Source organism: Apium graveolens, chromosome 8, assembly GCF_009905375.1.
Source record: "Apium graveolens cultivar Ventura chromosome 8, ASM990537v1, whole genome shotgun sequence".
NCBI classification, from domain to species: Eukaryota; Viridiplantae; Streptophyta; class Magnoliopsida; order Apiales; family Apiaceae; genus Apium; species Apium graveolens.
Window position 1 is genome coordinate 181,894,547 of NC_133654.1, and position 72,089 is coordinate 181,966,635.

The 72,089-nt window shown below is 37.9% G+C and overlaps 4 protein-coding genes across 4 annotated transcripts; 3 read left to right on the forward strand and 1 right to left on the reverse strand.

Moving 5' to 3' along the window:
* Positions 1-9,164: 9,164 nt before the first annotated feature.
* On the forward strand, positions 9,165-26,287 carry LOC141677669 (phosphate transporter PHO1 homolog 7-like). Its single transcript, XM_074483680.1, has 12 exons — positions 9,165-10,194; positions 10,305-10,704; positions 10,816-10,864; positions 11,016-11,087; positions 23,997-24,129; positions 24,219-24,339; positions 24,417-24,675; positions 24,785-24,889; positions 24,994-25,188; positions 25,297-25,575; positions 25,672-25,808; positions 25,936-26,287. Exons 1-12 carry the CDS (start codon positions 9,597-9,599, stop codon positions 26,030-26,032), a joined length of 2,445 nt encoding a protein of 814 aa, XP_074339781.1. The 5' UTR covers positions 9,165-9,596; the 3' UTR covers positions 26,033-26,287.
* Positions 26,288-28,938: 2,651 nt separating this feature from the next.
* On the reverse strand, positions 28,939-29,637 carry LOC141680180 (uncharacterized). The gene is made up of 2 exons (XM_074486476.1): positions 29,492-29,637; positions 28,939-29,374 (listed from the first exon to the last, which is right to left on the reverse strand). Exons 1-2 carry the CDS (start codon positions 29,635-29,637, stop codon positions 28,939-28,941), a joined length of 582 nt encoding a protein of 193 aa, XP_074342577.1.
* Positions 29,638-29,979: 342 nt separating this feature from the next.
* Positions 29,980-30,837, forward strand: LOC141680182 (uncharacterized). Its single transcript, XM_074486477.1, has one exon. The coding sequence runs from the start codon at positions 29,980-29,982 to the stop codon at positions 30,835-30,837; it is 858 nt and encodes a 285-aa protein (XP_074342578.1).
* A 2,549-nt stretch (positions 30,838-33,386) lies between these two features.
* Positions 33,387-34,139, forward strand: LOC141680183 (secreted RxLR effector protein 161-like). Its single transcript, XM_074486478.1, has one exon. It carries the CDS (start codon positions 33,387-33,389, stop codon positions 34,137-34,139), a length of 753 nt encoding a protein of 250 aa, XP_074342579.1.
* The last annotated feature ends 37,950 nt before the right edge of the window (positions 34,140-72,089 follow it).

A 72,089-nucleotide genomic window follows, 5' to 3' on the forward strand; every position in this document is an offset into this window, starting at 1 on the left:
GTGCAGAGTTGAGTGGGTTTTTACCCCACTTTTACCTATAAATACCCGTCCTTGCAGATTTTTTCCTTCTTTACGCAACCAAACATATCAAACGCTCTCTGGGTTTTTTCTTCAAGGCAAATTTGGAGGCTTTTTCCTCTTTGAAGCCGCTTTATTTCTCATGTCTTCTTGTAAGTTTTCAAACTTCTTCTTTCGCTTTTGCTTTGTTGTGCTTGTGTTCGACTCAATGAGTAGCGTAGGTTGATATTTTCGAATGCATGCGTTTTATTTTTTCATGTAACTGTTGTTCGATTGTGGGTTTTGACATTTGATATGTGAAACTATTGTTCGTGTTTAGAGTTTTGGTTTGATAATTTTGAATTTAATGTTGCATAAAATTGGGTTTGTTTTGTGGGCTTTTGTTTGGATGAGAAGGGGGTTTAAATCTATAAAAACTGGGTTTGTGTTTGTTGTTCGTGGTTGTTTTTGGTGTTTTTAGTTGTAAGTATATACGTATGTATAGGCTGTATGATATGTTTTTGGCGGTTTTGATTTTGAAGTTATTTGTTACTGAATTGTTTTTGTTTTCCCCCCTTTTCTGTTCCCGAAATTGCATAGACTCTGGGGTTATATGGTAAGGAGAGTGAGAGTGAAAAAATTAGCTAACCTTGAACGTAGATCTATCCGTCCTACTTTTTAGGGTTACCCGAAACTTCTTCTAGTGACTCTTCTCTGGACCCAGATAACATGCCTCCCCGTCGTCAGCCTGTAATTGAGGAATTTCCCACTTTCCTTCTAAACCCCGGGCAGACTTTGGGCAGGAGGGACAGGTCTTAGGTAGATGTAGACCATTATTTCATTCAGACCTGGGAGAATAGTCCCCCCTACGATTACTACTTTAGGGACCTCTCTGCTACTTATAGGCCTATAGGGAAGGAACCTTATGACGGGGTCCGAATGGATGAGCTTTTATATAACGCTCCGGGACCGGCTATGTTCCTATTCCCCGTCATCCTGACCTCGACATATATACCCACGAGTAGATAGATGACCTGGTTAAGGCAGTATTCCACCTCGGGGAAGTCATCGACCTGTAGGGGGTTGGTAGCTATCCCTATAGAGCACATAGTATGAGGCATAACCTTCACCAGTTCACCAAATCCCTTTGCCGTGATGTCTACGGGATTTTCTTTACTCAGCTGGCCCTGAACTCGATCAAGTGGATTTCCTGGTTTCTCGCTCGTTGCCATGTGAAATGCTACTTGCCAACCTTCAAACTCTTCCACTATCTCTTCAAGATTAAGAAGTCTACCCTTTTTCCCCTGTATAAGTTTATCTTTAACATAGATGGTTGTGGGTTCCCTGCTGATGGCAAGAGTTTGCCTGTTTTTATGTTGAATTCTCTCAGGGGCTGGCATCAGGAGTTCATTTTCGTCCGGGGTGGGGACCTGGAGTTTATGCCTGTGTATATAAATGTTCTTGAAAATAGTAGGTTCCCAACCGAGCGGCTTGGGGGAGCTGCCTTGGCAAAGATGTACGACTTTATCGTGGCTCTAGGGGCTCAATGAACTCGGGACACCTTTTTAGATAATCAAACATTATTTAATGTTGGATGTAAGTGTTTAATTACATGTAGCCTTCCGTTATGCCTTTCCTAATATGTACTTGTGTTTCCACGACTTTTATTCTCTAAACTATTATTTTCCACTATGCAGGTCTTCTGTTGCTCAACCCTTTTCATCAAGCAATGTCACAGCAATTCAAGGACTTGGCTGGTAGGTTTACGAATATTGGTGGTGTTGTGCAACTTGATTCGGGAAAGAAGAAGGTTGGTGGTGGAGGTAGTGGCTCGCATGTGCGGGACACTAGTTCGTCCGGGAACAATGTGAGACAGAGTGTTCCGGAGAGGCCTGCTCTCGTTGTTTCTGAGCCCGAAGAGGTAGAAGTTCTGGAGTTGGAGGAAGAGGAAGTTGGTGCTTTAAACCCTCGCAAGAGGAAGCTGCTGAAGAAGTTGTTGGTGGGTCCGGGACCCCGCAGCGTAGGAGGGTGAGCGCCCCGACTCCTACAGAGGAGGAGAGTCAGAAAGGAGGCCCTGAAGAACCTCCTGGCCCGGTTGACTCTTGACGACCGTAGGAGTGAGATGTTTGATAACTGTGCCACCCCCGCGGATTTTGAGGTTTATGCTAAGAAAGATGTTAACACCTTCTTGGATCACCTTGTTCGGGACGTCTCGGAGTTTTGTGTATTTTGTTATTGCACATTTCTATTTTCCTTGTGTTTTTGCTCAGCCTTTGCTTTTTTGTTTTCAGGCTAATGCCCATATCAGCGGCTGCTATACCATTATCCAAAACTATCGGGTGAGGGTGGCGGAGGCGAAGACCGTGCTGAAGGAGTTGGCTGAGGAGAAAGAGAGATTCACTCAGTACAGGGAGGTAAAAGAGAGGGAGTCTCGGGAGCATAAGAAAGCTCTTGCGGAGGAGGTCAAGGCTCAGGAGGATGATGTTCATGTTGTTGGGACCCTCCGGGCGGAGGGTTAGAGCCTGAAGAAAGAGCTTACAGCTAGGCCTCGGGAAGAGGAAGTTCTTTCCGCCTTTCAGGGTACACCTGTCAACCACGAAGAGCTCAACAACAAAATCTTCGAGAAGGTGAACATGTGTTGGGATATTGCTTCTGTCTACCTTGCTAAGAACCCTAATGGAGACATGGAGGGGTTTGTAGAGCTGTATTTGGCGGAAGAGCTCCGTCGCGAGAATGCCCAGACTGCTGGAGAGGGCACTTCTGAGGCAAAGCCGCCTCCTCCTCCCGAAGAAGGTTGTGAGAAGATTCCTCCTCCTCCCAAAAATTAATCTGCTGTGAAGATCCAGGCTTTATGCTTTGTAATTTTCCTTTAAGTTTGTTATCCTGTCTTTGGAACTAAGCCTTTACGGCTTCTTAAACTTTAATTTATATTTCGCTGGATTTGGTCCCGGGGTTGGTTTAACCCGAGTGGTTTATGTAAATATATTTCCCTTCCCTGCATTTTGCTTTTTGTGCTCGTAGCTTTTTGTGCTTCTTTCCCCGGGGCGGGGTTAGAAAATTTTTAACTGAATAAACTTTTACAAGTACCCGCGGTTTGTGTAACCACCCCCGGCATGGGGTTAAAAAATTTAAAGTGACTAAAATTTTATAAGTACACATGGTTTGTGTAATCGTCCCCGGGATAGGGTTAAAACTTTAATGAATAAAATTTTACGATTACACATGGTTTGTGTAATCGTCCCGGGGACGGGGTTAAAAACTTTAAAGTGAATGAAATTTTATAAGTACACAAGGTTTGTGTAATCGTCCCCGGGACGGGGTTAAAAACTTTAAAGTTAATGAAATTTTATAAGTACACATGGTTTATGTAATCGTCCCCGAGATGGGGTTAAAACTTTAAAGTGAATGAAATTTTATAAGTACACATGGTTTGTGTAGTCATCCCCGGGATGAGGTTAAAACTTTAAATGGGTAAAATTTTATAAGTACACATGGTTTTTGTATTTGTCCCCGGGATGGGGATGAAAACTTTAAGTGAATAAAATTTTACAAGTACACATGGTTTGTGTAATCGTCCCCGGGATGGGGTTAAAAAATTTAAATGGGTAAACTTTTACAAGTACACATGGTTTGTGTGTTTGTCCCCGGGATGGGGGTGAAAAATTTAGGTGAATAAAATTTTACAAGTACGCATGGTTTGTGTAATCGTCCCCGGGATGGGGCTAAAAAATTTAAATGGCATTTATTTTCCCCGGGTTTGCCTCGATCCCTTTTTCGCTGACTAGGAAACCGTGGAACTTGCCAGAGGGAACTCAAAATACACATTTCTACGGATTGAGCTTCATTTGGTATTTGTGCAGGTTGTCAAAACATTCTTTGAGGTCCTTTATGTGGTCCGGGGCTAATACTGACTTAGAGATCATGTCATCGACGTAAGATTCCTTGTTGCGCCCTAACTGATCTTTGAAGATAGTGTTCATCATCTTCAAATAGGTGGCCCCGGTGTTAATGAGTCCGAAGGGCATCATGATAAAGGCATAGACTACCCGGTGGGTGATGAAGGTTGTTTTAGCGAGGTCTTCCGGATTCATGCGGACTTGAATATACCCCGAGAAGGCATCCATAAAACTCAGCATAGTATGCCCAGAAGTTGCGTCGATCAACTGGTCGATATTGGGGAGCGGATAAGAATCTTTTGGGCATGCGGAGTTGAGGCTTGTGTAGTCGACACACATCCTCCACTTCCCACTCGGTTTCTTGACTAAAATAACATTGGTGAGCCATTCGGGGTACTTGATTTCGCAGATGATATCGGCCTTGAGCAATTTTTCCACTTCTTCATCTATAGCTTATTGCCGCTCCGGGGCAAAGTTTCTCCGCTTCTGTTTGATTGGCTTCTTTCGCGGATCCACATCCAGAATGTACATCACAACTTATTGGTCTATCCCGGGCATGTCTTCTGGTGCCCATGCAAACACGTCTGCATACTCCTTTAGTAGCTGAATGAGTTCCTGTTGGAAAGTTATTTCTAAGCCTTTCCCGATCTTCAGCTTCTGGGTGGGGTCCCTGAAGGGTTTTTAGCACATAAACGCAACGAAAACGTAAATTTAAATCTTAAAAAAAATGAAACCCTCCGCAGGATCCATGCGAAAAATAATATTTAATTCGTAGTTCAGTATGTTTACCTTAAGAAGCTTTACGTTAATGAACAGATGGAGGTCTTTAATAGCGATCCAAGAACGATGAACAGAAATCTCTAGCAGCTGCTCCTCAAGTGTGAAGCACTCCACCGGTATCCACCAAGAGTACAATGTGATGGAGGAGGAAGAGGTTGAGAGAATTAGTTGCCTCCCTCTTGTTCTACTTTAGTATTAGGGTTAATTATTTGGGTTGAGGCAAATAGGGTTTATAATAGTATATTTATAGGCAAAATTTTCAGCTGAAAATTTTTCATAAAATATTATTATTATTATTAACCCTTTAATTGATTATTCTTATTAACCAATTAACTAATAATTAAAACACCTTTTAATCATTAATTCCTTTTTTAAATATTTTAGAAAAATAATTCTCTCACTTGATTTAATTTCCAAAATGAAATTCTTAATTAATAATATTAAGAATTAATTAAATCTCATTTAATCAATTATTAAATCTGCTAATTAATTATTTATTTCACAAATAAATAATTACAAGCCATTATTAATTAATTCCTCCACCATTAAATCATTCTCTTTTATGGTGTGACCCTGTAGGTTCAATATTAAGCCGGTAGTAGAAATAAATAATAATAAAACTATTTTATCATTATTTATATAAATTCTCTAATTCATTAAATATGATTAATTAATAAATTAATCATATTTATTCTACATCGTGAGGGATACTTCTCAGCATATCGCGACTATCCGGATAATACGAATTCACTGCTTAGAATACCAAGAACCTATTCAGTGAGTAGTTGCCGTACAATCAATTCCTTCTACCCTGCAATGTCACGATTAAATACAAGGCATGGAACTTGTGTCAAGCCTATCTTATTTAATCATTTGCTTTCCCATTCACTATGCTTAGTTCTATTTAATGTAAATTAGAAACTCCTTTCTAATTTCATTCACTCTGGCCAGAGATTCCTGAACTAGCATAAGTGGATCAGCATTGAACATTCTCTTCCTTCACTGGAAGGGGTAGATCCTTTATTGATCATACACTATCTTCGTGTACAAATTCCTATACCCAGTAGAGCCCTTATAACTATCCCTGGAGACTAAGAACTAAACCAAAGCATAGTTCAGTGTACACAAGATGACTATGATGACCTCAATCCTAAGGATACTTGTACAACTATCACTATGTGAACAACTGCTGACACGTGAGTGAACTCCATCAGTTGTTCAGCTGTGTGAGTCATGTTCAGTGAACTTATTCTATAATAAGCACCTACATATTAGCTATAGTGTCACCACACAAATGTCTATGAGAACAGACATCCTTCATAACGAAGCAAGCATAGTATGTACCGATCTTTGCGGATTACTAATTACCAGTTAGTAATCCTACGACCAGGAAATATTTAAGTTTAGAGTTATCATCTTTTAGGTCTCATTATAATGATCTCATCATAATCCATAAAAAGTTTTACTCTAAACTATGGTATATCTTATTTAAACACTTAAATAGATAAAGCCCGCAATAAAACCAAAACAAGTCTTTTATTAATATCAATAAAATCAAAACAGATTACATAAAAGTTATTCCTAAATCATCATACATGATTGGACTTAGGACACATCTCTTTCAGTCCCCAGGTTCCAACTCTATCTCAACAGTCTATGCAGCAGGTTCAACCTTGGTCTTTTCCTTCACTTCCACGAATTTCTGTATTCGGGCATCTGCGTTGGTTACGCTGTACCCCGAATCTTTTATCATGTTGACATCCAACTTTGACCTTTTACTGAGATGTTCGAAATGTTTCTTGCGGCTTTGGCCCTTGGGTAGGGCCATTGCATTCTTCCTATTTTTGGGTTCAGTTTCTGCCATGACCAAAGCCTACCATAACACCTCTCAGACACATCCATGTCTCCCTTGAGTTCTCCGATACCTCTCGGGTGGGAAAATTCAGCTTCAAGTGAATCGTTGAAGGGATGGTCTGAAGCTTCGTGATCGTGGGCCTCCCGAGGATCATGTTGTAGGAGGATGTTGTACTTATCACGTAAAATTTCATGACAAGGGAGACCTGCTGGGGTGTAGTACCAAAGACTACGGGGAGGTAGATTACCCCACGTATCAGAATCATGTAATTCCCGAATCCATAGAAGGGGTCTTCGAGACAGGGATCCATTCGAAGGTGGCCAAGTTTTATCCTATTAAGTGCGTGCTCAAAAACAATGTTAGCGGAGGAGCCATTATCAACCAATATTCTTTTTACCTCATTGTCAGCGATATCGAGAGTCACAACTAGAGCTTGGTTGTGTCCAGGATCCAGGCCCGGGAGAATAGTCCCCTCTACGATTACTACTTTATGGACCTCTCTGCTGCTTATAGGCCCATAGGAAGGAACCTTATGACTGGGCCCGAATGGATGAGCTTTTCTATAACGCTCCGGGGACCGTCTATGTTCCTATTCCCCGTCATCCTGACCTCGACATATATACCCACGAGTAGATAGATTACCTGGTTAAGGCAGTATTCCACCTCGGGGAAGGCATTGAGTGGAGGTGGCCCGAACCTCATGAGAGGGTTTATCATCGACCTGTGGGGGGTTGGGTAGCTATCCCTTTAGATTACCTGCATAGTATGAGGCCTAACCTTCACCAGTTCACCAAATCCCTTTTTCCGTGATGTCTACGGGATTCCCTTTACCCAGCTGGCCCCGAACTCGATCAAGTGGATTTCCTGGTTTCTCTCCTGTTGCCATGTAAAAGGATACTTGCCAACCTTCAAACTCTTCCACTATCTCTTCAAGATTAAAAAGTCTACCCTTCTTACCCCGTATGAGTGTACCTTTAACATAGATGGTTGTGGGTTCCCTGCTGAGTTCACCTGTTTTTATGTTGAATTCGCTCCGGGGCTGGCATCAGGAGTTCATCTTCGTCTGGGGTAGGGGCCTGGAGTTTATGCCTGTGTATAAAATGTTTTTAAAAATAGTAGGTTCCCAACCGAGAGGCTCGGGGGAGCTGCCTTGGCGAAGATGTACGACTTTGTCATGGCTCTGGGGGCTCAGTGATCTCGGGACACCTTTTTAGATAATCAAACATTATTTAATGTTGGATGTAAGTGTTTAATTACATGTAGCCTTCCATTATGCCTTTTCCTAATATGTACTTGTGTTTCTGCGACTTTTATTCTCTAAACTGTTATTTTCCACTGTGCAAGTTTTCTGTTGCTCAACCCTTTTCATCACGCAATGTCACAGCAATTCAAGGCCCTCCTTCTAGCGCCAATAATAACTCTGGTTCTTCCCCGATCTTCTCCTGTCTCACTAGAGCTCGAGCCCGATCCACGTGACAGATGGCACGTGGTTAAGCTGTTAAGTGGGGGTTTCTGCAAAACAAAATCGGAGGGGGGGGTGTCCCCGCAGCAACTCCGGTGTGAGAATAAGAATGGGGTTTCTTAAAAAAAAGAAGATGGAAGAGGGAGCTATTCAAAAATATATATAGTGGTGTGTGTATATGTGTGTATAGCAGACGATATTTTCCCACCCCTAAAACCCATTTCTTGGGGCCTTTTATAGGCCCCCAAATTTAGGGTTTTAGGGGTTTGTACCTCTTCATCCTAGTGCTTGATGATTCTTGATTGGTGAGTGATTGGATGGTTCATATGGCAAGTGGGGTCCGACTGTCCTTTTGTAACTGGGGTGACCTGAGATTTATACACATGGACAGCTGGGATATAGTTGTTCCATTTCTGGTAATACGAGGCAGTTGACATTTTTGTCAATTGCCACGTGTCCCGGGGACCACCCCAGTTTGGGTCTGGGATGTCTTGGGCTTTTGTAACATTTACTTTGAGCCTGATTATTTATGCCTATCACCACACGCATTTGATATATGCTACGCATTCATAATATGCGTATACTTCTGATTATTTAGAACACTTATCACACGCGTGGTTATTTTGGGCATCTCACTTATAAAATTTGGTTATTTCGGGCATTTTCTCCGAGTTTGCCTAGATGACCACATAATACTCTAATTCAAATTATTGTTTTTATGCGCATGTTTTACGGTGAAATAAAAAAAAAACAATATTGAGAGAGTAATTGGGATGGTGAAATCAGAAGTTTGTCGGCCTTATTTGAAACGGGCAAAAGTTAAAGTAAAAAGATTAGGTAATAAATAACTATCAAGGCGGGGCTGTAAAATAAGTAATTTGTACTTATCACGAACGAGTAATCTGTTTTATAAGATAAGCGACTGATCGTTCATGTGATCATCATCCCAGCTACTCGTACAAATCCTGAATTGCCTTATTACAAAAGTCGTACAAGTTGGGGCACAACACAACACAAATTTCAAAAATAATTGCTCAATTGACTTTGACTACAAGACAACCGTACAGCTAAGTACATGGGCTTTGTCTATATATAATAATATGCAAGTACCTTCTTCCTCACATGCAAACTGTACTCAGCACTTGAATAGTTGCAGATCTTCATATTATCTCTTTTTTTTTATTTTCTTTTCATCTTCTGCTTTCAATCATGCAAATTTGTCGCACCTCCGATTGCTTCTGCCTCCAGTACTTCTAGCCATTTCTTAATATATATATTCTCTCTCTTTTTATTGATCCTCTCCTCTTTTCTTTTACTACTAAATATTACTGAAAGAGTTGATGGCTCAAAAGCCAACCAACACTGGAATAGTTAGGTTACAATCCAAATGTTCTAATATCCCCAAAAACTACAGACATCAACTGCGACAGATCGCTATTCTAAATCACATTGTTCAGAAGCTTTGCTTGATTTCTCTTTCCTACTGAATCTAGAACTTTTTTTCTTCCTACACCTTTTATTTTTGTTGCTCACCAATCATATTCATATACTCATATTATTCTAGCTCATCATCAGTCGAATACGTACTATATTAGAGTCGTAAGTCATGAAATTCGGAAAAGAGTTCAAGTCACAAATGGTTCCTGAGTGGCAACAAGCATACATGGATTACGAATTTCTCAAAAACCTGTTGAAAGATATTCTTCATCATAAAAAACAAACTAGTCCTCCTCCACCCTCTGCCAATCCATCGGGATTAACGCGAACTCTTTCACACTATAGAGTTTTTAGCGGTTTGACGTCAGTACAGAGAAGCATTTCTATGCGCAGTACTAGCAGCAGTCATCATGAAGACATTGAGATTCATCCGATTGTGGTGAACAATGTCAAGGGATTGGATGGGGAAGATGGCTACGTGACAACGTATCGTGGGGACGGACAGGATGTTGGAGAGCATGAACTCATCTTCTTTAGTAGGCTTGATACTGAGTTCAACAAAGTTAACAACTTCTACAAAGCAAAAGTTGAAGAGGTGCTGAAGCAAGCTGATGAGTTGGATAGACAAATGAATGCTTTGATTGCTTTTCGGATCAAAGTTGATAAGCCCACACATACTTGGTTTGAGACTGTTGTTGATGTTGATCATCTAGCTTCCACCACCTCAATATCAACTTCAAATTCTTCATCTGGGAGGGGGCGAAGCAGTAAGTACAGACGTTATAATAGGTGCACACACACACACAAATATATTAGATCAAAACTTTTTTTAAACTTTTGAGGGCCATTAACTTAATTATGTAATGTTAATGTGCAGAAAGAATGGCTGAGCAAATGCATAAAATAGACGAAGATAGATCCCTTAGAGGGACGACATCAGAAGAATCGGAAGAATTATCGTCAGGTGATCACTGTACCAGAGACGAAACAAAACATTCATCACGACAAGTTGTTCCGGAAGTAAGAATCAGCACCAGTTCAAAGAGTAGCACAGACAGTGAGTTGATTAGTGTTAGACCACCATCACTTGAGATACTAAAACGTGTGACAGTTAACAAACCAGCTGATACGCCTCTGTCCACAATCAAAAACGTCCTTAAAGTCCCAGTTGACCCACACTTGAAATTCACCACAGAAAATCTGTGTAAAGTTGAAGATCAACTCAAAAAGGCCTTTGCTGAGTTTCATCACAAGCTTAGACATCTAAAAAGCTACAGGTAAATAATTAATTCAAATCCAGTTCTTTTAGTTGTTAAGTTATATAATGATTCAGTCTTAAGAAGTACTTTATTATTTACTAATTTTCTGTTGAACAATGGATGTAACAGCTTCTTGAATATTTTGGCCTTCTCCAAGATAATGAAAAAACATGACAAGGTACAATCCAGCTATTTTTTTGTATATATATATATATAGTATTGTACAGTTGCTGATAAAATAAAAACTTGCCCCACCGACACAAGATCTAGATTTGACTCTGGTTATGGGTTGTTCTCCTAATGTTCAATATTGATCAATCAATTTGCAGATCACTTCCAGAAATGCCTCCAAGTCCTACCTAAAGATGGTTGACAACTCGTATTTAGGCAGCTCTGATGAGGTGATCATTTCACCTTTCTCTTATTCTACACTAGCTTTTAAAAACATTGTTTATATTTATTAAACTGTACACTCAAATTCCGAATATTTGTTCATATAAATATGGGCTTATATCGTATTGTGGCTCGTAAATGAGTCGATACCTATAAGAACGCTATTTACAAATGAGCTCGATATGAACAAAATTTTACTGTTCAGTTTATAAATGAGCTCAACTTGAGCAATACATAGTTCTGTTGGAAAGTTTAATTATGAACAAGTTCGGTTAAAAAGTTATTGAATAAGTTAGTTAATATAGATGGTGAACAGGTTCGTGAGTATATATAATTAATGCTTAGTTGTATAAATCGTGAATAAGTCTACTAACTATTAAATATACAAACTCGTAAACATGTTTTATGAACAGGCAATGTCAAGTTAATTATATAAAAATTGGTAGTTAATAATATTTGTGTATATATTTATCAACAAATTATTGATTTATTTAATTTATTTATTGATAGGGATAAATAAATCCTGATTTTATTATTAATGGGCTGCTAGGCCCAGTAAGAAGATGTATGATATTCAGACCAGAAAGGTTAAGCCTGATGGACCAGATCAGGTCTGGTCGAATAAAAAAGGCCCAACAGCCCTGATTATTAATTAATTTCGTAATTAATTAATAAGGGAAAAATCAGCTGTTGAGAAGAGTCCTGATAAGGATATAAATCCTTATAGATAAGTCTCAAGGGGACCTAAAAGGATAAGGAATCAGTTTCCTACTATCTAGAACTCCAAAGTCCATTCTAATTATGAGACTTGCCCACCAAGTCTCCTATACCAAGTCCAATTCAAGGACCACCAACATCTATATAAGGGGTCTCACCCCACAAATCAGAACTACGTTTTTTGGCTTGATTCTCTAATATACAGAGATACGTAGGCATCTCGTAAAGGCAGATTTGAGCCACGAAACACGAGAGCAGCCATTAAAGGCCTTGAGCTCCCGAATCTTAGTAATAAATACAGCAAATAATAACCTTAGTTTTTTATCCATAACATTTGGCGCCGTCTGTGGGAAAGCACAACAACAACCATGGCGAGAACACGGAGAACAATTAGAGCTCTGGAGGAAGGAACACCATCCGGGACAACTCAGGTGATTTCGTCCACCGTGGAGATTCCTCCCCACTCCACTTATGCATCTGCTCAAGGGGAAGCCCAGACGGGGACAACTCCCCCGACTATTCAAGGTACGAATCCTCAAGTTCAACAAGTACATATACCTGTGAATTCTCGACCCGTCGGGTATGAATATTCAACTATTGTTACTACTAACCCCCCTTATGGGATGCCCCTTCACCCTGAGGTTGGAGAAAGCGGATATGCTGGGCGAAGCGAAGCACGAGGGCAGTCGCCCCCCTATATACGAGGTTTGGGTCCTATCCCTGAGGATCGGGAATTTTCTGGTCCTTACACTGAAAGAGACTCCGAATCTTCAGATGATGAAGTGGCCCCGAGAAGGAGGCGTCCTGGCAAAGAGCCAATGGCTGATGGAAGGCAACGCCCTCAAAGCACCCCAGGGGCGAATCCCCAAGAAGTGTAGGAAAGGATCAGGGCTCATGAGGCCGAGATCCAAAGGCTGAGGCGTGATTTGGAGGCTCACCAGGCCGCCAGACCCCAGATACCTCTTAGGGGGAGAAATCTTCCTCCTGTCATAGACCTGGATGGTCCGGTGCGAAGAAGGGCTGTTGTCCCAAGAACTGATCCAAGCAATCTACTTCCCCTTGGAGATCCTGATGATCCAACTCCGCCCTTCACAGAAGAGATAATGAATGCCCATATCTCAAGGAAATTCAAGATGCCCACTATCAAAGCCTATGATGGCACGGGAGACCCCGCAAATCATGTTAGGACATTCTCTAATGCACTGCTGCTGCAACCCGTGAATGATGCTATAAAATGTCGGGCCTTCCCTCAAACCCTGTCGGGTATGGCTCAAAGATGGTACAGTCGCTTGCCCCCAAACTCTATTGGATCGTTCAGGGAGTTAAGTCAGGCTTTTATTAAGCAGTTCATCAGTGGGAGAGTCCATGAGAAAAGTTCAGCATCTCTCATGAGTATTGTGCAAGGAGCAAAGGAAACTTTGAGAGACTACCTAAATCGTTTTACAAAGGAGGCTTTAAAAGTCCCAGACCTTGATGATAAGGTAGCCATGATAGCACTGCAACAAGGAACCAGGGATGAGTTTTTCAAGATGTCCTTGGCCAAACGTCCCCCTGAAAATATGTTGCAGCTCCAGGAGAGGGCAGAGAAGTATATCAAGGTTGAAGAAAGCATGAGGAAGACCGCAGTAAGTAATGAGCCCACTGGAGGCAAGAAGCGAAAAACTGATCTGGAGAATATCGCTAAGGACAAGTATCCTAGAACCGAATAAAATCCTGATTCAGCCCCCAAGAAGGGAGGACCTGGGCAAAAGTTCACTGAATACGCTAAGCTGAACGCTCTTAGAAGTCAGATTTTGATGGAGATTGAGAAAGACAGAGATATTCGCTGGCCTAAGCCCTTGAAGGCTGATCCTGCCAAGCTAGATAAGAGCAAGTACTGCAGGTTTCACAAAGATGTTGGCCATGACACCGATGAGTGTAGGCAATTGAAGGATGAAATTGAGTTCCTCATTCGAAAAGAAAGATTGAACAAATACACTGGAGAAGGAGGGGACAGGAATAATAGTGGAAGGAAGAACTTTGAAGATCGTAGGAGGGACCAAGACGATCAGGGGCGAAATCCCCAGCCTAGAGGACCAGTTATAAACGCCATTTATGGAGGGCCGAGACCTCGAGGGCATGTGATAAACACGATCTTTGGAGGACCAACTGCTGCTGGATTGTCCAAAAATTCCAGAAAGGCATATACTAGAGAGGTTATGCATATTGTAGGAGAAGCCCCGAAAAGGGCCAGGACAGAAGTAACATTGGCTTTTGATGATTCTGACCTAGAGGGAGTCAAGTTTCCTCATGACGACCCACTGGTCATAACACCGATAATAGGAAACAGCCCGGTCAAGAGGGTCCTTGTTGATAATGGTGCTTCTGTGGATATCTTGCTCCATGACGCTTTTCTAAGGATGGGGTATAACGATTCCCAGTTAACACCAACCGACATGCCGATATATGGATTTGCTGGAGTAGAGTGTCCTGTAGAAGGGATAATCAAATTACCAACCACCATAGGTACGGAGCCAAGGCAAGCAACGCAAATGCTGGATTTCGTGGTGGTAAAGGCTAGTTCAACTTATAATGCTATCATGGGGAGAACAGGGATACATGCCTTCAAGGCAGTCCCCTCTTCCTACCATTCAGTCATGAAGTTTCCAACCCAAAATGGGATTGGAGAAGAGAGAGGAGATCAAAAAATGGCTAGAAGCTGTTATGTGGCCTCTTTGAGGGCGGACGGAGTCGGGGGACAAGTTCTTCCTATTGAAGATATGGATGTTCGAGAAAACGACGAGAAGAGAGGAAAGCCAGCTGAAGACCTGGTTTCGGTCCCTTTAGACCCCAAGGATCCTGAGAGGAAGACTTTCATTGGAGCCACATTAGAGGAGCCCCTTAGAGGGAAGTTGATGAAATTTTTGCAAGAAAATAGTGATGTGTTTGCATGGTCAGCAGCTGATATGCCAGGCATAGACCCGGAGTTAATTACTCACAAGCTAAACGTAGATCCAAGCCGGAAGACAGTGAAACAAAAGAAAAGAAATTTTGCCCCGGAAAGACAAGAGGCTATAAAACAGGAAGTAGAAAAGCTCTTAGAAGCTGGTTTCGTTGAGGAGATCCAATTTCCGGAGTGGCTAGCTAACCCTGTAATGGTGAAGAAGGCTAATGGAAAGTGGAGGATGTGTATAGACTTCACTGATCTGAATGATGCATGCCCCAAAGATTGTTTTCCGTTACCGAGAATTGATACTTTGATTGATGCCACTGCTGGACATGAGATGCTGAGTTTCATGGATGGATTTAGCGGATACAACCAGATCAAAATGCATAAGGATGACATTCCAAAGGTATCATTTATCACTGACTTTGGTGTTTATTGTTATCTTGTTATGGCATTTGGTCTCAAGAATGCAGGAGCCACCTATCAAAGGTTGGTAAACAAAATTTTTAAGGATCTTATTGGTAAGACTATGGAAGTCTATGTTGATGACATGTTAGTCAAAAGTCTAGTAAAGACCGATCACATAACCCATTTGAGGGAAGCTTTTGAGGTCCTGAGGTACCACAAGATGATGTTGAATCCTACGAAGTGTGCTTTCGGAGTAGGATCTGGAAAATTCTTGGGATTGATGGTCTCAAAGAGGGGAATTGAGGCTAACCCCGATAAAATAAAGGCAATCCTGGACATGGAACCTCCAAAAACTATCAAGGATGTTCAGAAGCTCACGGGAAGGGTTGTTGCGCTAGGACGATTCATCTCCAAGTCAGGAGACAAGTGCTTGTCATTTTTCAAGTCACTAAAGAACATCAAAGACTTTGTATGGAGTGAGGAAAATCAGAAGGCATTTGAAGAGTTAAAGAAGTATATGGGCCAGGCCCCGTTGTTGGCCAAGCCAGTTCTGAATGAAGTTTTATTTCTGTACTTGGCTGTTTCAGAGAGCGCCTTGAGCTCGGTGTTGGTTAAGGAGGAACTGAAAGTCCAGAAACCCGTATACTATGTCAGCAAAATTTTGCATGGAGCTGAGTTAAATTATTCAACTATTGAGAAATTCGCTCTAGCCTTGGTAATGGCTTCGAGAAAGCTGCGTCCTTATTTTCAGGCTCACCAGATTGAGGTGCTAACGAATCAGCCCCTGAGAAACATCATTCACAGTCCCAAGGCAAGTGGGAGATTGATTAAGTGGGCAATAGAGCTGGGAGAGTTCGATCTCAAGTATAAGCCACGTACGGCGATAAAAGCCCAGGCACTAGCTGACTTCGTGGTGGAATGTACCATACCCAACCAAGAAGTCGGGGGGCAGGAAGATACCATACCTCAAGACAAGGGAGTTGATAATGAAAGCAAAGAGAAGGATGATAAAGAGTATTGGGTTCTCTATTTTGATGGAGCATCAAAAACAAACTCCATTGGAGCAGGATTGGTTTTGCAAAGCCCTGATGGGTTCTTAATTGAGTATGCTATGAAGCTAGACTTCCCAACCACAAATAATGAGGCAGAATATGAAGCCCTGATAGCTGGCCTTGGTCTAGCTGGGACACTTAGAGTCAAAAATTTAAAGGTCCGTGGAGATTCGAAGCTGATCATATCCCAGGTAAAGGGAGAATTTGAGGCAAGGGATGATACGATGGCTAAGTATGTCCACCTAGTAAGAGCTGTGATGACCCAATTTAATGAATGTCATACACATTCCAAGGGAAGAAAATGTTAAGGCAGATGCGCTATCAAAGTTTGCTTCATCTGAGATAGAAGAAAGTTCAGGAAGTGTATACTTCCGTGTTTTAAAGACGCGAAGCATAGATGTTAAGCTTGTGGCTCCCATAGGCCTGGGGACGTCATGGATCGATCCCATTAAGGCTCACATTCAAACCGGATGGTTGCCAAGCGATGCAGCTGAAGCACGAAAGTTAACTGTTCGAGCACTAAGGTACTCTTTGATAGATGGGATTCTGTATAAAAGATCTTTCGTGGTTCCTTACTTAAGGTGTCTCAGGCCCGATGAGGCACGCTTGGCTCTTGAGGAAGTGCATGAAGGTATTTGTGGACAACACTTGGGGGGCAGGGCCTTAGCTCATAAGATAACCCGTTTAGGCTTCTATTGGCCAGAAATGATGGTTGATGCCAAAGAATATGTGAAGAAGTGTGATCGCTGTCAGAAGCATGCACCAGTTGTTAGACAACCCCCCGAGATGCTGACCTCTATCAACTCGCCTATTCCCTTTGCAATGTGGGGGATGGATATTCTAGGGCCTTTTCCTATGGCCACGACACAAAGGAAGTTTCTGATTGTAGCCATTGATTATTTCACCAAGTGGATCGAAGCCAAACCTTTGGCCAAAATCACAACTAAGCAAGTTGCACAATTCCTGTGGGAAAACATCATGTGCCGATATGGAATTCCCCGTATCCTCGTCACTGACAATGGAACACAATTCAACAATGAGGAATTCAAGAAGTATTGCGAAGAAAATGAAATTGAGTTGCGGTTCACCTCTGTGGCTCACCCGCAAGCCAATGGGCAAGCGGAGGTAGCAAATCGGATAATCCTGGATGGACTAAAGAAGAGGATCGAAAAGTCGAGAAATAATTGGATGGATGAGATACTTCCCATATTATGGGCCTATAGGACTACTTGTAGAGTCACGACAGATGCAACTCCTTTCATGTTGGCATATGGGGCGGAAGCAGTACTTCCCGTGGAGATATCACATTCCTCTCCAAGGATTCAGGCTTTCGATGAGAAAGAAAATGAGGAAGGGCAGAGATTAGCCCTGGATTTAATTGATGAAGTGCGAGATAAAGCACATGCAAAGATAGTAGAATATCAGAAAAAAGCTTCATTCTACTACAACCTAAGGGTTAAAGAAAGGTTTTTTAAACAAGGCGATCTAGTCTTGAGGAAGATAGAAGCATCTGGTGTAGGACAAAAAGGGAAGCTTGCCCCAAATTGGGAAGAGCCGTACAGAGTCAAGAGTGTTCAAGGTAGAGGAACCTACAAGCTCGAGACTATGGATGGTTTTGAAGTCCCGAGGACCTGGCACGCACAAAACCTGAAGGTTTACTACGTGTAAGATAGGCGAAGTACGATTCTCACTTGTCATTGTGACAAGTAGGTTTAAAAGCACCTGGAAGCTTTGCTTGCGTAGGATTTTATATTCCAGTAGAATTTACATTGTCTAGTTATTATTGATTAGGGTCGAACCCATGCTATGTAAGGTTTTGAAAAACCAGACTTCATATTAAAGAGTTTGAAATTATTTCAATCCAAGGATGTTTAAGGCTCAAATGCATATTAAACAGAAAGAGGCAAGAAAAACAACATATAAAATATAAGCCCCGAAGGGTAATAAGTTTTGAATACAATTAAGTCAATACAATAAAACAAGCCATGCAGGGCTGAAAATGCTCTAAGAAGCTGAGGTGCCCTCGGCGTCCATATCATCATCCTCTCCGCTCTCGCTAGATGTCTCCGTCGTCTCGGAGGAGGAGGAAGAGCTGTCGTCCTCAGCAGGTCTGGAAGAAGACTCGGGAGGAGGAAGGAGTGGATCCTGAGGAACATGATCCGAGACAACTACTCGGGTACGAAACCTCTGTAGCAAAGCCTCGTCATCAGGGCAGATATAGTCCGCCGGGTTAATGTCAGGACAAGCCTCGTTCACGGTCCCAAGGGTCGTGTCCCAACCAGTCCTAAAAGACCCGGGAAAGACTGAATCGTCCCTAATCCTCATGGATTGGGTAAACTCCTCCGAGTCCAGATAGTTGTCTATTGATTTATCCTTCTCCGCCCGAAGTACCACCAGCTCGGCGTTGGACTCTCCGAGTTCTTCCTCCTTGCGCTTGAGCTTCTTTTCCAGGGCAGCATACTTCTTCTGTTGCCTCCTAAGGGCATTGTCGGCCTTATCAGAAGCTCGCTTCCATGATTCGGCTTGCCTCACCGCGCCTTGAAAATAGGCGTTAGACTGAAACAAAGCAATCAACAAAGTATAAGGCGAGAAAACGCTACAAGAATGAAAGATAAGTTCAAAAGAGAAAAGGCATACCGAAGCCAGAGATTGGGCTCCCATGAGCTTAATCCTCTCAAGGTCAGGGGTAGCCACCACGTCAGTGAAGTCCTTTGGAGTCACGCTATAGTAGGACCAATCCCAAGCGTGTTTCGTTGAACCAACCACGGTGTCCCCTCGGCGGAATCCCCAGAGAGGCTGAAAGGCGCCTGTGGCAGCAGCAGTAGGGGCAGCGGCAGTAATAGGAGCACTATGGCCCCCAGCTCCTTCAGTTGAAGCCTCCCCTATAGGCTCTTTCTGCTTCTTCAAAAAGCTAGGCTCCGTGGCCTTTCCCCGGGTGTCTAGGCCTGCGAGCCGAGCTTTTTTCATCCTAGCTGTCTCCTCAACCAAAGGAACATTGTCCTCGTTAATCTCCTTAGCAGCTGAAACAAAGCAAAGGACAAAATAAGTGATGTTAATAATGCATGAAATGAAGTGAAATTGAGAAGGGAAGAAAAATACCCTGTTGAGAAACAGAGGATAGTCCCACATGAATCAGGGAAAACTCCTCTAGGAGAGTCCAGCTGGTGGTCGTGCCATCATCCTGAGTAAGCCCATTATAAATAATAGTTTCTTCGGGAGTTAAGTGAATGGATTTGAGGCTACCATCACTAACCTTCCCAAAGGAAGATCGAAAAAGTGTGCCCCAGTCACCATTCTCCCAACGTAACCCGACGAAACTATTCCTCCAATTTTGATTATTATCAGGAATAGAGGCGCTGTTAAAGATATGTTTGCTTTTGGGCCTTTGCTTGACATAGACCCAGCCGCAGATACTAGAAGAACTATTGTAACACTGAAAGACTTTCCTAAAAACAGCTACAGAAAGAGGAAAGCCCTCCCTAAGACAGCAGACCATAAAACATAGAATGTTCCTCCAGGCGTTTGGAGGAAGCTGACACGGGTTGATTTGTAAATCAGCCAAAAGATGAGGAATAAAGGGGTGAAAAGGAAACCTAAGCCCAGCATTAAGGGCATCCGTGTAAATGAAGAGAGTATCGGGTCTCCAGTGGCAAGTACGATCACCACCAGAGACTGGAACTAATCTAAGAGGAGGAAGGACGTTATAACGAGCATTTAGTTTATTGAGATCTATGTTGTGCCAAGTATTACAATGATTAAAAGAGTCGAGATGAGCAGTGGAGGGATATTCATCCCCCCTAGTGTTAATCATATCAATTAAAGACATATATGAAGAGCGGATCTCGATATCCTTACCTCGTTTTGAAGCCGAGGCTATCTTGGCCGCCCTCTCGGAACTCTTGTCAGCCATTTAGTAGAGATTGGAAAAGAAGGCTGGGAGCTAAGGGAGGAGAAAGATTGGAGAATTTGAGAAGTGTATGAAATGAGGAGTGAAGAGTGTGAGTGATACACTCCCCCCCCCACCTTTATATAGGAGGAAAAGAGGGGAAAATGGGCCTAGGAAAGCCCATTTGGGCCCAGGTTCAGGAACCTTGTAGAATGTCCTATAGAATATTGAAAGAATTTAGAAGATTTTCTAGAAAAATCCAGAGAATTCTAGTTAAAATCAAAAGAAAAACTTGAGTTTTTTCAAGATTCTGGAAGAATCCAGAAAGATATTAGAAGAGTTTGGAATTTGGGCTCAGAAATAAGGCCCAATTCTAGAAAAACCTTGAAAAAATCAAGCCCAGTTAAGGGCCCAAAGTGTTTAAAAAGCCCAGGTAAAAAGGCCTTTATATTAGGCCCAGTTAAAAACAAAAGTTAGCCCAATAAGGGAGGGGCCCAATCAACTAAAAACCCATTGAAGGGTTGGTCCCAGAAAATTCAGCCCAAATTAAGGGCCCAGGTCAAATGGGTCAAGGTCAAAACAAATATATTCTGAACTCTTGACCCCATTCGAGGAGGACTTGCACCAAGATCCTAGCTGAATGCATTGAGGTCAAATTTCCTTCGACCAAGGCTGAAAAAAGGGGCTAATTCGGTCAAGAAAAGAATTCTGACCAAAATTCTTGGTCGAAAATACCGGAATAGTTTTTAACCCTGCTTCTTGACCCAGCTCAACCAGAAATCATAAGAATTCCTGATCGAAATGCTTAAGGTCGAATAGAATTCGATCAAGGCTCAAAACCAGACTTAATTCGATCAGGATTTAGACCCATTCGACCAAGAAATACGAAGGAATCCTGGCCGAACCAATCCTGCTCGAAATAGCTTCGACCAAGGCAAGAAAGATGGTTAATTCGGTCAGAAACACAGGAATCCTGACCGAAAGGGACAAAAATTCCTAGTCGACAAAAAAAAAGGAAAAAAGGAAAAAAGGGGGTGAAAATCCTGGCCGAAATTCGACCAGGAATTGAGGTCGAAAGCATTCTGCTCGAAACCCTGTCGACCAGGGCAATCTGAAGGTTAATTCGACCAGGATCCTGGTCGAATGGATTCCTGGTCGAAATCTGTATAAAAAAAAAGAGAGAGAGAAAAAAAGGAAGAAAAAAGGAAGAAAAAGGGAAGAAAAAAATCCTGGAAAAATCCAGAAAAATAAGGAAATTCCTTAAATATTTTCTGAAAAGTGTTAATATTTTCAGAAATAAGGAAAAATCCAGAAAATTAAAGGATAAATCCCCGAAATTAGGGGAAAAATCCAGAAAAATAAGGAAATTCCTTAAATATTTTCTGAAAAGTGTTAATATTTTCAGAAATAAGGAAAAATCCAGAAAATTAAAGGATAAATCCCAGAAATTAGGGAAAAAATCCAGAAAAATAAGGAAATTCCTTGAATATTTTCTGAAAAGTGTTAATATTTTCAGAAATAAGGAAAAATCCAGAAAATTAAAGGATAAATCCCAGAAATTAAGGGAAAAATCCAGAAAAATAAGGAAATTCCTTAAATATTTTCTGAAAAGTGTTAATATTTTCAGAAATAAGGAAAAATCCAGAAAATTAAAGGATAAATCCCAGAAATTAGGGAAAAAATCCAGAAAAATAAGGAAATTCCTTGAATATTTTCTGAAAAGTGTTAATATTTTCAGAAATAAGGATAAATCCCAGAAATTAAGGGAAAAATCCCAGAAAATTAGGGAAAATCCCAGAAAATTAGGAAAAATTCCTGGAAATTAAGATAATTTCTGAATAAAAGGAAGATTCATTGTAAATGTGTAGGTCGCTCCACACTTTACGCAAAAACGAAACCCTGTAAGGGAACGAATAGATTTAACTTCTGCGAAACCTAATCAATGTTTCCCAAAAGTTGGGGGGCAAATGATAGGGATAAATAAATCCTGATTTTATTATTAATGGGCTGCTAGGCCCAGTAAGAAGATGTATGATATTCAGACCAGAAATGTTAAGCCTGATGGACCAGATCAGGTCTGGTCGAATAAAAAAGGCCCAAAAGCCCTGATTATTAATTAATTTCGTAATTAATTAATAAGGGAAAAATCAGCTGTTGAGAAGAGTCCTGATAAGGATATAAATCCTTATAGATAAGCCTCAAGGGGACCTAAAAGGATAAGGAATCAGTTTCCTACTATCTAGGACTCCAAAGTCCATTCTAATTATGAGACTTGCCCACCAAGTCTCCTATACCAAGTCCAATTCAAGGACCACCAACATCTATATAAGGGGTCTCACCCCACAAATCAGAACTACGTTTTTTGGCTTGATTCTCTAATATACAGAGATACGTAGGCATCTCGTAAAGGCAGATTTGAGCCACGAAACACGAGAGCAGCCATTAAAGGCCTTGAGCTCCCGAATCTTAGTAATAAATACAGCAAATAATAACCTTAGTTTTTTATCTATAACATTTATTATTTGTTGTTTTATTTTTTGCTTAGGATTTAAATTACAATACATGCCGAATAGTATATATATATGACTGTTTTATTTAATTTGTTTCAATATTCAATTAGTATGTAGATGGTATCATTTAAGTAGAAATATCACAATTTATTCAAAACTTAATGCTAAACACTCACAACTTTATGTGATATTTTTGTATTTATTTAGAAAATAAACAAGAGAAACTCATTAAATATTCATGAATCGTGAGAACCAGTTTGTAAGTTTAGTATTTCATGATAAAAATTTCATAAATAATATTTATGAGTTGTTCGTAAAACATATTTGGTGGAATTAATTACAGAAAGAGTTTGTACATTTGAAGGTTGAATAGTGATATAAAGAAAATGGGCATATAGAATTGTAAGGTTGTTTATTATATTTTTACTATATTATAATAACCGGAATACAGATAATTTGGATAAACTACTAAATTATTAAACTACTACTAAATATAGTATATTTATTCTATTATACTACGAATACAACTTATCCTATTATTAAAAGATATAAATAATAGTATTACATATCTGCTAAACTACTAGAAATAATTTATTTATTCTACTAAATTTAAATATAATATAACTTGATAAATAAAAATTTAAATTATTAATAAAAACCTCTGCATCACAAGGAATTATATGCTGGTACGAACATAAAGACTGAGTTGGACATTTCTGGCTAGTCAGAAAACACCCAACCAAACCGTGCTCTTTACGTTTATTAAAACTTTTAAACGTAACTTTAAATTAAGTGGTTCATGCAATTCTTTCAATCATGACCCGGTTGATAGATTTTAGAATAAAACAATAGAGTTGGCACTAGAATACTACTCCCTCCGTTTCCAAAAACGTTTTCTATTTGTGTTATAGATATTTGTTAATAAAGATCGTTAATATCTTTAATTTTATATTATTATTAAATATAAAAACTTCATTATATTAAAATACTCATTATAACGAATTTAACAAAATCACTCATAACTATATTTGATGTTATAGATTAAACGTAAATTTGTAGTGAATCACTTATCATCAACAGTACGAAAAGTCAAAACGGAAAGATTATTTTGGGAAGAAGGTAATATAACATAGCTCACTCATCCCCTCTCCCGGTTTGTCTGTCTTTTTATGGTGAATTGGACTGTTTAATTAGTAATACAAATTATTCATGTTATACAATATATTTAAAAAGTTACAACAAATGTAAAATATATGAAAACATTTAATATATATTATAAGATGCAATTCTTAGATTTACAAAGCTAAAAAGGAGTAACTACAGTTCAAAATCCAAGATCAAAGTAAATTTGACCAAAGAAATCAGAGTTTGCTACTGGCGAGAGCTTTGCTAATGAGTTGGTGGATAATCAACTACAGGTAATTTCCAAGCTGCTGGACAGGGTTGAGACCACATTCATCAGGCATTTTGCTAATGCAAATCGGAAGAAAGGACTCAACACACTCAGACCAAGAGTTAAAAAAGAAAAACATAAAGTTACTGCTTCTTTAGGTACCATTTAAATATACCTTATCACTTTCCGAAAATATGAACATGTTTATGGGTTATGTAGCTGAAATGACAACTATTTCCACCTGCAGGCTTCTTTGCTGGTTGCACGGTAGCTCTTATTTTTGCCCTCGTAATGAGTGTGCGAACCCGTAAGATTGTAGAGAAAGATGGCTATGGACAGTACATGGAAACCATGTTTCCGCTATACAGGTAGATTCATAGACTAGTGTTCTTCTATATATTGTCACATTTCATAATTAACAAATGTATATTTACATGAAATGCAGCTTCTTTGGGTTCATCGTCTTGCACATGCTGTTCTACGCCGGGAATATATATTTTTGGAAGAAATATAAAATCAATTATCAGTTCATATTTGGGTTCAAGGCAGGAACGGAATTAGGGTATCGCGAAGTTCTCCTACTTAGTTTTGGTCTTTCTGTGCTGGCATTAGCAAGTGTTCATGCAAATCTTGACATGGATATCGACCCAAAAACCAACGACTACAAACATTTCACTGAGCTTATTCCTCTTATTTTAGTAATTGTAAGCTCATTAAACTAATCATTCCTTTTCTTTTAAATTCAGCCTTGTGATCATTTCTTCATAATATTTAGCATTTTGTAACTTGCTTGATTTGTTGATTTTCCTGCAGCTGATATTTGCGATAATGATCTGCCCATTCAACATCATATATCGCTCCAGCCGCTACTTCTTCCTCACATGTGCAATTCACACTTTCTTTTCTCTTCTGTACAAGGTATGCCCCAGAATAAAACAATGTTTACTATACGTGTGTGTGTGTGTATGTTGTCGGAGTCGGCCCCTCTTGAATATCGGTCTTCATGAATTTATGCAATGCAGGTTGTGCTTCCCGATTTTTTCGTGGCGGATCAGTTTACGAGCCAGGTTCAATCTTTCAGAAACATTGCGTTTTACATCTGTTACTACAGTTCAGGTGGCTACAAACTTAGAGCGCACGATTGCAATAAAAATACTACTTTCGTTGTCTTTACCTACATTTTAGGACCGCTTCCGTTTTGGTGGCGCATGCTTCAGGTGCAAATCTGTTCTTAAGTATTCAAGTTTTTAATGATATAAATGTATTTACAAGTAAATCAAAAAACATTGATTAATTTGTTTTTGTTTCATAATTTGTGTTTGTAGTGTGTGAGGCGATTCCTGGAAGAAAAAGATGCTCTTCAAGGATGGAACTCATTAAAATATTTTGCTATAGTTGTATCATTTGCTACAAGAACAGCTTATGGTAGAAGCAACAGCAGTGAGTGGTACATAATAGCTTGGATTACCTCCATAGTTGCAGGCACAGTTGCTACATATTGGGACATTGTTTACGATTGGGGACTTCTCAACAGAAAATCCACCAACCCTTGGCTCAGAGACAAGCTCATTGTTCCTTACAAAAGTGTTTACTATGCAGCCATTGTAAGTGTATAATAAAAATTACATCTTCTATTTTCATTCTTTTATGATTAAATTCATAGTCTTCGAAGAAATTCTTTTAATGTGTACATACGATAGGCCTTGAACGTATTGCTGAGGTTTTCATGGATTCAAATGGTTTTGGACTTGGAAGTACCATTCCTGCATGAACAAAGTATGATTACCGTTATAGCTGTCCTGGAAATTGTTCGTCGTGGGGTTTGGAATTTCTTCAGGTAAATTAATAAATTATATCTTTATCAGCTATTACATGTGTATGGCTTCCCATTAAGCAGTGGCAATATTACACAGAAGCACATATTTCTTATTGATGCTAATATAAGGTATCCATGTGCTGTGAAGGTTGGAGAATGAACACCTTAACAATGTGGGCAAGTACCGTGCATTCAAGTCGGTACCGCTACCATTCAACTACGAAGACAATGAAGATAATGACTAAGATAACTTTTACAGTCTCATATTTATTTTGAAAGGGGGGTACAGAGTATGTGCAGACAGAGAGTTGCAAGTAAAATAAATCTGTTCTTGCCTTCTGTTCAATTGTTTTGCGTTTTTATTTGTTTATGTTCATGTTGGACTTGATCTTGTCTACTCTGAAGTTTGTTTGTAGATAATTTGAGTTTGTAGTATGAGTAGATCCAACAATATTGTAATAATCGTCTTTCAACAAATGAAATATATTTCGGTTTGCAGGTTCTTGTTTAATTTAGTGTTGTTTTCACAAATTGATTACTGTTGTGCTTATGAATTTTAATGGGTTCAACTAAAGCCCATGAGCATTATAGGCCCAACTTATATACTAGGAGGTTGAGTACAGCTCAGCACGGATTCATGTGGGTGGAGCATAGGAGCTGAAGCTTGAGGATCTCTTGCGAAAGGTTCTAAGAGCACCTCCACTCCAAGTCCCAATTTCCTCTTTTCTTTTATCAATTCTATCTGCCAAGTAAGCTGAAAATGGTTTTTAACAAAAGTGGTCCATTTTATTACAATGCAAGGTCCCGAGCCACTTACACGTTAGTGTAAAAAATCATTTTCAAATGTATTTTATTTTATATAGCATATATTAACTGATATATTATATTTATAATAGTTATATATTTTAAATAAATATTATATATTCTAAAAATATATATTATATAAAAAATATTAATTAAAAAATATTATTTGATAAAAATAAAATATTATTAAAATACAATTGTTACAAGATTAAAAATACTACTAAAACACAATTGTTACATAATTATCAAACTCATATATTAAATGAGCGAGCACTGTGAAATTGAGAAATATGTTCCACTAAATCGGTTTGTAATTGGCGATACTTCTGCCTATCACGAATTCGACTGTTGTTATGAATATAATTTTCATAGGAAGCGAGAGGTTCCTCTCCTAAATTTGGTTGTGATAATCCGTTTGTAACATCATCATAAGAAGGCAGTGAACCAAATGGAGTGGCATACGTGTCTCTCTCATCCTCGACAATCATGTTATATAAAATAATGCAAGCTCTCATTATTTTAGCGAGATCTTCTTTGTCCCAGAATCGTGCTGGACCACGTATAATTGCGAAGCGAGATTGTAAAACACCAAATGCTCGTTCTACATCTTTACGTTGACCTTCTTGATATTTTGATAACGGTTAGATTTTAGTCCGTTGAACGGTCATGTTAACGGCTATATTTTCTTATCATGATTTTCAGTTAAAATTTTAATGTTATGTATGTTGTAGTGGGGTCATAGTGTAGAAATGGTCCGTCCCTTTGTGGAGGGACGTCCCATTTTGCTGTCTTGGCTCCAATGCACACTGTGCCGTCCCATTTCCACTTCACAGAAATCGAGAAGGCAAGTGGTCCTCGAGTGGAGGTGCTCTAAGTGTTGTTTGATTCAAGTATGCTCAGGTCTGTACGGACTTTCACCCGACGGAGCTAGAGCCAGGTAAGAGCATCTCCATGGAGGGTAATGTTGTAAAAATCAGAAATCAATTCTACTCGATTTTATTTCAAAAAAATGAGTATTCTGAATAAATATTTGGGTTTCATTATTTTTATTAATATCTCTCATATGTCAAATTAATTTTATTCTAATTTTTGTGTACGTGTATTAAAACTTATTTATATTTTTTGTTAGATAATATATAATTATACAGAGTAGTAATAAATAATAAAATTATCTAATTAAATAGATTAGAAATAATAGAGTTTAAGTAAAGGTTTCTTAATTAAAGGTTTTTTGTTAAATAATTTTGTATTAAATATAAGATTTAATAAGATTTCATATATCATTCCAATAAATGTCAATACTCTAAAAAAAGAACAAAAATATATAATTTCACGTTTGGTATTTTTGAGATAATTTTATAAAAAAATTAGAAAGTCAAACTCGAGTTTGATCTCGAGTACCCGGAATCAAAATCGAGTTTTAACCGATTCTTAATAAAATCGGTCTAGAAACCAATTATTCAAAAATCGGATCGGATGAGGGGTTAAAAATAGCAGTGGGTACTTGGTCCAAGCGGCGATTTTTAGAACACCGAGAGCGTCACAAGAGGATTTGCCAACGCCATGTAATATGTTGTAATTTGACACCCTTATTAGCTCTCGCATTGTAGTTGTGGAATATCATTGGGTGCCAAGCGTGTTGGCATAGTGTGCCAACGTGGGGTTTAAAAAAATATTTACATCCATAAGATAGGGTATCGATTTTATTTGTGTTTTTAATATTATATAAAATATTATATCTCTATATACCTATATATTTTTATTTTATTTTCTTTTGAATTATTGAAATTGATAATTTGGGTTGCCAGTTATTTAAGTATTTTTTTTAAAAGGTGCTAAATATAATGTAAAAAAGAGATAATATAAAATATAATATTTTTAATTAGGTATCAAAATTGATACGGATCAAAGAATGTCAACCATAGGAGATACAGCGACTCAACAACATATAACCTAGCAGCACGTAATTAGTGGACCTTAAAGTGATGCGAATTTTGTGTAACCAGAAGCACAGCAGATACAGTAAATAAACACAGAAAATAGACTGCTAAATGAAAAGAAGAAGACTAATTCGTATATTAAGCAAGAACTCCATAAATATCTATAGCTACTACAGGAAGGAAAATGACAAAACAGAAAACAAATCTTATTCGAGTCCCCCTCTCCTCTCCTCTCTCAACAATATTTATTCATAGACTTGGACACTTGTCAAAAGACTAATGGACAACACCCAACTAATTGTGCACATGATCCCACATAACATTTCACGTTCCTAGTAATAGATTAATATCCATATTTTATTTTAATACGTTGTTACTAATGCTCCCTCTTCAAACAATCATTGTCCTCAAGGATTAAAATCCGAATACCGGTCCATGATTTGTCTGTCATCCTCCCAACTAGCGTCTTCGGGAATAGAGTGAGACCACTGTATAAGCCACTGAACCACAACTACATTGTTACGTTTGACAGTCCTTCTCTGCAAGATCTTCACAGGATGCACAACAAACTGTCCCTCATTTCCTAAACGTGGTAGCTCATTAGTAACCATATACTTTTGTCCCACCTTCCTCTTGAGCAAGCTAATATGAAAGATTGGGTGAACTTGACTTCCTGCTGGGAGATCCAACTTATATGCCACCTTGCCAATACGCTCCAACACCTTATAAGGTCCAAAAAAATTATGGGACAGCTTCAGATTTCTGCGAACAGCAACAGATAAGTGTTTGTATGGTTGCAACTTAAGAAAGACCCAGTCTCCTACGTTCACATTAGCTTCACTTCTGTGTTTGTCCGCATACTGTTTGTACTTACTCTGAGCACACTATATAGCATCCTTGAGCACATGGTCCATGGCTTCTCTCCGAACTTGAAAATCCTCAACACTACCCACAACAGACCTATGTGAAGAAGGCAAATAAATTTGTCGAGGTGGTGTACCATATAAGGCTTCGTACGGGCTCATCTTAATGGCGCTGTTATACGTTGAATAGTACCACCACTCGGCCAATGCTAACCATTTTTCCCACAGCCGTTGACTAGCCATGGCACGCAAATATTGCTCCAAACAACGATTAAGCCGTGTTGGATATTTAATCTAAACATGTTTTATTAAATAAATATAGTTGTTAGGATTATCTGATTTAGTCTTTCAGTCATTGCAATAAAATAGGAGCAGTAGAGTTGTATTAGGAGTGTTGTTCAGGGTAGTTCCTATCCGTGTGGACATCATCTTTATATTCTGTATTGTACCGTTCAAGTTGATAGACTTTTGCAGTTTTTTTGTTTATCTTCTCTCAAGTAATATACATACAAGAGTGTGCGTGTGTATATTTTGTTTTTCTATACTTGGTATCAGAGCTTACAACTACGATTCTTGTGCACCATCATGGACAATAACAAGACTAAGGAAGGATCTTTCGGCTTGAGCTATCCGATGTTGTCCAAATCAAACTATACTGCTTGGGCTTTAAAGATGAGGGTGTTCATGCAAGCTCACGGTGTATGGGATGCTATCGCTCCAAAGGATCCTAAAGCTGCCATTGACGAAAAGATGGACAAGCGTGCCTTGGCAGTAATTTATCAAGGCATTCCACAAGATATACTTTTGTCAATCGCAGAAAAGAAGACTTCTATGGAGGCCTGGAATGCAATCAAAACAATGTCCTTGGGAGCTGAAAAGGTCAAGATGGCTAAAGCACAGACACTCAAATGTGAATTTGAATCAATACGTATGAAGGAGAATGAGCAGCTGGATGAATTTTATCTGAAATTAAATAGCTTGGTTACCAATATTAGAGCATTGGGAGAAACGGTTGAGGAAGCTTATGTGGTTAAAAAACTTCTCAGAGCGGTTCCTTCAAAATTTCTGCAAATAGCATCGGCCATCGAGCAATTTGGGAATCTCGAGGCCATGTCGGTTGAAAAGGTCATTGGGTCACTCACAGCTCACGAAGAGAGGCTGAAGGGGGGAACTGAGACTAGCCATGGACAATTACTTCTAACCGAGGAGGAATGGATGAAGAAGGAAAATAATGAGGGTCAGCTATTGTTGACGCATGATGAATGGCTAAAGAGAACAAACAGAGATGGGGCTCGAGGAAATGGAGAATATCGGGCAAAGGAAGGGTATCGTGCAGTGCGGGACAGGAGCAGAGTGCGGTGTTTTAATTGCCAGGGTCTTGGACATTTTGCACCAGAATGCCGCGGCCCCGCAGGGAAAGGGAGGCAAACCCGAAGGAAGTAAACCTCTCCAAGACACATGAGGATGAACCAACGTTACTGATAGCTGAAGTCGGAAAGTCAGAAACTCTTTCTGTATTGTTGACAGAAGACATGATGATTCCATAATTACGTGCAAACACAGGAGCACAAAGGGAGTCACATATATGGTATTTGGATAATGGCGCTAGCAACCATATGACTGGGCAGCGTGGAAAATTCAAGGAACTAGACGAACAAATTACGGGAAATGTAAAATTTGGGGATGGGTCCACTGTATCAATAAAAGGAAAAGGAACGGTGTCATTTCAGTGCAAAAACGGAGAAGAGAGAACTCTAACGGATGTGTATTATATTCCGAGTTTGTGTAACAACATCATTAGCTTGGGTCAACTTTCAGAAATTGGAAACAAAGTAATACTAGAGGATGATTACCTGTGGGTGTATGAGCGGAGTGGCAGGTTACTAATGAAAGTAAAACGAACAGAGAACCGATTATATAAAATCAGTCTTGAGGAGAGCAAACCAGCGTGTTTTATCACCAAAGTGGAGGAGGATACTTGGCTGTGGCACGCCCGACTCGGCCATGTTAATTTCCAGGCGTTAGAACTCATGTCCAAGGATAAGATGGCATATGGACTCCCAAAGTTAATGCAGCCATTAACACGATATGATGGTTGCCTTATGTCGAAGCAGTCCAGGAAACCGTTTCCAGTGCAGGCTAAATTCATTTCGAGAAAGACATTGGAGATCATTTATGCAGATATTTGTGGGCCAATATCTCCCGTGACTCCCGGAGGTAATCGATATTTTCTTCTATTTGTCGATGATTTTAGTAGGAAAATGTGGGTATATATGTTGAAAGATAAAAACAGTGCATTTGAAATATTTAAAAAATTCAAGGCGTTCGTGGAAAATGGAACTGAAAATATGATAAAGATTTTGAGAATGGATCGGGGAGGAGAATTTTGTTCAAATGATTTTAATGTGTATTGTGAGCAGGCAGGGATTCAGAGGCACTATACTGCGCCATACACCCCACAACAAAATGGGGTGGTGGAGCGTAGGAATCGTACTGTTGTTGCAATGACAAGAAGTTTGTTAAAGGAGGCAAAACTACCAGCATTTCTATGGAGGGAGGCAGTACGCCACTCGGTTTATATCCTAAATCGATTGCCAACCCGTATCTTAAATGGGAGAACACCATATGAGGCGTGGAGTGGAGACAAACCAAATCTGAGACACATGAAAGTATTTGGAAGTACGGCTTATATGAAAGTTCCTGCTGTACACATTAAGAAGCTAGATGATCGTGGTAAACTGGTAGTGTACCTGGGTAAAGAACCAGGAACAAAAGGAAATCGACTGTTTGACCCCAAAACTGGAAGAGTACATGTAAGTCGGGATGTGGTGATTCAAGAAAATATTTTCTGGGCATGGGATCAAGGAGAAGAAAAGGATGTGATCATTTCAGGTAATTATGTCGAGATGCCCAGCTTCTCAGAAGTTGAAGATTCTGTGCAAGATGCAGACCAGGAGCCTGCAACACCCATGCAATCATCAGTCTCACCATTCATTTCACAAAGGAGTAATGCAGAAATGTCAACTACAACAAGTAGTGTACCCAGCGAAACCTCAACAACTCAAGTCACAGAGGCCTCATCTGCAGAAAATAGTACACCAAAGCGATTCAGATCGCTGAATGATATTTATAATGAAACTGAGATAGTAGAGTTGATTGATGAACTGATGCTGCTAAAGATTGAAGGGCCAATATGTTTCAAGGAAGCAGCGGGTGAAAGAGAGTGGGACGAGGCTATGAAACTGGAGTTTGAAACAATAGAAAAGAATAACACTTGGGTCCTTACTGATCTTCGAGCAGGACATAAGCCCATTGGTTTGAAATGGGTATATAAACAAAAAAGGGATCCAGAAGGGAATGTGATAAAATGTAAGGCGCGTCTTGTCGCGAAGGGTTATGTTCAGCGTAAGGGAATAGACTACGACGAGGTTTTTGCTCCGGTGGCCTGACTGGATACTGTTAGATTGTTGTTAGCTCTTTCGGCCAAGGAGGGATGGGTAGTACACCATCTTGACGTTAAATCCGCATTTTTGAACGGGGAGCTTCATGAAGAGGTATACGTTATGCAGCCTGAAGGGTTTATAAAAGAAGGGGAAGAAAATAAGGTTTATAGGCTGATAAAGGCTTTATACGGGCTACATCAAGCACCCCGGGCCTGGAATGAATGACTTGACAAATGTTTATGTACATTGGGTTTTAAAAAATGTTTACACGAGCAAGCAGTTTACACAAGATCAGTAAATGGGAATATAATTATAGTGGGTGTATACGTAGACGATCTCTTGGTGACTGGCTCTAATAAGCAAGAAATCGAAGATTTTAAGATTCAAATGAACAGACAATTTGAGATGAGCAATTTGGGGTTGTTGTCCTTTTATCTTGGTATATAAGTGCATCAAGGAGGCCTGTTCACCACTCTTAAGCAGTCTGCATATGTTATTAAATTGCTGGAAAAAGCTAATATGTTGGGTTGCAACTCAACAAAGTGCCCAATGGAACATAAACTTCAATTGGACAAGGATGAGGGGGGCAGATTGGTAGATGCAACTGAATACAGATGCATTGTGGGGAGTTTACGCTACTTAACTCACACTCGCCCAGATATTTCATACGCCGTGGGTGTAGTGAGCAGGTTTATGCAAAATCCCACGGAAAAACACCAGCAAGCTGTGAAACATATATTAAGGTACGTGAAGGGTACTGTCCATTACGGCTTAGTGTATGCGAATGAGAAGAACAGAAATATATTGTATGGATTCTCCGATAGTGATTTAGCAGGTGATGTGATTGATAGAAGAAGTACTGGGGGGATGTGCTTTTACTTGAACAAAAGCTTGATATCATGGGCATCGCAGAAACAGAGGGTGGTAGCTCTATCTTCTTGTGAAGCGGAGTACATGTCGGCTACTACGGCCGCCTGTCAAAGCATATGGATTCAAGGATTATTGGAAGAAATTCTGGGACAACGACTTGGACCTGTAGTGCTTCATGTTGATAATAAATCGGCAATAGAACTCATGAAAAACCCGGTTCTGCATGGAAGAAGCAAATACATAGATGTCCGATTTCATTTCATTCGCGAATGCATTGAACGTGGTAAGCTGGTGGTTAAGTATGTTGTGACACTAGAGCAGAGAGCAGATATTTTAACTAAAGCTTTGGGTCGAGTTAAGTTTGAAGAAATGAGAAAGAAGATTGGAGTTGAGAATCTTGCTGCATTTACGCCAAGTTCTGCAAGCTGGTGAAAATGTTTAGATTAGGGGGGCATGTGTTGGATATTTAATCTAAACATGTTTTATTAAATAAATATAGTTGTTAGGATTATCTGATTTAGTCTTTCAGTCATTGCAATAAAATAGGAGCAGTAGAGTTGTATTAGGAGTGTTGTTCAGGGTAGTTCCTATCCGTGTGAACATCATCTTTATATTCTGTATTGTACCGTTCAAGTTGATAGACTTTTGCAGTTTTTTTGTTTATCTTCTCTCAAGTAATATACATACAAGAGTGTGCGTGTGTATATTTTGTTTTTCTATAAGCCTTTCCGTTTGGCCATCGGTTTGGGGATGGTAGCTGGTGCTCATGTGTAATTTGGTTCCCATCAGTTAAAACAACTCCTTCCAAAAGTGGCTAGTAAAAAACTTGTCACGATCGGAGACAATTGTTTGAGGCATTCCGTGTAGTTTATAAATATTGTCCAAGAATAGTTGAGCCACTGTAGTAGATGAATAAGGATGGGACAAGGTGATGAAGTGACCCACCTTTGTAAGCCTGTCAATGACCACCATAATGCAGTCCTTTCCCAATGATGCAGGTAGGCCTTCAACAAAATCCAGAGAAATATGTTTCCATACCTTGTCAGGAATAGGCAAGGGATGTAGTAAACCCCCTGGAAATTGATTGCATGTCTTGACTCATTGACAAACATCATAAGTTTGTACATATTCACTAACTTCAGATCAAAGTTTTGGCCAAATAAAAAAAATATTGTAATCTTTTATATGTTGCTTCCTGGCCCGAGTGTCCACCAAATCTCTAGCTGAGCCTGTTAGTTAATGAATGACACACAGAGGGGGAATGTGTTTTAGTGTTTTTATGCTTTTCTTGAATTGTTTAAGGTGGTGAACAAAGTAAATTAAATATTGTAGTGAAATGTGTTAATACTGAAATTAAGCAAGTAAAAATAGTGGACACAGATCTTTCAAAACTCACTTAATTTTATATTAAAAATTAAAAATGTTTTTCTACAAAATTTCTAGGCTCTTTGTTGATAAAGAGCTTAGCTTATTTCTTGAGAGAATACAAGATTTTTCTTATCTTAATTGTTACTTCTAACAAAGCATCCAGTATTTACTTTATAAAATAGTAAACACTACTTATTACACAGTATGCAACAACATGTACTAAGTCCTATTTTTGGATAATCAAATCTTTCTAATTCTGGATTAGTGTATCTTTGCTAATATTGCACGCTTGTGACTTTACTCTGTTAGTTAATCTTGGCCTTTGATCTTGTACTCTTCAAGTTGCTTTTTGTAGACTTGTCAATCTAACTGACTGGATTATTTTTTGATTGTTAATCTTGGATATTTGTTATTTCTAGAGAACTAACAATGAGATTTACAGAAGGGGCGTTGAATGTAAATCTCAAAACTTTTTCAAGTTTTGAGCAGTTTATAAAGACTGTGTATTCAAGATGAACAAGTGTGTGAATTGCTTTAAGCTGATACAGACAGATATATATTCAAACACAAATGTAAAGAACACAATAAACCTTTAAAAACTTTTCTGGTGGATTTGTTGTTCCACCAGAGATGGTATTTCAGAAATTCTGTGATCTAAGAATTTGATCACAGCTGCATCCTAGTACAAACTAGATAATTTTTCTCTCAAGATTTTTCTAAACAGCTCTGGAAAAATTCTTATCTAATTACTAGCTACTACTTGGTTTATATGTTACCAAGTTTACAAGTGAAGACAAGGATATATAAAATAATAAAGTAAGATCTCCACTTGTTTCTTCTCCAGTTCACTCCAGTACTTTGTTGACTTAATGTCTCTTTATACTAGAGTAGAACGGCTGCTTTTTCTGATGTTCCTGAAATTAGGCTGCCACATTTCAGTTATCTCTGTTCACCCACGTGCCTCTGTTTGTAGGTACAACTACCACTTATCAACGGTTAATCAACAGAACATCCGTTGAAGCTTTCATCCGTTGATGCACTCATCCGTTGAAGGATGTTATCCGTTGAAGCTTTAGAGACATCCGTTGAAGCTTAGCTTCTCATCCTTTGAAGGTCTTTAAGTCATCCGTTGATACCACTTCATTTATACAAAATTACAAGGCATGAAATATTTACAATTGGCCTTCCTATCTGCATATCTTCTAGTAGTCAACATGACTCATAGTTTCTCTCAACTTCTAAGAATTACATCTTAAATACAGAGACTGAAATATGCTACAACACTAGACTTATTTCTAAGTAAAGCTACACCATCAACGGATAGCCAAAGTGATCTTATCCGTTGAGGCTACAGACACTGAATTTCTACTTAAGTGTTTTGTTAAACATATCATCAAACTAATGCACATATATTCCTAACAATCTCCCCCTATTTATGTCTATAAGAATTGTAGGCATAAATTCAGGGTTAACTTGATGATAACAAAACACTTAACAGATATATGAATTGAAACTAAGTAGAAATTTGAAAATGCTGCAAAAATGTATGTACTAGGAGGAAATTGAAGATTTACAGTATTTCCAAGGATACTCCTTTAGCCTGAGCAAATCATCTTTTTCTTCTTTGTTCCCTGGTTTTCTTTCCTAGCCCTTTGTCATTTTCCTCAATTTGGAGTTGGAGTTGTCTGAAGAATTCAGCTTCATCTTCAACACTGATATCCAACTTAGATTGCATTTCCTTGAGAGTTTCATTGCTGGCAATCTTGAGTTGGTCTTCAAGTCTGAAAAATCTTCTGACTCCTTTATCATCTCTAAATTCCATCAACCAATGAGGTGATTTGTGAATTGTAATTCCCCTTTCTTGAATGAGTAAAGTCCTGGGTAAAGCATTGGGCTCCCTCCAAGTTTTCCTTATATTGGCAATCTTGTTGAGAATTTCAGTCTTGGCAGTTCTGGTAAAGCCAGAATCCTTTTGTATAGCTGAAAAGACTCTAATCAAGGTAGAGTAGCCTTCATTCAGAATCCTGTGGAGAGGCCATGTTCTTTCCCCAGCTCCTTTGTATCTGAACACTAATCTCTCTGGTAGCTGTCTGTAAGCAGCTATTCCTCTTACATCCTCCAGCTCATCCAGATAGAGTTCAATGTCTGAAATTTCTTTTATGTCACAGATGTGAACATAATCATCTTTAGAAATGGATGGCTTAGGCTTAGGCTTTTGTTTTTGAGTGAATTTCTTAGAGGTTATGGGAGGTGTAGATTTGGGTTTTCTTTTCTGTTTCTTTGGTAGTGGAAGAGTGGTTAGAAAGGTAGGCAATTTGATGGTGTCCCAATCAATAGGTTCCTCTTTTGGAATGATTGGTTCACCATGGATGTTTATAGTGGGATTAACAACAAGAGGTTCAGGTATGGAAGGTAGTGGTTTAGATGTAGATTTGGTTACTTCAGTATTATCTTCACTCCTTCTATGTGCCTTGGCCTTTCTTCTGTTTCCCTTCTGCCATTCCTCTCTTTCTTCCATACTCTCACCAAATATACTCCCAAAAACCTCATCTAGGTTTGCACTCTTGTCTTCACCCCTGACTTCAATTCCTTTCTCTTCTTCAACTTGACTTGACTTTAGCTGTTGTTCAAGCTTTGCTTGTGCTCTTTTGTCAGCCTTTAGTTGCTTGACTTCTTCCTTCTTGGCTATTGAGAATTTGGGATGTCCTTGCATCACACATATGCTCTTTCCCTCTCTAGAGATAATAGCCCTATTTCTCCTTACAGCCTCATCCATGGTCTCTTTGAGATAAGCAATACTCCTACCTAAAAGCTTGTTCTCATCAGCTTTTGGAGGAGGAAAGTCCACTTCTTTTAAAGGACTCTTTGTAGAGTCCTTATTGGATCTTTTATTGGGCTTGAGAATTATAGCTTGTAGTTCTTTGGAAGAAGCTTCTCCATCCTTATGTCTCCCTACTGGCTTGAGCTCCATGTTGATTGGTTCAATCTTTGTGCTATATTTCACAGATGTTGATTTATCTTGTGTAGAGCCAAACAACAGTCGCAACCTTTCATCAATTCTCCTCCTTTGCTCTTTCACTTGAATTTCAGCTGCTGCTAGCTGAATCAAATCAATTCCATCAGGCTTTCCTTTGATTTGAATGATTGGAGAAGTAGTGATGGCAGGAACTAGCACTTTAGATATTTTGATTTTTGTAGATGGCTCTCCTTCCCCTTCCCTTTTACTCTCCCCCTTTTTGTTATCATCAAGGAGAGGGGTCAAGCCTTGTGCTTTTGCCAGCTGCATTAGGAGACTGGTTTGAGATTGTTGGTTGTGAAGAATGGTGGCCACAGAATCTTCAATAACTTGAACTCTGTCTTCCAACTTGGCCAGCCTTTTCTCAGTAACTGATTCCTTTTTCAATCTCAAAACCAAGTCCTGCAATGTACCATAGGGCATGACTGAATCCAATTTTTCAGAACTGTAGGATTTCAAGTCAGCAATATCCTTCCTGAGATCATCCATACTCAGATTCTGCTTTACTTGCTGCAACTTCATGAGATGCAGTGAGTCCAGGTGAGCTTGAAGGATAGCCTTGATACTTGCATGTGAAGTGTTCTGAATGGCCTGTTGAATAGTGTTGATTTGTTTGACTAAGGAGACATTGAATTCCCCTGATCTATACTCCTTTGTCAAAGCCCATTCAGGTAGATTTGGAATTGAACTAGGGCCTTCATCTCCCCCTAAGTTCATGCTTCCATCAAAAGAAACAGAGTCATCATCATCAGAATTTACTCCAAATTCCTCAGATGGCTCACCAGCTGTAGAAGGCATCTTGTTAATAGCAGCTTTATCCCTTTGAAGAGATTCTGTTGTGTGTACTAGATGTAGTGTCTTTTCTGCCTCCTCATTGCCCTGAGCAGCCAACATTTGATAGGCTGACACAGGATGAGTAAAAGTGTCAGCATCCAAGGAAATGTTATCAATTACAGCTTTGTAATGTTGCTGAAATTGTCTTTCCTTTTCAGCATCATCCACAATCATTGACTCACTAGCAATGGCTGGTTCCACCCTTATATCTACTGTACCTGCCTTTCTCTCTTTTTCTCTATTTTCTTGCATCAGGGGCTCCCCCTGGCTCACACAACTCACTCCCTCACCTTCACCTACTAAGGTGGTACTCCTCTCACTTACTTTTGCCATGCTGGAAGAAATAGCATGCATTTTTGAGCTCTCAATCTCTCCTTTTGCCTGGGAGCAACCCAGCCTCTCACTCAAATTTTCACTCCCTTCCCTCAATCCTAAGAGTGATTGCACAGTATTCATGTCTTCTACACTTGGAATTGATTCAGTTATGTGTGGAGAGACTATCAACGGATGTGGAATATCCGTTGAAGGTGAAACTGATGTTATCAACGGATAACTGCTGTTAAGCTTATCCGTTGAAGAGCAACCACTTGTCAACGGATGAGTGATATCCGTTGAAGAAGGAAAAGAAGTTGAAATTGAAAGTGATATAACTGTTGAATCTGTGTAGATTGATTTGAGATGTGGTGACACAGATCCTTCAATTATATCTGAAAGAATTTGCGGGTGATCCAACAAATCATCTAAGAGATGATGATCACCTGTATTTGAGTGGGGCTCCTCCCTGAGTTGTAAAGAGGGAGAATCAGGAATTGATGGGAATAACATATCCACATCCAGAGATGGTGATGAAGTGTTTGGTGATTGATGTGTGATTATTGTGAGAGAATGGGGCTGTGACTCCACATTTATTGGAGCCACATCAAACTGAGTTTGAGAAGGCATAGATACAGATGGATGTATCTGTGCAGTGTGTGCACCCTGTGTAGAAGATTGGGTTCTAGCCTTCTTTCTTCTAATAAAAGCTTTTGTTGGTGAGTGTTTGGCTTCAGTGTCCCTCCCTCGTTTGTTCTGTGTTCCTGGTTGGGAACTATTTTCAATAGTAACATCCTTTTGGGAGGATGCAACTAGGGATGTGCTAGATACCTTTTCAACCACCACAGCTTTTTGAGAAACTGTGGCTTGGCTAGCTTGGGAAGCACTTAACTCTCCTTCCTTATCCTGGGGGTTTCTTTGATGTTCACCCCTCCCCTCACCACTCACACCATGTTCACTCCCCTCAGGGTTAATGGTTGGTGTTACAACTGTTGTCTTTTGAGAAACAATAGAGGTGGTTTTCTTTGTCTTTGATTTTGAAAGTTTAGTTTTGGTGACCTTGGTAGAAATCTGTTGGGGCATTGTCACAGATTTCATGGCCACACTAGAAGATAAAGAAATAGAGGGGTTGGAAGAAGTAGGAGTTGTAGAAGCAATTACCTCACCTACCTGAGGTGCATTCATGATTGGTAAATATACCAATGGCACACTGCTGTTGAGATCCATTCTCAATAAATCTGCAAGAACTCTTTTCTCTTGTGCCCAGCACTTGAGTTTATTATTCTCATTGATTATGACCAAACCTTCAGCAACATGGTTAGCCAATAACATAAAGAATCTAGCATAATAGATGTTATTAGGTCTATTAGCTTTGTTACCTAATCTAGTACCCAATTCTAGCATCACATAGTTGCTAAAGTTAAAATACCTATCAGAAACAAGCATATAGAGCATATTAACAAGAGATGAAGTTATGGCATCAAAATTACTAATTTTCCCAGAGAAAACCTTTATAAAGGCATCCCCAAGAAAACTCCATTCTTTTCTAAGGCCTTTTCTTCTAATACTCCCTAAACTAGCAGAGTTAAGAGAATAACCTATGGAATCTAACATGCTGGATACATCATTATCAGTGTGTGGTGTCATGGCATTGTTCTCAGGTAATTTAAAACATGCTTGTAAATCATCACAGTTAATACAGTGATTTTTACCTTTGAGAGTGAAGGAGATAGTCATATCTATGGAGTTGAACTCAGCAGTTGTCCAAATCTCCTCAACTACTTCACAGTAAATCGTTGGGGCTTCCAGCATTGCATAGCTAAGTTTACAGTTTTTGATGAAGTCCATCATTTTGTGATAGTCTGAGTGGGCTTCATTCTTCTCTACCAAAGCTATGAAATTGTTCTTCTCATAGATGAACCCAGATTGAGACATAATTTTCACGACTGGTGCCATTGTTGTGAGTAGAAATTGCAGAGAATAACTTGAAGGTTTTGCAGAGAGAAAATGGTAAATGCTTGAAATTTTAAGAAAGCGTAAAGTAAAAATGAGAAATCAGAAGGGCTTATATGCTTTCAAAAAAAATAGTAAAAGATTAATCAATAAGTATATGTTAGTGAATTTCAGCCGTTTAAGAATAAACTGTAAGTATTCTAACAACTACCTTTAAAACCAATACATACAAATGTATGTATGAGTATCAACGGTTAAGAAATTAGAATCAACGGCTGTGAAACACCTGAATCGACTGATGTGACATTTCAACGGATAAGGCAAATTGTCATCCGTTGAAAGGTACTTCAGTTTTATCCGTTGACGGATAAAAATTCCAGAAATGTATTTGTCTTTCAACGGATAATGAATATCCGTTGATAGAGCAATTTTGACTTTCAACGGATAGGAAACATCCGTTGATGGAATAAACTGTGTTAAAAGTCAAATTTGTTCTAGCAACTAATATATTTCAGGCTTCAATTCAAATTGCAATAAGGACATGAATTTTAAGAGTAATTAAGCATACCTAGCTCACTTACTAATCTTGTGAATGTTGATTCATCAAGTGGCTTGGTAAATATGTCTGCAATTTGTTGTTCACTTGGAACAAAATGTAGTTCCACTGTACCATTCATGACATGTTCCCTAATGAAGTGGTACTTGATATCAATGTGCTTGGTTCTTGAGTGCTGTACAGGATTCTCTGTTATGGCTATGGCACTTGTGTTGTCACAAAAGATAGGAATTCTATCAACATGAAGTCCATAGTCAAGGAGTTGATTTCTCATCCATAACACTTGAGAGCAGCAACTTCCAGCAGCAATGTATTCAGCCTCAGCTGTAGAAGTAGAGACTGAATTTTGCTTTTTGCTAAACCATGATACAAGCTTGTTTCCCAGGAATTGGCAGGAGCCTGTTGTACTTTTCCTGTCTATTTTGCAACCTGCATAGTCTGCATCTGAATAACCAATTAGATCAAAGCCAGATTCGCTAGGATACCAAATACCTAAATTTGGTGTACCCTTGAGATATCTGAAAATCCTTTTGATAGCTATTAAGTGAGACTCCCTAGGATCAGCTTGAAATCTAGCACACAGACATGTAGCAAACATTATATCTGGTCTGCTAGCAGTTAAATATAAAAGTGAACCAACCATGCCTCTATAACTTGTAATGTCCACAGACCTTTCAGTCTTATTTAATTCAAGTTTGGTGGCAGTGGCCATGGGAGTTTTTGCAGATGAACATTCCATTAAGTCAAACTTCTTTAAAAGATCATGAATATATTTAGTTTGACTAATGAAAATTCCATTACTAACTTGTTTAATTTGTAAACCAAGAAAATAGGTTAGTTCTCCCATAAGGCTCATTTCATAATTACTTTGCATTAGCTTAGCAAACTTTTTACAAAGTTTATCATCTTTAGAACCAAATATTATGTCGTCTACATAAATTTGAACAAGTATACTAGAGCCATTAACATTCCTAAAGAAGAGAGTTTTATCAACAGTACCTCTAGTGAAGTGATTCTCCAAAAGAAATTTTGATAAGGTTTCATACCAGGCTCTAGGTGCTTGCTTCAGTCCATAGAGTGCTTTCAACAGATAATATACATAGTCTGGAAAATTTGGATCTTCAAATCCTGGAGGTTGACTTACATAGACTTCTTCCTCTAATTTCCCATTTAGAAATGCACTCTTGACATCCATTTGATAGACTTTGAAATTGGCATGAGCTGCATAGGCTAGAAAAATTCTGATGGCTTCAAGTCTTGCAACAGGAGCATATGTCTCATCAAAATCTATTCCCTCTTGCTGAGAATAGCCTTTAGCAACCAATCTGGCTTTATTCCTTATGATAATGCCATTTTCATCCATCTTGTTTCTGAATACCCATTTTGTGTCAATAGGACTCTTGTTCTTTGGTTTGGGTACCAGCTTCCAAACTTGGTTTCTCTCAAATTGGTTTAGCTCTTCCTGCATAGCTAATATCCAATCTGGATCCAATAAGGCTTCTTCCACTTTCTTAGGTTCCTCCTGAGATAGAAAACTACTATACAGACATTCATCTTGAGTAGCTCTTCTTGTTTGCACTTTAGATGATGCATCACCAATGATCAGTTCAAAGGGATGATTCTTGGTCCATTTCCTTTGAAGTGGAAGATGTGCTCTAGATGAGGTGGCCTCAATATTGTCATGATGTGAGACAGAGTGTTGACTAGTTGAAACTCCCCCTGAGTTGTTGGTCCTTTGCAGGGAACTTGGAGTTCTATCAACTGATGATGTAAATCGATTATCCGTTGATAAACTATGATCAACGGATGCTTCATTTAGTACTTCAACGGATGATACACCATGTCTTTCAACGGATACTGCATTGCCTCTATCAACGGATGCAGAATTCTGACTTTCAACGGATGCAGTATTTTGTGCATTATCCAAGGGCATGTTTTGAATCCCTTTTGAAGTGTTATCTCCATCAGTCTCCTCTTCACTATCATCACAATATATCTCAATGTTGTCAAATTTGAGTCTCTCATATTGTCCCTCATCTGTTAGTCCATCAATCTTTTTATCATCAAACACAACATGCACAGATTCCATAACAATGTTGGTTCTTAGATTGTAGACCCTATAAGATTTTCCAGCTGAATAACCAACAAATATCCCTTCATCAGCCTTTGCATCAAACTTCCCTTTATGGTCAGATTGATTCCTTAGTATAAAGCATTTACATCCAAAGACATGAAGAAAGTTTAGAGTTGGTTTTCTTCTCTTGAACAACTGATAAGGAGTCATGCCTTTAGCTTGATTGATCAAAGAGATATTTTGAGTGAAACAGGCACAATTAACAGCTTCAGCCCAGAAATATGTTGGTAACTTTGATTCTTCAAGCATTGTTCTGGCAGCCTCAATTAAAGATCTGTTCTTTCTTTCAACTACCCCATTTTGCTGAGGTGTTCTTGGAGCTGAGAACTCATGCATGATTCCATTTTCTTCACAGAACTAGCCTCATTGATAAATTCTTGAACTCAGTTCCATTGTCACTCCTGATATTCCTAACCTTCAGGTCAGGATGATTATTGACTTGCCTGATGTGATTGATAATGATTTCACTTGCTTCATTCTTTGATCCAAGAAAATAGACCCATGAAAACTTTGAGAAATCATCTACAATCACTAAGCAATATCTTTTTCTTGCAATTGACAATACATTGACTGGTCCAAACAAATCCATATGTAGCAGCTGTAATGGTTCATCAATTGTTGTTTCAAGCTTCTTTTTGAATGATGCTTTCCTTTGTTTGCCTTTCTGACAAGCATCACACAAACCATCCCTTGAGAATTCAACAAGAGGAATTCCTCTTACTAGGTCCTTTTTGACTAGATCATTCATTGTCTTGAAATTCAAATGGGATAGCTTCTTGTGCCATAGCCAACTCTCAACTGAACTTGCTTTGCTGAAGAGACAAGTAATAGATTCTGCATTTGCAGAGTTGAAGTCAGCTAAGTACACATTTCCTTTTCTAACTCCAGTTAGAACCACTTTGTTGTCTTTCTTACTAGTGACAACACAGGCTTCAGAATTGAAGGAAACTATGTTCCCTTTATCACATAGTTGACTGATGCTCAGTAAGTTATGTTTGAGACCATCAACTAATGCAACTTCATCAATGATGACATTCCTTGTTGAAATCAAGCCATATCCCATAGTAAACCCTTTGCTGTCATCTCCAAAGGTTATGCTAGGGCCAGCTCTTTCCTTAAACTCTATGAGCAGGGAGAAATCTCCTGTCATGTGTCTTGAACAACCACTGTCCAAGTACCATAGATTTCTTCTATTTCCCTGCACACCATAAAATCAATCAATTTGATTTTGGTACCCAAGTTTCCTTGGGTCCATTCTTGTTAGCCTTTCTCCTAGACTTCATTCCTCCTGCATCTCTAGACTTAGGTAACTTTGAGTCAACCTTGGTCTTGGATGTAGTTGGTTGAGGTGTAGGGTTAGTCACAGAATCATTTAGCACATTTGGAATATGATAAGGCATGGATTGTGCATACATGTTATTCCACATAGGCATATTGTATGGCATTTGAGGCATACTAAATGCAGCAAGATAAGGATTGTTAAAATATGGCATGTTTGCAAAATGTGCATAAGGATTCTGTTGAGACATAGTAGGCATAGCATGTAGAGATGATGCAGACATGTTAGGCATGGAAGAGGGTACAATTATGGGGGTTTTCTTAATAGATTTGCAATTAGCAGATAGATGATTAACACTACTACAATGCACACAGCTTTTTCTAGGAGCATACCTATCAGGTGTGTAATTGTTATATTTGTTAACACCTACCTTCCCATTTCTGTTAGATTTTCTTTTAGTTTCCTTTTTATCCTCAACCATCTTGAGCCTATTATTTAACTGTTCTAAGGTCATGTGCCCTATATTCACCTTACTGACATCTTTGGATGTGCTTGCTTCTTCTTTAACAAAGTTCTTGGAAGTTGAACCAAACTTTTTATTGAGTTTCTTTAGATTTTCACTATTAGAAACATCTGCCTGTTTTAATTGAGGAACCTTCAACGGATGCTCATTTTCTTCCTTCAACGGATAACCTTCATCATCCGTTGATTCCACATCCGTTGACAGCCCATCAATTAATTCCAGTTTCTTTTTGTTTTTATCCCAGGCAGTTTCACAGAATGATTCAATTCCTTGGACCTTGGCAATTTGAGCACTAACATCCCTAGATGTTTTCCAGGCTTTAATCACCTCTTGCTCTCTCTTTAATTGATTAGAAAGTATTTCTACTTTCTTAATAGATTCAGCTAGTTCATTCTCAACAGATATACAATGCAGCTTGGTTTTCTCTAGGTCAATCAACTTATCTTCTAACATAGCATTTCTATTACTTAAAAACAGATTGTTCTCTTTAATCCTACTATTTTCTTTAGCAAGAGATTTAAGAGACACACGCAAATGATACAATTCAGTAGACATGTCATTAAAAGCATCATTTCACTCTTCTTTAGTAAGTTGTGTTACATCAGTAGTGATTACCTGAGTTGTTACCTGATTGCTTAATGAACTAACTTCATTTTCCTCAGAATCAGCCATGAGAGCTAAGTTGACATACTCCACATCTTCATTCTCTTCCTCTCCATCAGCTGCCCAATCTTTTTCTTGAGTAATGAAAGCCCTTTCCTTTTGCTTGAGCAGATCAAAATATTTCTTCTTGTAATCTACTTGGTCAAATTTCTTCTTTTCAGAAGTTGGCTTTCTGCACTCACTTGCAAAGTGTCCACTTATACCACAATTGAAACACTTGAACTTTGATTTGTCCACCATGTTCTTATGAGGTTTAGTGGCTCTAGTGTTTTTCTTAAACTTCATCTTTGCAAATCTCCTGGACAGAAATGCAAGATGCTCATCAACACTATCAGAGTCATCTTGACTGGAGTTGTCTTCATTCTCAGCAACTTGCTCTTTTCCTTTGCTTGATTCCTGATATCTTGTACCATCTTTGGAGTTTGATGTAGATCTCACAGTTTCTTGTCTGCATTCCCTCTCATTTTCAGCTACCAATGCAACTGAACTTCCTTTCTTTCTCCCCTTCTCCAATACCTCATCCTGTTCCAACTCTAGTTCATAAGTCTTCAAGATTCCATATAATCTTTCAAGAGTGAAGTCCTTATAATCCTGAGAGTTTCTTAAGGAGACAGTCATGGGTTTCCATTCCTTTGGCAAGGATCTTAAGAATTTAAGATTTGAATCCTTCACCTGGTACACTCTACCATACAGCTTCAATCCATTCAACAACTTTTGGAATCTGTTAAATGTGTCATTTAAAGATTCATTTTCTTCAAAATGAAAATACTCATACTGTTGAATGAGAAGCTGCATCTTGTTCTCTTTTACTTTTTTTGTACCTTCACACAGCAGCTGAACTGTGTCCCAAACCTCTTTGGCAGTTGAGCAATTTATCACATTATCAAACATATCCTTGTCAAGACCATTAAACAAAATGTTCATAGCCTTCTTATCCTTGTGGACTTCTTCTGTATCTTCCATTGTCCATTCTGCTCTAGGTTTTGGAATGGATTGACCAACAGCAATTGTGGCCGTAGCAACTGTGGCTACTTTGTGGGGAATGTGAGGACCATTCTCAATACAGTTTACATAACCTTCATCTTGGGAGAGTAGATGAAGGTGCATTTTCACCTTCCAGTGGTGATAACTGTCTCTGTCAAGAACTGGGATTTTTACTCCAATATCCTTCTTACTCATCTTTGTTAGATTCCAAGATCTTTAAACTCTTTGTTTGTCAAGAGCCTGCTCTGATACCAATTGTTATTTCTAGAGAACTAACAATGAGATTTACAGAAGGGGGGTTGAATGTAAATCTCAAAACTTTTTCAAGTTTTGAGCAGTTTATAAAGACTGTGTATTCAAGATGAACAAGTGTGTGAATTGCTTTAAGCTGATACAGACAGATATATATTCAAACACAAATGTAAAGAACACAATAAACCTTTAAAAACTTTTCTGGTGGATTTGTTGTTCCACCAGAGATGGTATTTCAGAAATTCTGTGATCTAAGAATTTGATCACAGCTGCATCCTAGTACAAACTAGATAATTTTTCTCTCAAGATTTTTCTAAACAGCTCTGGAAAAATTCTTATCTAATTACTAGCTACTACTTGGTTTATATGTTACCAAGTTTACAAGTGAAGACAAGGATATATAAAATAATAAAGTAAGATCTCCACTTGTTTCTTCTCCAGTTCATTCCAGTACTTTGTTGACTTAATGTCTCTTTATACTAGAGTAGAACGGCTGCTTTTTCTGATGTTCCTGAAATTAGGCTGCCACATTTCAGTTATCTCTGTTCACCCACGTGCCTCTGTTTGTAGGTACAACTACCACTTATCAACGGTTAATCAACAGAACATCCGTTGAAGCTTTCATCCGTTGATGCACTCATCCGTTGAAGGATGTTATCCGTTGAAGCTTTAGAGACATCCGTTGAAGCTTAGCTTCTCATCCGTTGAAGGTCTTTAAGTCATCCGTTGATACCACTTCATTTATACAAAATTACAAGGCATGAAATATTTACAATTGGCCTTCCTATCTGCATATCTTCTAGTAGTCAACATGACTCATAGTTTCTCTCAACTTCTAAGAATTACATCTTAAATACAGAGACTGAAATATGCTACAACACTAGACTTATTTCTAAGTAAAGCTACACCATCAACGGATAGCCAAAGTGGTCTTATCCGTTGAGGCTACAGACACTGAATTTCTACTTAAGTGTTTTGTTAAACATATCATCAAACTAATGCACATATATTCCTAACAATATTGAACTGATCTACTCTTTGTACTTTGAATTTACCTCGAGATCTCCAGTTTGATATAAAGAGAACTTGACATCTCGATAAGTGTATTGGCTTATCGAGATCTCTAATCACTCTATAGTTGTTTTGACTTATCAAAGTCTCTGAGTTCTCTATAAGAGAATTTGGCTTGTCGAGATCTCTTGTCTTCATGTCTTCACTTTGGCTATTCGATATCTCTGAGTTCTCTAGTGACAAATAGACTTATCGATATCTCAGAGATCTCTAGTGATATTTTGACTTATCGATATCTCAAAGATCTTGTTAGGAATATGTTGTGAACTTGATGATAATTTAAACAAAATACCTTAGTAGATTTAACTTAGTGAATTTAAAGCTCTCGACGGATGATCTAATATAATCCCGACGGATGAACTTTATAGTCCCGACGGATGATAACTGAACATCCATCGAGAGTGTAGCTTATGTGACAATAAGTTTTGTTGCACATTTCTGCAAACAACATGTTTTAGTTGAGTAGATGTTGTAGGATTCTGTAAGTCATGATGACTGCTATATTAATGTACAGAATAGGTTGGCTAATTGTAAATATAAGATGTCTTGTAATCCTGTACAAGTGAAATAGAGTCAAGTGGCAGAAAGACTCCAACGGATAATCTACAAAGGCTCCCGATGGATGATCACCAAAGCTCCCAATGGATAATGAACAAGGCTCCCGACGGATGATCATTTTCAAAATAGCTGTTGATAGTGACAACATAGTCACATGCATCGGGTGTTTGCAAAAGGAATGTGGCAGCCTGTTAAGCAGGATTTTGAGAACAAGAAGCATTACCATTTCCATGCAAATGTGAAGATATTCAAAGATGCTGGATAGAGTAATGTAGAAGCATGATCTTAGACTAGATTCATTTTGTTTTATTGTCTTTCTTATTATCATGTAACTTGGTGATATATAAACCAAGAGTAGCAAGTAGAACTAAGTAACTAAGAAAGCTTATTTTAAGAGAAATAGATAAGGCTGTATCAGTTAAGAATTTCTCTGTAAGTTTGTTTGTTCACTTGTAAGCAACTGTGTGCTATTCAAAGCATCATAGAGTTCTCAATCTGATATATATATATATATCTGGTGGATACATTCAAATCTACCAGAAAGTTTTAAGGCTTTGTGTTTTATTACTTAGTATTTTGATTTCTATTATTCTTCCATTCCGCATTACTGTAAATCAAAAACTGTTATATATATTAAGTTAGAACATCCTTAAAATCTCAAAAAGTAGCCAGAATTACATTCAACCCTCCTTCTATAATTCTTGTTGTATTGTTTGGGAATAAAAATTGGTATCAGAGCAAGCTCTTGAATTACAAAGAGTGTAAAGATCACAATAATCAAAAAGACGAACAAGAAGGATGTTGGAGTGAAAATTCCTTTTATGCACAAAGACAACTATCACCACGGGAAGGTGAAGATGCACCTACATCTTCTCTCTCAAGATGAAGCTTATGTGGACTGCATTGAAAGAGGTCCTCATGTCCTTATGAGAGTTGTTATAGGGAATGAACCATCAGTTCCAAAGCCTAGACATAAATGGTCTGATCCAGACATTGAGCAAGTCAGGAAAGATAAAAAGGCCATGAATATACTGTTTAATGGTGTTGATGGTGATATGTTTGACAATATCATAAACTATAAAATAGCTAAAGAGGTTTGGGACACAATTCAAATTATTTGTGATGGTACTGAGCAAGTCAGGGGGAACAAGATGCAACTCTTGATTCAGCAATATGAGCATTTTTATTGTGAAGAAAGTGAGTCACTCACTGACATTTTCAGTAGATTTCAAAAATTACTGAATGCTCTCAAGTTGCATGGAAGGGTCTACTAAACCAAAGACTCAAACCTCAAGTTCGTTAGATCTCTGCCCAAGGAATGGAAGCCAATGAAAATCTCATTAAGAAATTCTCAAGATCACAAGGAGTTCACCTTGGAGAGACTATATGGCATCCTGAAAACCTATGAGCTTGAAATAGAGCAAGATGAAAGGATGGAGAAAGGAAGGAAGAAAGGAAGATCCATTGCACTTGTTGTTGAGTAAGAGAAGGAAAAGGAGATGAAGGTTGAAACTGTGGAATCTGCATCAAACTTAAGGGTTTGTGAGAGCAAGGGCAAATGGCTGGTAGCTGAAAATGAAGAACAGTTGAGCCAAGATGACATGGATGATATAGATGAGCATCTAGCATTCCTATCCAGGAGATTTGCCAAGCTCAAATTCAAGAAGAATTTTGGAGCAGCTAAGCCAAACAGAAACATGGTTGATAAGTCTAAATTCAAGTGTTTCAAATGTGGCTTAGCAGGTCATTTTGCTAGTGAGTATAGAAAGTCTGATTCTAGCAAGATGAAATTTGAGCATGTTGATTATAAGCAGAAATACTTTGAGTTGCTCAAGAAAAAGGAAAGGGCTTTCATTACACAAGAAAATGACTGGGCTGCAGATGGATTGGATGAAGATGAAGAAACAAACTATGTTAACCTTGCACTCATGGCCAAATCAGATGAAATAGAAACCAGTTTATCAAGCGATCAGGGAAATAGAAAGAATCTTTGGTATCTAGATAGTGGTTGCTCAAGGCACATGGCTAGAGATTCTACCCTACTCACTGAGTTCAAGGAAAGAGTTGGCCCAAGTATCACCTTTGGAGATGACATCAAGGGTTATATTGTGGGATATGGCTTGATTTCAAAGGATAATGTCATCATTGAAGAGGTTGCCCTAGTGGATGGACTCAAGCACAATCTGTTGAGTATCAGCTAGCTTTATGATAGGGGCAACTCAATCACTTTCAATTCTGAATCCTAGGTTGTGACCAACAAGAAGAGCAACAAAGTGATTCTCACTGAAGTGAGAAAAGAAAATGGTACCTAGATGATTTCAACTCATCAAATGCAGAATCAGTAACTTGTCTTCTCAGTAAAGCAAGTCAAGATGAAAGTTTGCTATGGCACAAGAAGTTGTCACATTTAAACTTCAAGACCATGAATGAGCTAGTCAAGAAAGATTTGGTTAGAGGTATTCCTCAAGTGGAATTTTCAAAAGATGGATTGTGTGATGCCTGCCCAAAGGGAAAGCAGATTAAAGCATCATTCAAGAAGAAGCTTCATTCAACAATTGAAGAACCTTTACAACTGTTACACATGGATTTGTTTGGACCAATCAATGTGTTGTCTATCTCTAGGAAAAGATATTGCCTAGTAATTGTAGATGATTTCTCAAAGTTCTCTTGGACATATTTTCTAAAATCCAAAGATGAAGCTAGTGAAATCATCATCAATCATATAAGGCAAGTCAACAATCATCCTGACCTCAAGGTAAGAAGAATCAGGAGTGACAATGGAACTAAGTTCAAGAATTCTGTGATGAGATCATTTTGTGAAGAGAATGGGATTATGCATGAGTTTTCTGCAGCTAGAACTTCACAACAAAATGGAGTGGTGGAAAGGAAAAACAGATCTCTTATTGAAGCTGCAAGAACAATGCTAGAAGAATCAAAGTTACCAACATATTTTTGGGCTGAAGCTGTGAATACTGCATGCTACACTCATAATATTTCTTTGGTTAATCAAGAAAAATGCATGACACCCTACCAATTATTCAAGAATAGGAAGCCAACTATAAATTTCTTACATGTCTTTGGCTGTAAATGCTATATTTTAAGGAATCAAACTGATCAACATGGAAAGTTTGATGCCAAAGCAGATGAAGGAATGTTTGTTGGATATGCTGTTGGAAAAGCATATAGAGTCTACAATCTAAGAACCAACATTGTTATGGAATCTGTACATGTTGTGTTTGACGATAAAAAGATTGAAGGACTGCAAGATGGAGATTTCCATGAAAGCCTTGAATTTGATAATGTTAAGATGGTTTGTGATGACAGTGATGATGAAAGTGATCAAGAAATAATGGCTGAGGATAATGCAGAAAAGACCATCTCCAATGATGCTCAAAATTCAGCATCTGTCGAGTTGCATAATGCATAATCCGTCGGTAGACAATCAGCTTCATCAGTCGAGATACAGAGTGCATCATCCGTCAGAACAATGAGAGAAGCTGAGAGTCAAAATAGATCACTTACAGAAAGAACTCCTTCTTCAAATTAAAGATTCATAAATTCAGGGGGAGTTTCTTCTAATAAAAACTCAGTCACACATCAAGATAATGATGAGGTCTCTTCATCTAGAGCTAATCTACCACAACAGAGAAAATGGACTAGAGATCACCCTTTTGAGCTCATTATTGGTGATGCATCTTCCAAGGTTCAAACAAGGAAAACAACTCAAGAAGAATGTCTGTATAGCATCTTTCTTTCTAAGGAAGAACCAAAGAAGGTAGAAGAAGCTCTGTTGGATCCTGATTGAGTTTTAGCTATGCAGGAAGAGTTAAACCAATTTGAAAGGAACAAGGTATGGAAGCTGGTACCCAAGCCTAAAGGAAAGAATCCAATTGATACCAAGTGGGTATTCAGAAACAAGATGGATGAAAATGGCATAGTGGTCAAGAACAAAGCTAGATTGGTTGCTAAGGGCTACAATCAACAAGAAGGAATAGATTTTGATGAAAGTTTTACTCCTATTGCAAGACTTGAAGCCATCAGAATTTTCTTAGCCTATGCAACCCATGCCAATTTTAAAGTCTATCAAATGGATGTCAATAGTGCCTTTCTGAATGGAGATTTGGAGGAGGAAGTATATGTCAGTCAGCCTCCTAGTTTTGAAGATCCAAATTTCCCAGAATATGTCTATTATCTTTTGAAAGCACTTTATGGATTGAAGCAAGCACCTAGAGCCTGGTATGACACTTTGTCAAAGTTTCTCTTAGAAAATCACTTCACAAGAGGTATCGTTGACAAAACTTTATTCTTTAGAAATGTAAATGGCTCTAGTATACTTGTTCAAATTTATGTAGATAATATTATATTTGGCTCTACAGATGAAAAACTTTGCAAAAAGTTTGACAAATTGAGGCAAAGTATGAAATGAACATGATGGGAGAACTAACTTACTTTCTTGGTTTACAAGTTAAGCAAGTTAGTGATGGAATATTCATTAGTCAAACTAAATATATTTATGATCTTTTAAAGAAGTTTGATCTAATGGACTGCACATCTGCAAAAACTCCCATGGTCACTTCAACTAAACTTGAATTAAACACTACTGAAAAGTCTGTGGATATTTCAAGCTATAGAGCCATGGTTGGCTCACTTTTGTACTTAACAGCTAGTAGGCCAGATATAATATTTGCTACTTGTCTTTGTGCTAGATTTCAGACTGATCCTAGAGAATCTCATTTAGTAGCTATTAAGAGAATTTTCAGATATCTCAAGGGCACACCAAAACTTGGCATTTGGTATCCTAGAGACTCTAGTTTTGATCTAACTGGTTATTCAGATGCAGATTATGCAGGTTGTAAAATTGATAGAAAAAGTACAATGGGAACCTGTCAATATCTAGGAAATAAACTAGTATCCTGGTTCAGTAAAAAGCAAAATTCAGTTTCTACTTCTACAGCTGAAGCTGAGTAAATTGCTACTAGTAGTTGCTGTGCACAGATTTCATGGATGAAAAACCAATTGTTGGACTATGGTCTACAAGTGGACAAAATTCCTATTTTCTGTGATAACACAGGTGTAATTGCCATCACTAAAAATCCAGTACAGAATTGAAGAACAAAGCACATAGACATCAAGTACCACTTCATTAGGGAACATGTGATAAATGGTACTGTGGAACTTCATTTTGTTCCAAGTGAAAAGTAGCTTGCAGATATCTTTACCAAGCCACTTGATGAATCCACCTTTACTAGGTTGGTAAGTGAGTTAGGTATGCTTAATTATTCTTAAATTATTTCTGATAATTTTGCAAGTTGTAATGCAGCCGGAAACTTAATTGATTTTTCTATTTTAGATGAAATTTTGGCTAAGTCAAAATTTACATCTCGACGGATGTTCATTATCCATCGAATTTGATCATCCATCGAAATATTATAGCCTGGTAAAAATCAATTACTTTTCTGGATTATTTTAAACCCGGCGGATAATTGCTTTATTCTCATCCGTCGAGTTGTCTACATCTTAGCCGTTAAAAGTACACAACATTATCCATCAGATATACTTATAATCTGTAAGTATATCACGACGGATAATTGACAGAATTTTGACAGTTTATTTTATTTTTAAACGGCTATTTTGGGCAATTTTGATTGGATAATTAATTTTTTAACTTTATTTTTTATTCCATTAATCTGAGAATACATAAAAGCCTTACTTCAAGTTTATTTTAACTTTTATCATTCTCTATTGCAAATAACTGCTATCTTTTTCCTCAAAGTAAAATCCTCTTTCTCACTGCAAATTTCCACACATTAACAATGGCCCCAGTAGTCAAAATCATATCTCAGTCAGGATTCATCTATGAGAAGAACAATTTCGTAGCTCTTGTGAACAAAGAAATTCCGGCATCTGAAGATTTTTACAAAATGATAGACTTTGTGAAGGGATGCAAACTCAGTTATGCCATGCTGGAATCACCCACAATCCACTGTGAAGTTGTGGAAGAGATATGGACTACTGCTGTGTACCAATCTACTAATAAAACCATAACTTTTACTCTTAAAGGTAAGCAATTTTGCATTAACAGTGACACAATTCAAACATGCTTTAAGAATCCTGAGAACACTACTACTGAACCACACACAGATGCTAATTTAGTTACCATGCTTAATTCTATTGGCTATGCTCTTCCTACCACTAAGTTAAGTGAGATTATGAGGCTAGGTCTTAAAAAAGAGTGGAGTTATTTGTGTGATGTAGTTATCAAGGTATTTTCTGGTAAGATAAGTAATTTTGATTATGTCAACATTGCCATGCTTAACATGCTTTATACGTTGGTTACTGATAATTACCATAATTACAGTGACATGATTATGTTTGAGTTAGGTTATAAGTTAGGGGAAATTAAAAAGAGAGCTAAAAATGTCTATTATGCTATATTCTTTATGATTCTTGCTAACCATCTTATTGAGGATACTGTTATTGAGAACCCAACCAACAAACTGGATTGTTGGGTTCAAGAAAGGAGAGTGATTACAGATCTTAACAGGGCAAATCATCACAAAGAGGTGCCCCTTTTCTATTTTCCAATTATGGAGGGCCCTCAGGTAAGTGAGGTAAGCACTACTGTCTCTACTATTCCTACCTCCCAAATTTCTTTGCCTTTGAGTGTGGCTATGGCATCTGAGTCAATAACCCAACAGATACCTACCCAAGCCACCAAAACAAAAATTTCCAAATCCCAAAACAAAGAAAACCCCCTCTGGTTTCTCTCAAAAGAAACCAGTTGCAAAATCTACCAAAACTAAATAGGAGAGTGTGATGGGTGGTAAGGTAGGTGAGGGACAAGGTGAACATCAAAGAAACCCCAAGAATAAGGATGGAGAGGTGAGTGTACCCAAGCCTAGCCACACCACAGTTTCGAAACAAACTGTGGTGATTAATAAGGAAATCAGCACAACTCTAGTTTCATCCTCCCAAAAGGATGCTACTATTGAAACAAGCTCCCAACCAGGAGCACAGGCCAATAGGCTAAAAGACACAAGCTCAACTCAAACTTATGCCAAAAAGAAGAGATCTAAAACCATTGGGGATGCACAGGGAACACACAGTGCAAACTACAGCTAAAGACTCAGTCACTGCACCATCTCAAATTCAGTTTGATGTGGATCCAATAAATATGGAGTCACAACCAAAATCTTTAATCATAGAATCACCACAAACACCAAACTCTCCCACAAATTCTCTGGATGTGGATATGATCAACACATCAATCCCTGATTTTCCTTCTTTAACTATGTTGGATAAGCCAAAATCTAGTGCAAGTGAGCATCATCTTTTAGATGATTTATTGGCTCACCAACCAATTCTTTCAGGAACTGTTGAGATATCTGTGCCCAAATTACCATCAATCTGCACAGAATTTATAATAGTTTCCACTCCAAACTCTATCATTTCTTCTATTCCGGTGGATATTGTTCATCTGGCGGATAGTGATTGTATCCCGATGGATGTGCCTAACAGAAGTCATCCGTCGACTATCCTAACTACTACCCCGATGGATGCTCCTCATCCGTCGGTACTCATTACACACACTGAAATTTCAACAATTGTTACAAGTGTAGATGAGTTAGTAGTTGTACAATCACTCTTAGGACTGAGGGAAGGGAGTGAATTGAGTGAGAGGCTGAGTTGCTCTCAGGCAAAAGGAGAGGAAAAGAGAGAAATCATGCAGGCTATTTCTTCCGGCATAGAAAAAGAGAGTGAGAGGAGTTCCACCTTAGTAGGTGAAGGTGAGGGTGTGAGGGTGGTGAACCAAGGGGTGCCCTTGATGCAAGAAAAGAGAGAAAATGAGAGAAAAGTAGGTACAATAGAAGAATGGGAAGAGCCCACTGCTAGCGAGTTAAAGGATGTCAGTGATGCAGAAAAGAAGCAGCTATTTCAGCAAGAATGTCAAGCTATTTTAGACTTTGTTTCTTTTGATGCTGAGACATTTACTCATCCTGTGTCAGCATATCAAGTCCTAGCTGAACAGAACAATGTGTCTGCAGAAAGGATGCTAAACTTGGTGCATACAACTGCTTTAATACAAAGGGAAAAGGATGTCATCTCAGCCATGCCTCCCACAGCTGGTGATGATATTGATTATGGCACTGGTGGCTCTGAAGACTTCTTTGGAGATAAAGATGATAATGAAGAAGAGCTAATGGATATATGGGGGAAAAGCATGCCCTAGCTCTAGATCAAACATTCCAGCTTGGGTGTTCTCTAAAGATTATGATGAGCAACATTTCAAGACTACTCTCTTTCATATCATTCAACAGACTCAGACATCTCTTCAAGCTACAACCAATGCCAACACCAAGAAGCTACTTCAAGCACATCTCAATTCTCTTCAACTGCACCAAATTCAATTTCTTCAACACAATTTGGATGTCACTTCAATTAAAACAGAGATTGACCAAGTCAAGAAGGATGTCCCTGAAAGATTGGATGCTAAATTTCCCAACACAACCATGATTGACATTAACAGACAATTGAGGAAGAACTCTAATCTTGCAACCAAAGTAGATTCCCTGGATACAAGACTAAAAGCAGTGGAAGCCTCTCTCACTGCCATTCATTTACATCAAGCTCAACAAACTCAGTTGCTTCAAAAGCTAGTGGTTGCACAGACTTCTACCTCCACTCAACTTGATGGCTGATACTAACAAAAAGGGGGAGAATGATGCACATGTCCCAGTTAGTCAAGGAGAGCCAATCAGTGAGGGGGAGAATGTGCTTAACATTCAAATCAGTCAAATAATTGTTCCAGAAATTACTTACCATAAGCCACCAGTATTGGACAACATTGATCTGATCCAAATAGCAGCTGCTAAGCTGGATTTAAAGTCAAATTTCAAGAAGCTTGATGTTGCAGCAGTTGAGAAGGAATTGAATGACAAATGGAGGAAAATAGATGAAGAAATTACAAAGAAATTTGGGCCAATTGAGAACCATACAAGACTTTTCATCACTACTCTCAAGTCAAGCAAATCTCTGTGAATGAAATGAGTCTAGGTAGTTTGGAAAAGGGCCAGCCTTCATGCATAAAGTCTCCAAAGGCCATTCTGGTTTTAAAGCCTAAGAAGAACTATCCAAAGTCATCAGACAAAAATTCTGTGGATCTTATGTTTGAGACTCCAAGGCCAGATGAAAAGAAGCTGTTGGCAAGGTTTATTGCATTTTTCAAAGATCCATCTAACTCAGTTCTAAAAAGAAAGAATTGCCAAAATCTACAGGAATGGGAAAGAAATCTGTGTGGTGGCTGGACACCATCAGTTTGCAGAAGCTAAAAGGGAAGAGAAAGAGTGAATCAAGCAAGAAAAGAAGCAAGCTACTTTAGATGCTAAGAAGCTCAAACAAAAGAAAAAGCAAGCTGCTATAGTGGCCAAGCTTCAAGCTGTGAAAACTGTAACTGTGATTTCTGAACAACCAATGATAACTGAAGCTCAGTTGCTAAATGAACCTCAACAGAAAAGGAAATTCAAATACAAGCTGTTTTCCAAAAAGAAAATTGGACATCAGTGATGAGGAAATGGAAGACTACATTCACAAAAAGTCTACAACTTCAACTCAAACATCCAAGCCCTCAGTGGTACATGAGGAATCTAAGGTGGATCCTACAAAGAATTTTCATGGTGAGCCTATAATTTCCAAGGATGAGCCAATAGACTGGGAAAGTTGGCCAATTCCTGAACTTAATTTACCAATTTTCAATAAAGCAAAGAAGACAAAGATAAGAGCAACCAAGAAGGTCAAGCTTGTGACTCTCAGAACCAAAGCCCTAACCAAAGCTCAACCAACAGTCAACAAGGGAGATCTTCTATACATCTGTGACATCAAAGAATTTTCAGAGATTAATCTCTACATGGATAAACTAGAAGAAGTGAGAGTAATTGATGCTCACAGAAATCTTCCTGAAAGACCGGTGTTCAAGTACAAGGGAAGGAAAGAAATCATATGGCTTCTTCACAGGATTCTTCAAGAAAGCTGCTCTATACTGATAAAGATCTTCTCATCCTTCAAGAAGAACTTTGGATTCAATGTAACTGCAAGGAAATTGGTCCTAAAGAAGATAGAAGATCTAAGGAGTAATAAAGCCAAGGATGCACTCCCAAAGACTCTATCAATTCCCTTCACAGGAAATAGAGTGCATTTGAGGCCTTATTGGCTAATGGAATTCATGGATGACAAGGGTGTTAGAAGATTCTTCAGACTGGATGACCAATTGAGTATCTCTAGCAATGAGACTCTATTGGAAATGCAAGAAAAACTGGATCTATCAGATGCTGGAGAACTTGAATTTTAACGATAACTCCAAAATCAAATAGAAGAAAATAACAGGAAGCTTGGGAAGAAATCCAGACAATCAAGGAAATAGAAATCATCTTCTCAGACTAGAGGAGCATCTGGATAATGATTGTGAGAACTCTTTGTACACTTTACTTTGTTCAATTTTCAAATAATTTGTAGCACTTACTAGTTTTATCTACTATAATTCAATCTGTACGTTTAAGGTGTTTTGTTATCATCAAATTTCTCTTAATTTATGGCTACAATTCTAGTAGACATAAATTGGGGGAGATTGTTAGGAATATGTTTTGAATTTGATGATAAGTTAAACAAAACACCTTAGTAGATTGAACTTAGTGAATTTGTAGCTCTCGATGGATGATCTAATATTGTCCCAACGGATGAACTTTATAGTCCCGACGGATGACAACTGAACATCCATCAAGATTGTAGCTTATGTAACAATAAGTTTTGTAGCACATTTTTGCAAACAACATGTTTTAGTTGAGTAGATGCTGTAGGATTCTATAAGTCATGATGACTACTAGATTGATGTACAGAATAGGTTGGCTAATTGTAAATATGAGATGTCTTGTAATCCTGTACAAGTGAAATAAGTCAAGTGGCAAAAAGACTCCCAACGTATAATCTACAAAGGCTCCCGACGGATGATCACCAAAGCTCCCAACGGATAATCAACAAGGCTCCCGACGGATGATCATTTCAAAATAGCCGTGGATAGTGACAACACAGTCACATGCATCGGGTGTTTGCAAAAGGAATGTGGCAGCCTGTTAAGTAGGATTTTAAGAATAAAGAAGCATTACCATTACCATTTCCATACAAATGTGAAGATATTCAAAGATGATGGATAGAGTAATGTAGAAGCATGATATTAGAGTAGATTCATTTTGTTTTATTGTCTTGTCTTATTATCATGTAACTTGGTGATATATAAACCAAGAGTAGCAAGTAGAACTAAGTAACTAAGAAAGCTTATTTTAAGAGAAATAGATAAGGTTGTATCTGTTAAGAATTTCTCAGTAAGTTTGTTTGTTCACTTGTAAGCAGCTATGTGCTATCCAAAGCATCACAGAGTTCTCAATCTGATATATATATATATATATATATATATCTGGTGGATACATTCAAATCCAGCGGAAAGTTTTAAAGCTTTGTGTTTTATTACTTAGTGTTTTGATTTCTATTATTCTTCCATTTCGCATTACTGCAAATCAAACACTATTATATATATTAAGTTAGAACATCTTTAAAATCTTAAAAAGTAGCCAGAATTACATTCAACCCCCCTTGTGTAATTATTGTTGTATTATTTAGGAATAACAGATCTTTAGTGATATTTTAACTTATCAATATCTTTAGAGTTCTCTAGTGAAGAAATGACTTTTCGATATCTCCAATCATCATGTCTTCAGTTTGGCTTGTCGATATCTCTGAGTTCTCTAGTAGCTTTCCTGACTTCTGTATAAGTCATTCTGGAGTTCTCGAATGATTTCTCTATAACACTTTTTCTGTGACTTGTAGAGATCTTGACTTGGAACATTTTTCTCAAAACAGATTTATTCAACTCCAAGCTTCCTCATAATTCTTATGAGGCATGATCTCATTGATCTTCTTCTAGATAGAATTCTTAGGCTTATACTGTTTACAGAAAAAGACTCCAGTCTGCTCTTGAACATTTTTACAGACTTAAGTGATATAATACAAAATGCAAACTTAGATTACAATACAACTTACTTAGGGTTGTCAATTTTACTTAGTCTTGTTATGGTACAAGCATGTCTTGCACAATAATCTCTCCCAATTTGTGAGAAGATTGTTTAACACAAATTCATGCATGTTAACAAGACTAACCCCAAGCTACAATGGAAAATTAGACTAATACATAAAAATTGACACAATTACAACATTTATACATCAGGTAAAGACTATTTTTTCTTCTATTTCTTCTCTAATGAGGTCCTTTAAGTAAACAAGAATTTCAAGTTCTTTTATTATTGGTGTTCCTTCTAGAGCTTCCACAAGTTTGAGTCTGTCTGGATTTGGATAACCATCTAGAAAGTCAATCCTAAATTCTGTGAATTTGCCAGCTTTTACATTTAGAAATTTTCCATCCTTGGAAAATTCTGCTTATTCCTTTTGCCTTGAGTTCTTTTGATATTTTAATATACATATCAATCTCTTTATCATACTTTCTTTTTCTCTCCTCATATTCAGTCTCATTCCTTGCTTTTCTTTCCTCCCTTACAATCAACCATTCAGCCAAAACAGATCTCCATGCTCTTGTAGCAGTATCCTTATCCTTCAGTAAACTTATCACTCTCTTGAATTCTGTGGGGAAAAGAGAGTCCATTAAGCTGCAGCCAAGAAATGTGAAAGACCCATCTTTATAGTAGATTCTTACTTCCCTTAGTGTTACAACCCAACCTCTGACTATCTCCTCAGCTAGCTGTTGAAAGTAGTCTTCATCTGAGCTGCACCAGTTTAGAGGTAGAAAATCACGTTGCTTAAAACAATTCCAGATGGCCCTCTCAGTAACTTGTACTTTTTCAGCATCCTTAGGTTTCTTAGGTTTCCTTCTAACAGACTTGTAGTGGATTTTGAGTGAGGGCTTGACAAGAGTTAGGTTTGTTATTTTCTTGAGAAATGTTTGGCTTGGGATGATTGGTATTTTTATAAAGGTGTTAGCAGTTTATTTTTATAGGAATTTAGGCATAAAAGTTTAAAGTGGTTTGATGTTTGAGTTTGTTGGCTTTGAAGGTTGAGCTTAATTTGTTTGGATTTTTAGGGTTTGTTTTGCTTCTAAACCATCTTGTTTTTTCTTCCTCCTTCTCCCATCCCTTTCTTCTTTTCATCATCCTTCTTCTCTTCTTGTTTCTTGTCCTTACTGCTAGTTGCCTTAAAGGATTGACTTGGATTTGAGCCAGAAGATTTTTGATCATCTTTCTTCTGCTCATCATCATCCAAGTTATCTTTATTGATTTGAAACACATAATTATACATCCATCGAAAGACAAGGTGCATCATCCGTTGAGAGACAAATTGCATCATCCGTCAAAAGGAAAAATTCAACATCCGTTGAGTCATCATTAGGAGTTGAAAGTCAATACAGATCACACACAGAAAGGACCCCAACTTTAAGTCAAAGATCCACAAACTCAGGGGGAGTTTCTTCTAATCAAAACTTAGTCACACATCAAGACTGTCACTGTGACGACTGAAAATTTTGCGACGTAATTAAGTCAATAAAGTATACTTTATGTGATGTGATTATAATTATGTGATTAAGTGTTGGTTAATTGTCTTTAATGTATATTAGAATCTAAGAGCGTAAATAGAAGCGTTCTAATTTAAAGAGTCAGCATAGGAGTTAAGCTATGTTGTCGGGCCGTCAAGTAGAATGGAACCCATCCTAAAAAGGGATTAAGGTATTTAAAATGTGAACTATGTGTTATTATGTGAAATGAAATGCTTGAGTAAATTAATTCGTTCTAATGACATGTCGGTCGATAACGATACTGTGAAGCGTAATTGAAACGCTGAGCGTCGGGTCGTCAGGCTAAACGTGACCCGGTACGCGTAAAAAGGAATAAAATTAAAGAAGGACAAATTTTATGATCAGACATGAGTTGTGATGTGTTCGTATGTGTGCTTTCTTATCTGTATGCATGATTACGTGATCTATTGACATTTTTATGGATTTAAGGGAATTATTTGATTTAAATAAGGTTTATTTAACCTTCGCACATTTTTATAAAATTATTTGAGTAAGATAAAGGCATAAGATTTGTTCTGTTATCTTCGTAATAGTCCTAGAGACTTTCTAAAAATATTGGACGTATTTATTTGGTGATCGTTGCATTATAAATTGATTTCAATGTGATAAAATGCTATTATTAGCACAAACTTGTGAAAATCATATAAAATCAACCGTTCGCTCAAAAGTTTATTATGAGTAATGGTTGGAAAGCGAATTTCGAGATCTACGTCTTAAAATTGTCATTTACAATAATTTTCGATTTCCGAGAGGGATATATTCAATATTCATTTTCTATCTTATTTAAGTAAAAAGAAAGGATTAATCAAACAAAAAGGGATTTAGTAGATTACTAAAATACCCTTGGCCCTAATACAAATATAAACTCACTCTCCCTCCCCTTCTTTCTTCTTTCTTTTCCCGTGAGCATCCTCCCCCTCTCCCTCACTTTCTTTCTTCCTCTCTCTCGAACACACTCTCTCTCTCGGCTCTCTCCCCATCTCTCTTCTCTCTCTTGCATGCAACACCAAATACTCACTCAAATTCAAACATATTACCATCTATAGCTTCTATTTTCGGTATACTACTCAAACACCACTTGCATGTAAGTGTTTATGTAAGTGCTTATGGTTCCATCTCTATGGTTGTGTTCAAGGAAATACGATTTCTTGATACATGATCAAAAGAGAAGATTCAAGAGATTTTATGGTTTAAAACTCAAGAGGAGACCCGTTATGGGCACTCTTAAGTTCGATCACCACCGGACGTGATCCAAGGAGAGCCGGTGGAATTTTAAGAAAATGATATGTTAATGTGATTTTTGAGTTTTATGCTCTTTAAAAATTTTATGTAGCTATTGCATGTCTTGGTTTCTTGAAAAGTTCAAAAAGGGTTTTGTACTTCCTTTGAAATTTAAGTGTGTGATTGATAAATGGATTGCTATGAACGTGTTAAAAGAATTTGGATTTGTGTAATTGATTTGATGCTTAAGGAATCGAATTTGAGGGTTGCATATTGGGGATTTTGGTTCGTCTTTGTACTAATAAAAAGGGGAATTGGATTTGGTGACTTGATCTTAGTATAAACTAAGCTTATTTAGTGAGAAATGTGATTGCATGTTGGTTTAAAAGAAGAATTAGTGAATGCATGCATGTTTAATTGGATAATGTGATTAAGGCTTGAGTCACTAAGTGATGCTTTGTTTGTGATTCGAAAATTGTGATGAAAATGAGTTGAATGTCTAAGATAAGGTGTAAAACAAGTTGAAATTGTGATTTAAAACCTTGCAAGTGTGATTTCTTGAAAAACCCGAATGGTTCTTATGGTTAAAAAGAGAATTAAGTGGATTTTTGTGAGATTATATGTTAATTATCTTAGTTACAAATAGAACTTGGTTGCATATCATTGATTGGATGATTTTGTGTTCGAATTTGATAATTAAAAGAGGGTGTTGATTTTTCATTCTTGATGTGATTATGATTCTATTTTTGGATTAAAAAGATAGAAGCTTAATTGCGTAAAAGACCCTTGTAATTTGCATACCAAAGAGGTTTATTGTGATTGATTATATGAGATTGAAATTGAGTACACTTGGTTGTGTTTTAGGTTTATAGCCGAATGGTATATAAGTAGAAAAGCGATTGATTTGGTTCCATTACCTTGCTAAGTGATTGCATGTGAAATTCTAGGAGATATGTGATTCATTTGTTTAATTAAATGATGTTATGGTTCAAATTAAGGAATAAAAGAAAAAGGGAATTAAGTGGTTTGATATTAAAGAACTATAAGTGACAGTTATGGTCGTAAAAGATTTAGTTTTGAATAAATCATGTACTCGTAAGAGTTATATTGGTGTGATTTGAAGAATAGTTAAGGTTAAGAAAGTATGAATCGATTGATAAGTATATAAAGATATAAAGGCTATGAGAAAGGAATGTGTTATGTGCTATTTGAATATGTGTATTATAACGACTCGTGTACTTTTGAATTATTTAATTATATAATTATGGAAAATTATTAAATAAATAAAATATGTGTGTTGATGTTGATCGCTATGTGTTGTTTGATTATTACCCATATGTGATTTATAGGGTACCGGGTTGTCCGCGTGATTAATTATGGGATCATATTGAATTGTTTTCACTTTCAAAAGTGGATTTAGTGCAAATTTATTTGTATAATTATTTGAAATGTCTTTAAAATTGTTTTTATGATTTTATAATTACAATAATTATTTTTAGGATTTTATAAAATTGAGAAATCAATATTTTATTAATTATTTATCTTTAAATGATTTTATGAATGCTTTTATCGGTAAAATCCATATTTAATTCTAAAATTCTTCAAAAATTATGAAACTCATATTTATTTAAGTTTGGAATATTCTGAGAATTTTAAAATTATTTTGGAAATTTTCGGGATTAATTTCACCCGCCAGGTGTTTCAGTTATTTGTTAAAAGCGGGTGTAAAGTGCATTTTAGAAATTATTTTAAAATTTCAAAAATTTCATTTTCATTTACTTCGGGATATTTCTAATATTTTAAGATTATTTTCGTGAATTTTAGAATTTGTTTTAAGAGCAGCTCGGGTCGTTATTCATTAAATGCGGGTTCGAGTTGCGTTTCAAAAATATTTTACAAATTATGAGAAAAATTTATTTTATTAACTTTGAATTATTTGTGATAATTTGAAATTAATTTGGTAATTTTTAGGATGATTTTTATCTGCACCTTATATCGTTAAACCAATTAAAGCGATACAAATAAGGCCATTCAGAGAGGTAGTACACGTGTTTGAACCTAGAAAATCAGACAAAAACGTGGCAGTTGCTCACGTTTGTGTTGCTGTGTGTTATTATCTGTTAAAAAAAATAATATACAAACACAGTTCTCTCTCTCCCATTCCTCCATCTCTCTCGTTGTTTAATCTCTCTAATCTCTCTCGCCTTCCTTGTGAATCTCTCTCGATTACTCTCACTTTCTCTCACTTCTCTTTCCCTCTTTCTTCTCTGCCTTTGTTCTTCCATTTTTCCCCGTTTTTCGGCAAGTTCCGGCCATTCATTCCGGTTTCTAGTGGGATTCATTCATATTGATTATATATATATACACACGCTTGTGTGTATATATCTAATGTGGTGTTGCCTTGTTCTTTTGCTGCCCATTTTCTTTCCGGTTGCCGTCATTTAAAATTCCGGCAAGGTGGCCGGGGGTGAGTGTGTGTCGATTGTGTGTTGTGTTGCGTATGTGTTCTGCTTACGCTGCGTCTTATGTGTTCGCTGCGTGGTTGTATTTTCGTTGGTGCTGTGGCTATGTTAATCTGATTCGGTTTAATGGTTTATGCAGAATAAATTTTTTTTGACTGCTTTCATGAAACAATAAATTATTTCGTGCGAGAAAATATTATCGTATTTAATCGGCGAAGTTTTGCGTTGGAAACCCGAGAATTAATCTGGTACCCGCGAAATTTTGCCGCCGTCCGCGATGACTTTTTACGAGCAGACGGTGGACCGTGATGATTTTATTCTTAGTCCTAATATTTTAAAAGAAATAAATGTTAAAAACGCGAATAATAATAATTAGTTGTTTTAAATCAGTGATTGGGATTCGTGGAATTGGAATGTGATTGGATAATTGTTGAGATTGTTGTGTTTGGGATTTGACGTCGATTGATGTTTCGACGGTTAGTCCGATAAACAAAGGGAACGCTGTCCGATTTCCGGGAAATCGAACTACGGAAATACGGGAGCGTATCCGAGGATTATCGGGACATCGAGCAAGTATAAGTAAATACATATATGTAGGTTTTATACAGAACCTGATTGTATGTTGTGTTGTATGTTTTGTCCAAAATACAGTAACCCTAATTTTGAAAAATGACGAGTCTACGTATTTTCTAAAAACGAACACTGGATCGATTTTGAGAATGTGAACCCTAATTGTTGACTGTGTTATTCTAATATGAATAATTACGAGTCGGGTTTGAATATCGTTGGGTAAGAATTAGTATCGAGGATATGTCAAGCATACCTAGACGTCTAACGTAGGGTATTTCGACCCTGTAGGTTGTAGTCGGGAACCTGAAAGTGGACGATGGACTAAAGATAACTTAGTGGTCAGTCGACGAGCTCACTAGAGTTTCAACAGAAAGACCTGAGTGTCGAAGTCGAATCTAATGGGATATAGTGGTTGGACGTTAGAGTCTGAGCAGCAGAATCGGCTCAGAGATGATCAGTAATAGTTGTAAAGCCTTGTAAGGCAAGTATTTCTGAACTTTTCTTCAAGATATATATTACCAATGTTTTTGAACTATTTTATAACATGTCGCTATTATTTAAAATAACTCATGTTTTGTATTGCAAGAGCTTTAAACCATTTAACCTTGAACCCTGATTTTCTTGATCTTAAGCCATAAGCTTTATTCTTTATAATCCGTCCTTTGTTGATCCTCAAACACCAAACCATACAAATATAATACTACTCTTCAAAGATATAACTACCAAACACCAAACACTGGAAGAGAATGGTTTGAAAACACAGAAACTTTTATACTCCAATCATTCTTTATAACCTCAAAGAACCATATCTTGAAAAATCATTACTGGTCTAATACCTAACCCTTGTACAAACTGAAAACCGTTTCTTATACATATCCTGATATACCCTTGAGATATCCATGAGTTTCCTTGCGTTTTTATTCAAGTGTTTAACCATCATTGATTATGATCTGGTTTTATTGAATTATATTATTTATCATATTGATCTGCTTTAGGATTGGATAGTTTTTATCTATGTGGACCAGATTCGTGGTCAGACCATACCAATGGTCAAGTTAGGCCAATGTGTGCCTTGGATCCAGTAATTAGAGTAGTGATGTGTGCTTGCTCGGGGTTAGTGCGTGACTGATCAGCAGCCTAACCTTTGTTTTTTTTAAAAAAAACTCAAAAGGAATATCCAATTCTAATGATTAGTTAAAAAGAAACTTCATTCCTTTGAATCATCTCAATTGATCATTGTTTAACCCCTGTTATCACTATTATGACTTGCTGAGCTAGTTAGCTCACCCTTGCGATTCTTTTATATATTTTACAGTTGAAAAGAATATGGATAATAGTGAAGTTCCTCAATCCAAAAGTGCGGGCTAAGGTTCCAGTTGAGTTCAATCGAGCTAGCAGAAGCTTCATGCGGTATAGAGATAGTCAGATTGTAAGAATGATTTCATTATCAATTGTAAGTTAAATTAGTTGGGATTTGGTACGTTGTAATAAAGGTTAAGATTGTGGCTTGTTTTCATACTTTAACCTGTTGCGATCCGTGGTTATGTAAAGCAGGGTCATTGTAAATAATATTTCTTATTCAGGTTTATATATTGTATATGTATTGTGGACCCCAAACTTCTGACCCGGGTTTGGAGGGCGCCACAGGTTGGTATCAGAGCTACATGTTATAAGTCACTGAAATAAGCTTAGATTGTCGGGATTGGGTAGAGGGTTAGGATTAGGAATAGGAAACAGAAAGATAAGATGTTGTGAGGATGAGTGCGGCTATATAGTAAGTCTTCCGCAAGGTTCGTGTTGCGATTCGGGATTCTCAGCTTGCGACGTGATTTCCAGACAACGGCAATGGTAGATCTTGATTTCCCGGTATCATTTGATCATTTGGAGCTTTCCGTTCGAGGATCGTCATCTTCTCTCAGATCGGAATTGCACCTTGTTCCCCCATCAGTATTAATGGCACTAGCTTCTGTTATAACGGTTGCACTTCTTCAAGCTATTCTACGCTACTTTCCACCTTTTGATATGAGATTACCTATTCAAGAACCTCCATCTGATTATTCTTCTTTCACTAAACATTCGGCTGTGAGCGTATCTCTTTAGTTTACCCTACATCCTGTTCTATACCCCCAGTTTAGAACTTGTCCTATGAAGCGATTGTACCTACGAGGATGGATTCGAGAGCTACAGTAAATGGTGAGCGCTTGAGTTATAAATAAAGGTGAGACGAAGTTTAGAGAGGAGATTTAAGTATTTCAGAGGATAGCTGTTATCGGGTTAAAAGAAGCCCTTAGTGACTAAGCCACCCGTGAATAAGTATGGGATAAACTAGATGAATTTTGAAAGAGTAAGAGAGAAAAGCATAAACCTGGGTTTTTTGTGAAATTAAATGATGATATGATAAATGCGATATGTAAAGTAGTAATGTGATGTGATACGAGCAAAATTTGTTCTATGAAATAAACTTATTGACTATTGGATAGCCTGTTTTACTTAACTACTGCAACGGGAATGTCGGGAGTATTACCAGTATGGAAGCTTTGACGTGAAGCTACGAATAAGATAACATGTAACGACAATTGAAGTTTTCATCGATTAAGGAAAGCAAATGGACCCGATAAAGGAGAAAAGGTAGATTAGAGTGAATGAATTCTTATGTAATTGTTTCTTTAATATGGTACCTTGTTATAGGTCGAAAGGACAACAACCAACTCATATAGTAAGGACAACCAGGTTTGTGATTTTCTAAACTTTTAAAACAAGTGTTCGAAAAAGATTTTCCTTTACAAATTTCTAAAAGCCTTTTCAAATAAAATGATTTTTAAACATTGGTTGTCAAGTTACTACTTGAGTTTCTTGTTTGTTAGAAAGCCCGGATTACCTGGAAGAATGCTGTTTCAGACTTATTATTGTTAATTCAGAGGACAAAGTGATCCGCGATTATGAAGAAGTTGGTTATTCTCAACAGAAAGGTACAAATATTGTTTGATAAGATTAACAACAGAATCAGTGTACGGAGCAATTACTCATCCAATTACAGGATTATCCAAGTTCAAAGAATTCACTGATCTAACAGAAGTCTGAGTATGACTGAAGGAGATTGAGAAGATTTCCAGATTTCCTAAAAAGAAGGATATTGCATTCCTTCCAAATTTAATTGTTTCCCTCAAGTTTTGCTTTCTGATTGGGACAAACAGTGTTATGGTGAGACACTTTGTCAGAATGACGAAGAGTCGGGTGGGACGCCACCTAATCATGTGCTGTATGCCATATGGTACGAAAGACTGACCATCTTAAGCACCGATGTGGTTGTCTCATTCATATTCAAATCCTTACTTCTTCTTTCTTTTCAACTCTAATTTTTGTTGAATTTTGAATCCTTCTAGTCATTTCGTTGTATTGTCGTTCTTTGCAAGAAGTTTTCAAACAGAAATCAACGTATCCTGAATCAAGTGGACGAAGTTCCATCTACATCTTATGTATGGGAAAGAAATAAGGGCACCTGAAGAGGATTGCAAATCACTAGTCCCAGTGAAGAATCCATTAAGAATCAAGGGAATCTACTCCAATAAGAATACGTTTTCGAGAACGAGAATATGCGATTTTCCTGTGAAATATGTTATTCAGAATATGGACGTGATGATATGGATGATTAGGGGAATACCTTATGTGTTAAAGTATTAAAAGATGTAAGAGAAACTTAATTGTTTATCTCTCAAGGTTTTGTTGATAAGATGAATTACCCTATTGAATTGATAAGATTGTGATTAAAGGACTAGCAAGTCAAGAACGTGTGGTTGTTAAATAAGTGAGTACCAATGGTGAAATTGAGATTCCTGGCAATAAGTTGTGAAGAATTAATATCATGGAGGATAAGAGGATTTGATATTATTCTAAGGAATGGATTAACTGTTAAAGCGTGATGTCCAGACAGACCGTCGCGATGAAAATATAATTCTGAGGATGCCAAATGAGAAGGTGATGAGGTTCAGAAGATGAAAGAAGGAAAATAATTTGTTAATAATAATTACGGTGATCAAGATATGAGTATTATGGTGATTATGAGATAAATAAAAGTCAGAAGCAAACAAAATTTGAAGATTTAATAGCAATTAAGGAGTTTCAAGATATGTTTTAGATGAGTTATCAACATTTCTTCCCGCTAGAGGAAGGAAGCTCGCGATTGATTTAACGCCTGAGACAAAGCCAGTGACTACGGCCTTACCCAAAATGACACCAGTTAAAATGAGGAAGCTAGCAAAGTAGACGCAAGAGATATTTGAAGAAGAAGCGATTAGACCCAACATATCCTATAAGGTGCACCAGTACTAGTTGTTAATAAGAAAATGGAAGTATGAGATTATGCGTCGACTAGCAAAAGCTTAATAAGTTTACTATCAAGAGCAAGTATCTATTACCTCGACCCAATGATTTGTTCAATCAAATGCAAGAAATAAAGTACTTTTATAAGATTGATTTAAGACTTAGTAATTCACCAATTGAAGATTAAACCTATGGATATATCAAAGATAATTTTCAGAACTAAATACTATTTTCGTATTGTCATTTGGATTAACCAATATACCAGTGATATTTGAACTAGATGGACAGAACCTTTAAGGAATATCTGGATAAGCTGAAGGGTAACACTTAAAGTCAACAGAGGACCATGCAAAGCATTTAATGATAACTGAGAAGTTGGAAAAGAAAGAAGTTGTGTGAAATATAGTTCTTAGTATAAATAGTCAACGTGGAGAAGATCAAAAGAGATTCAGCAGAAAATAAAGTTGCTATGAATAAAAGAGAGACCCGAAACACCAATAAAAGTAAGAAGTTTTATCATGGGCCGGTTATTATCAAAAAATTTGTGCAAGTTTTCTTGAAAGTTACAATATCTTGGACGAAGCTAACCAGGAAAGACAAGAAGTTTATATGAAGTAGAGAAGGGTGAACAAAGTTTTACGGAGTTAAATGAAAGAATGGTTACAGCACCTGCTTTATT

Bases quoted from the DNA above. Each gene is read 5' to 3' on its own strand.
- LOC141677669 (XM_074483680.1), top strand. From the start codon at position 9,597: ATGAAATTCGGAAAAGAGTTCAAGTCACAAATGGTTCCTGAGTGGCAA. The intron at 24,340-24,416 runs GTAGATTCATAG...CATGAAATGCAG, and splicing joins ACCATGTTTCCGCTATACAG to CTTCTTTGGGTTCATCGTCT. The intron at 25,576-25,671 runs GTAAGTGTATAA...TACATACGATAG, and splicing joins GTGTTTACTATGCAGCCATT to GCCTTGAACGTATTGCTGAG.
- LOC141680183 (XM_074486478.1), top strand. From the start codon at position 33,387: ATGGAACATAAACTTCAATTGGACAAGGATGAGGGGGGCAGATTGGTA.
- LOC141680180 (XM_074486476.1), bottom strand. From the start codon at position 29,637: ATGGCTAGTCAACGGCTGTGGGAAAAATGGTTAGCATTGGCCGAGTGG. The intron at 29,375-29,491 runs GTCTGTTGTGGG...GGACAAACACAG, and splicing joins TATTTGCCTTCTTCACATAG to AAGTGAAGCTAATGTGAACG.
- LOC141680182 (XM_074486477.1), top strand. From the start codon at position 29,980: ATGGACAATAACAAGACTAAGGAAGGATCTTTCGGCTTGAGCTATCCG.